The sequence below is a fragment of the Melopsittacus undulatus genome, chromosome 7 (genome assembly GCF_012275295.1).
Source record: "Melopsittacus undulatus isolate bMelUnd1 chromosome 7, bMelUnd1.mat.Z, whole genome shotgun sequence".
NCBI lineage: Eukaryota > Metazoa > Chordata > Aves > Psittaciformes > Psittaculidae > Melopsittacus > Melopsittacus undulatus.
Window position 1 is genome coordinate 67,447,769 of NC_047533.1, and position 72,089 is coordinate 67,519,857.

A 72,089-nucleotide genomic window follows, 5' to 3' on the forward strand; every position below is an offset into this window, starting at 1 on the left:
AGCTCCTTTAAAAACTGAAGGACAACTTAATAAAACCCCATTTACCTTAGACTTGTACTACATATTGTACTTCATTAACAATTAATTGGCTTCATCCTAAAAGCACAAGCTAAAGGCTTGTGCAAGAGCCTTGTTAACTTGAGTTTTTTTAAGCCAGTTAAAAGAGTTTTGATGAACGATTAAAACACTTTACTGTGGCAAAAGTACATGGTCTTTTGTTGAATTTATTGTTTTTAAATCTTAGTTGCTTACTGTCTCTTTTCCTCCCCTCTCCAAATAAATTAACCCCCCACCTTCCATACTCCCACCTTTCTCTTCTTTTTGATGACTTCATGGAATTATTTCACATCAAGTTAAAGAAATCCTTCCACCATTGTTAATACATTAAACTCCCACAAATCCAGTCACATAATACAAATACAGCATTGGGAACAGCACCTTTGGAATCAACCATACAGCAATGCTCAGCTGAATTTTCAAAGCATAGATGTGATAGATCTAAACAACCCAATGGAACAGTTACTAATTGTAGATTAGTAAACAGCATCATTTGCAACAAGATATATGAATGTTTCCTCTAGCTAAATTGGACTCCGAAACAATGGTGAGCAGTCACAGAAACGAATAGGAAACTCTAAAGGAAGTGTTCTCTAGTCCAGTTATTTCAACAGCCACAACATATTCCTTTAACTTGATACACATTAAGTGAACAATTCCCTGTCTCTCATCACTGTTTTGGTCAAGTATATGACAAATTCAACATGATTTTACTGGTATAGCTTATTCCCTATACACCTTTACAGATAATAGAGGTTGTGCTGGCACAAGACCACACAACCCCGATGCCACAGAACACAGGAAACAAGAGCTGCTGTAGATCAGAATCATACCAAAAGGAAAACTGCAGAGATCATGTTTAAACACGAAGTGTTTCATAGTAAGTTTCTCTGCTGCAGAATAAGCATTGGAACAGATTCATTTACTGGCGCTTGGCACAAGGATTTCCTTTCTAGTGTAGAAATCACTGAAAAGGTCAAAAAGAGAAAACCAAAGATATCATAAAATTGCTTCAGGTGGAATGAGTTCAACTTCCATTTAGTTTAGTTGCCTATTTAGCCTTACAGAACAGTAAGTACTCAACTGATTAAATATGTCTTTGAAATTAATTATTGCTTGCCCAGAAGAGAAGCAATCTGTTATATTCCATGAATACAGCTTAAGTCTTCAGAAGAGTGGTAGTCTTGGTACAATCTCTCTTCAAAGCAGTTGATTATAGGTGAATTATTTTTTGTTACGTTTCTCTGCTTGCTGCCTTAAAGTCTTTAAATAATAATACTGGGAAACATCTTTGCCTTTTAATTTGCTTTAAATTAATTTGCAGATTAAAACCAGTTAATTTTGGACTCAAGAAAAGTAACACCTACTCAGAATTAAATTCAAAATGTTATGGAGAAAGGCAAATAACACATTAGATTACATTAATGCATTTTTCTTCAGTTTACAGGTGTCAGCAGGGAGGGAAATGCAATATGGAGCTGCTCAAGTCCTGTATGTCTATCGATACAATTTCAATACCACACTGTCCAAAGAAAAAAGAATCTACCTTTGAAGGTTATACTATATAAGTCTTAAAATAAGCAGAAATTAATAATTTGTCTCTGTTACACTGCAAGATTACAGATGTCACCAGACCAGTTTAGGGCCCTTATTGTTTAATAGTTAAACTGATAATGAGTAGGGGAAAAAAAAAGTGCATAGTCATTAAGTCACTGCAATGGAATCAGCAAGTTTCACACCACACTGACCCCCATCCAGCCTCCATGCCAAGATTTTTACATTAATAATCCTTTCAACCTCGAGAGAAACTTCAAATTCAGCAAAATACAATTCTGAAGGATCTTAACATGTGCGTACCTTTTTCATTCCTCTTTAATGAAACACATACATGCATAGACCTGTGCATGAATATAGACTACATGTGATTTCTTCCTAGACTGAGACCAACTTTAGCAGACATTATCCAAAAAGTGCTGATGGGACACTAAACAGGCAACTTATTTTCCATCCTAAATGAAGGCAGGAAGGAGAACAAGGATGTAGTGTAAGTGAATCTAGAGTCTGACCAGCATACGAAGCTACACAATGCAAGTGTTAGAAGTATTACTAGAACAAATACTTTATTTCAATGTTTAAAAAAATAAAACCTGAAGACTAAACTTGTCAGAACAGACAAATATTAAAGGAATTTCATTGCTTATACTGGTAGAAAGTGATCTGAGGTAGTTTTTTATTCCTACAATGGCTTGGCCTTGTTTGAATCAGCACGTTTTTGACACATCTCAAAATAAATAAATCCAAGAAAGTTTAGAAGAGAAGAAAAACAACCTCAAGGATGGGGGTGAAATGGGAAAGCCCCCAGGATATATGAAGATTAAGAGAACAAGGCATGTTCATTTTAGGAAAAGACTGAGTGTAGATTTATCTGTCTACAGACACATAAAGGGACAATATAAAGAAGAAAAGGATCAATTATTCTCATTAGCTAAAGACAACAGAAGAGGACATAGCAGGCTTAGCTGCAGGAAGGACATTTTAAGTTAAACATTTGGGAAAAAACAAAACATCTAAGAACCAATAAGCAGGATAGCTAAGGGTCTTTGCAAAGATGTGGTTTTGGCTTAACTTGACACCCATCTATTGAGACTAGTTCACAAATAATTACATGTTCTAGAATGAAGATTGGCCAAAATGTCCCACTAAATGTGCCTTCCAAACACCAGGAACTTACTTCATTGTTTGCAGTATCAATAGTTGCTTTAAAGAGGGGAAATTGAAGTGGTGGTTAACATTCAGTGAATGCTGGTAAAAGAAACAATGTCAGTAAAAGGTAGACTTACTATGGATATTTCAAAGCTTTCAGCAGCTCAACTGAAGGTCTGAATCAGATGTATAAAACAGAGGTCCACTACCCACAAGACACTCAAGTATAGTTTATTAGCCACAGTGTTAAAATAATAAATTGCTTTCAAACTATTAAAAAGCTTTATTACTAACTTCAGAAATACTGCCAACATCAGAAATACTTAATCAAACTCAGGCTCCTTATCTGCACTTAATACACCAAATTATCAGAGATCGGAAGGCTCCCTTGTTGGGAATGTTTTCAGTTGCTTCACTTCCTCGGCACTGGCACACAGGATAAAAATTTTTGCTGTGCAGTTGGCTTCTTTTTGTTCCAAATGTTTCAAGTAAACCAGAAAGAGTAAAGAATATGCCAATACTGACTTGCAGTTCCAAGCAGTTGCTCTAGAAACTTATTTTCATTCCAGTGGCTGCATAAGCCATTAAATATAATTATATCTGGCTGCACTGGAAACTATCCATCAGCTGCCATAGATGGGTAACTGCTTACATATATTCTCCAGCATTTGCCTGCTTATAAAGGCAGGCAGAGTTGCCATCTACATCCGTAGCTCTTATTGTTCAACCAGGCAACAAAGACTGTAAAGGCAATACTAAAATCACACAAACTCACATTACATGAGACAGGATAAAAACCTCATGGCTTTCCTACCAGTTTTGGTTTACAACACAGAAGTGTTCATATCTGCTGGACATGTCTTTGAAAAAACCTGTATGGAAACATTCGGCTACTGTTAGTAAAACTTGAAGCCTCAATGCAGACCTTAAGCTGTTTTCTGTCGCTGCTTTCAATAATACATCCATTCTACTTCTTCCCTGAGAAACTTGATGGTACTGTGCTGCATGTCAGGAAAACAGCTACAAAGCAAATTGTGATAGGGATCAAAAGTTTGCTAAATAAGCCTTAGCAGTGGTGAGATAATTTGCTAAATTCATTTTCTTACTGTGGGATAAGGAAGACAAGTGAAGATGGCTACACTGAACAGCAGCAAGAATACCATTGTGAAAAACAGTAACACTCCAGTAAATAAATTTAAATACAGCTGAAAAGGACAACTTATTGGGAGGACTTTTGCCTTTAGTATTAAAGTATAATAAAATCTTGATCTTAAGATATCTATTCTCCTCTGACATGTGTGCCACCCCCACCACCAACCTTGTTCTAGTCATCAGGACTGATACAGTAGCTGTATATGTAAAGAGAGGAGCACAAGTTTAATCTGTTACCCATGAAGACTCTTTTTCCATTGAAAGTATTTTAACAGAGAATGTACATGCAATTATTTGTGTTTGTAGGCAGCATCACTCCCCAAGCAGGTTGATTTAAGACATTTGTAAGTTGTTACATATGTATGTAGGCATATTTAAAGTAACACTTCAGTGCAATAGATTTGTCACTAACAACAGCAACAAAACAGTCAAAATAATGTTATTTGAACATAGAATGACTGAAATTATTTCACACAGTTACCTTGCTTTCCTTCTTTTGCTGCTCTAATTAACAATCACCTTTTTTCTCCCTTTTTTTGCTTTTTACTACTACTATTCCATCATCCAGCCACCTTCAACAAAGCAAGTGAAGAAGTGAACTTACACTACATCTTCCTTTGCCCTCAGATAAACTCCTGCCTCCTTCAAACAGCTTTTGCCTCAGTTATCTCCACAGCACTTCCTAAACAGCCTTTCCTTTGTTAAAAGCTCTGGAGCTGTTTAATGTAACAAGTAGTAGGAAATTGATCGTGCAAAAGGACAACCACCAGCACCTCTCTGAAGGTGAGAGGTCTCTCACACCTTCATTTATGTTGAAGAGCCTAAGAAAGGGCTGTTTGTGCCCTGGTGAGAAGGATTACAATCAGCACACAGCAAAACACTAAGGACAAGATAGAGATTCTGTACCATTCATTATTAAAGATGAGTCAACACCCTGGTTGCCCCCCTGCTTCCAACCCCCATCAAGGCTATTTGATCACTTCTACCAGGAATAAGTCTTCCACAGTTCAGGATTATCTCAGACTTATTCACCAGGTTTACATTCATGTATCTCCACTGATCCACAGAAACACTAGATAGACAATGCCTGAATTGTTAAACTTCTCTCCTTCTCAGTAAGAAAACTGCCATTTTAAAGTAAGTACAAGTTTCCATCACGAGAAAGCTAAGGGGCTGACTATATTTGTCTTCTTTGAGCTGCCATTGATGCTCCCCTTGATAAATATGTTGTTTGTAGATAATTATCCATCTGGAAGATACTTTTATAAGTAACCAGTAAACCTGTATTGTAATTGCTCATCAAGAATAGTCTGTTATGTCTAGGGTGAGCAAGGAATATTGTAAACTGAAGCAAACAGATGAAGCAAGGAATTTTGTAAACTGAAAACAAAGATACACTGCCCGTATCCTTATAACATTCAACAAAAGTTTAGACAACTTCATTTGTAATTAATTACTGCAATAATGACAATATAGTAAGTGATGAAGTGCAACTAGGTTGAAGGCACAGTAAATGTCTTGTTAGTGTATTTCTACCTTGCAACAAATACACACATAATCCAAACATAAAGCAGAACTAAGTTCAACACCTGCTCCAAAGATACACATTTTCTAAATCTTGGCATTATGGGAACACACCCACAAAGTGAACAGAGGGGGCTGTTAGCTTATCCATACAGATTGATGTTACAAGTATTCACATTCAGGAGGACAAATTTACAGTCTAAGTGCGAATAGCAGAACTGAGATTTATTTTCCATTTCACTGGAGACAACTAGCAGTAGCTACATCTGGCCATAAGCTTTTCTATGAAGAAGTTGCATATTGTGATGTTTTACACAGAAGTAATACACAGTGCACTGCAAGAAATTTCTATGCATACGTACACATGTATTTGATTATACACACACTGGGAGATGTTCTTAAACCACAAGCCATTAAGATACATTTAGTAAGATAAATGGCATTGTATCACAAGTCAACCTGCAATTATTAGAAATAACATTTAGAAGTCATAATTTCCAGCTCCTTGAATTTTCCAGAACACTCTTCTTGATATATGTTTTAAATCTAAGATCTCTGATTTTGCCAGATACATAAGTGACAAACCTTTTAGAAGCCTGTTATTTTTCTTTTTTAAAAATCCTAGAAATTAAAGTTTATTACTCATAATGAATCACAAGATTTGATTTTATATCATCTATCATCTCTTACTCAACTACTCAGTTCTCAGGCTATTTCTAAAATGTCAAATAGCAATAATGAGAGTGGGACTCAGAGGTGTATCTTTTCATAGGTAGGTTCACATGACAAAATATATAAATCCCTCTCCTTTTAAACTCTACCATGTAACACCATACTGTGAATGACAAAGCATGCAATTTAATTTGAAGAGTTCAGAAGTTAACAACCCATAGTGACACAAACTGAACTGTACTCTGAGGCACCTTTTTTTACATTCAATACCTTCCTCCCAGATGAACTCCTGTGGGAACAACAGGAAACGCTTCGTCCATGAGGTCTTCACCAACCAACTTCTATTCTGCCGTATCCTTTGCCCCATTTTGTCTCAGAGTAATTAGAAATAGTCTGCCTCTATAGCATCATTTGTTGTTTGTTATGGTAAGAAACAACAGAAAAGTGCTGACACCATTCACAAATTTATACATAATATAGCTTCTAGAATACAGAAATAAAGCATAATTCTTCCTTAATAATGCACCTAAGAAAACCTAATTGCCCAGCTCAACAAATGTGATGTTCTCGCTTTGTATCTTCTAGGACACATAACAGATTTTCATAAAAGCTGTTTTCCATAGCTGATGTGCAAGTTCAGATACATAAAAAGAAAGCAAAGCTCCACATTACTATTTGACATATATTGTTATTACTAATCATGCCAAGCTGCAATAATATTTTGCTTTGGGAGAAAATATTTTCTAACATCATTAATCTTTTATACCCTATACTTAAGGCTGTTTAGCAACATGTTTCTTCCTGGGTTTAAATAAAAAAAGTCTTATCTAAGACTCAAGCAGATGATTCACCAGAAACACAATGCACACACACCGAATGTTAATGACAAACCTTACACCAACTTGGCAGGAGCTTTGATGGTACTGAAGGTGAGGTCTATATCTAGCTTCAGACTCTAGACTGTAGATCAACACAATTTGTCACCCTACGTTCTCTTTTTGATCAAAAGAGAAAAGATGAAAAAGTCTAGTGTCATGGGTCATGTAACCATAGAACAGAACAAATGCCTCAAATAGAGAATATGATTCCTGCCATGGTATTGGCTCAACATTTTTCCATCAGTCCTATAGGGAGTTCTGGGCAACTAGTTGCATTCTAGATATCTCAGCTGATGTAACATCTCCCTTCTGTATGCTGAAATAAGACAAATTAGTCAAAAGACAGGTAGATATTTCAGAACCAAGTTAAATAAAATTAGGAGATACTCCAGCAACACTGGGAACATCAATAGCCATGAGTGTGCTCATTTGAGTCCCAGATACCTGGTTATGGATTGATAGCCTTGAGTTCATTGTAAGCATTATATAATCTCTATGCTATCCTTGTCCAAATTACACTATAAGAACCATCATGCAAGAAGTGTAGGTGGAAAGTAACCAGGCAGTCGAAACTGAAGTTGCTGTTAATGATGATGCAGCACATCCTTACATTATATGCTCAACAGCAGGAACTTCAAATTATTTTCAAATGCAAAAACTATTCTGAAAATGCACCCAAAAAATGACAAACTTAACAAAAGAGTAAATGCTTAAAAATTTGTTCAGTCAAGTATGGCAACTCAGCATGTTAACAGTGCACAATCTTCCCAGCAAAGCAAAATTAGTTGCAACGTTAATATGTTATATAAACTTCTGCTATATTTTGCCTGTACACAAATATTGTACAGATGCCATCACAGAACTAGTCTACCAAAAATAATCACAGAACAAATCAGTACCTCCAAGAACAAAAGAAAGCTGAAAAGCTTTTTCCAAACACATTGATAGTTCCACTACATCATATTGTTATATCATTTAAAGGTTGTACTTTAGCATAATATAATTAACTCATTGATGGTTTAACAGATTTTACAAACACTGGTTTATATCTGACAAAGTCTGTGAATTTGAACAGACTTGAGGTTTCAATTCTGAATGATGGCTGACATACCCATTAAAGAAAGGTAGAGATGCTTACCATTGATTTTCTTCTGTTTGGTTGGGGAGTGTTTTTTGGGGTTTGTATTTTTGTTTGCTTTAGTGTGCTTCAGGTTCCCAAGCTAGAACAAAACAAGTAGCAGCTTCTGCTAGATGCAGTGCTGGTGTTACATCAGCAGCACAAAGCCATCATAGAACCTGACACTATTCATAACTAGGACAGTCTGCCCCAAGAGGCCCTAGTGTGAATCTGAGGACTGTGTCAGGCAGGGATTAGCATACTCTGACAACTGTATGTAAAAAGCTAGTCAACTGTTTATACCTGGCTCAACCAGTCAAGAGTCTCATTGCTCAGGCACCAGTTAGTTTTTGTAAATGACTAAACCTGTAAGAATTTTTCTTTATTTAGTTTAGTATTCTTTCTGAAATATAATACTTAGCTTTTCAAAATGGCTGATGAAACAACAAAACAAGCTATTCTTATCCGCATGGCAAAAAAAGCAATTAGATGCTCTGCTCACCCCAGATTTCCCACATAGAGGTCATTCTTCATTTAAGCTAACTTTAATAAATTATTATGATGAAATACTATTACTCATCTGAATAACAATAAATGAAAGTACTACGCTTCAGGGTAGACTATTTTTTTGTCTTTATAAATATGTAACATTAGCAACTACAAAGTCATTACATGTTTTATTGGTTTTGAAAGCTAAGGATTGAATGCAGTCACAAAAGGACAGAGGAATCTGTTGGAAACCTTTCAAAGAGCAAAGGCAGTGTCAGATGCCCCTATCCATCATATAACTGATGAGGATGGTATTGTAGCCACTGACCCAGTTGCTAAATTAGTCCTCAGAGTAAAATGTATTTATAAAAAGTTAGAATTCAAATTCTATAAGGAGAATTTATTATCCTTTGGTAAAAAAAAATATTCATATTTTGTCTGCAATTTCTGAAGCCTATTCTCTTTTTAATGAGGCTCTTCCTTTTTATGTGCATGTTTATATGATTATTTTCATCCTGGAATAGTTGTGGTGTTGTGTTGTTTGGGTTTCTTTTTTTTCCTCTTAAAATGTACAAACATAAGTAGTCCACACAAAAATATATCACCTAAAGAAGTGGTTGAGCTGCATCCATCTGAGATCAGAACAGATTCAGCAGCTCTCCTAAATGTCTAAACCCCAAGAACATCTCTGCTTTTTTTACCTGCCTTTTTGCCCATTTCAGCCCTAATGCCAGTGGTTTAGAGGCTGGTCAAAGTTAATTCCGAAGCCTGAATATACCTCTGGCTACTGCTAAGCTATATGGGCAACACTTCCTGCAGCAAGGCTGCAGTTCCTGACCCCAGCGAGCCCAGAGCCAGGACATGGCACAGCATCAAGCTGTGCTCAGATTGTGGAGGGAATGAGCCTGGAGCAGGGTGAATTCCTCCTTCCAGTCCAGTTACTAGACCTTGAAAGAAACCTGGTGTACCAGGCCCTGATTCCAGGAGTATTTCTGACTTATCCAGCAACTATTCAGCAACATGCATAACCAGTCCTGAAAAAGCCTACTCCTCAAATCCAAACCTGCAGTTTCTAGCCAAGGTCTCCCTCCTCCTTTGCCAGGCTAGAAAGTCATCTTTCAGCTGATGCTTCTCTTAGCCTCACAAATACTGCACTGCTGGTTGAAGACCAGCACTTTCTAAGGTAGCAAGTACTCACTGTTTAGCAGCTGGCAATCTCTCTCAGAGCAGGCAAAAGTCTCACAAAGTGTTTTGCTTAGAAGAATGAATACACCCAGACAAGAACCTTTTCCCAAAGAAGTCTAAAGAATTACTCAGCACAATGACAAAATACTCTGGTCTTATGGGATTTCCAGCATTCCTGTGCCTGAGCCTGCATCTCTTCTTCACACGAAGAGTTTAACTGATTCCTACAGAAAAACCTCTCCATACAGGGAAAATGAAGAATTAAGCCAAACTGACCCCAGGAATATATGGATGCAGCAGCTGTATTGAACAGAAAAAAATGGGTTTAGAAGTCAGTCAGCACCACCCAGCAAACCACAGTTTAATGTTAGCAGTTGATAAAAGCATATACAACAGGTAATTTGCCATTTTTCTGCTTTCTTTGTAAAATAAGTCCACAACTAATCTCGACTGTGAGGCTTAAAAGCAGTTTATCTCCCACGCACATAATATTTCTTTGATGGCATTTTGTCACACCCTTCACATAGGTTGTTTGCATTTGATTTATGTAAATCCCAAATGGTTGGCTTTGTTCATATCACCTGCTTGGAGAAGTGTATGAAGTGTTGCATTTAAAAATAAAATGTAGGCACACATTTTCAGTAGCTGATTAGAACAAAGCAGACCAAAACTACTTTCTTCTGCAATAGTCCACAGACACCAAATGGAATAAAGTCCTGATTGTCTACTACCCTTAAGCTACTTAAGTATTATCAAGTAATAACTGGCTTCCGGCTGGACCATACAGTCATTTTAAGTCAGGCATGTGTACAAGGAAGTTATCTAATTATGCCAAGTATATAATTAGCTCCCTTTACTCCAATTTTCAGGAACCATGTATCACTCAGGTATTTTCTTTGAAGTATAAGGAAAAAACAGTAACTACTATGGACTTTGATGGGCTAAGTAATGTAGTATTTTTATATAGACACAATATATTGATAAATACATTTTATATGAATACAGACATTACATGTCATAATATCTAATGTTGATATTTAATATATATTGTAGATCAAAACCCAGGTATGTAAAAAACAGAAACAGCTCCTAACATTCCAGAATGGCAGAATTTAAATAGAAATAAAGATTCAGTTATGAATTAGATTCTCCAACAGTAAATCCAATTCTGTAGATGGTCTTACAGAACTGCTGTAGAAGTGAATTTTAGTTTTGCTCTTAGCTTCTTCCAAATATTAACATTGAAGTTCTCTTCACTCGTCAAAGGGACACAAATTCAAAGCAGCTACATCTTGCAAAGAAAAGAAGCTCCTGCATTTCTATTGAATACCACTGGAAATAAGAAATACCCTGCAGAATCCTACAAAAATAGCAAGGGGTAATTCAGAGCTTAATGGTCCACAGAGAAAACAGCAACACAATACTGAACAGGATACATGTCAGAAAGGGGTAAAAAGAAGATTCAAAACAAGAAAGCACATTCTACTGCAATACACAAACAACTGCACAAATGTGAGAGTTAAGCTTTTGCAATACACTAAATTTGGTGACATCTTACAGGTAACTCTTCAGACCAACAACCTGTAAGCTGGCAACATATTAAGCAGTTTTCTGTATACAGACAATAAAAAAACAGCAGGTAGCTTTAGTTGTGTTGTTCTCTAAATAGATTCAGGCCTGACTTTACTGCGTATCTTCAGTTATTGCCTGCCCTTCTGGCTTGTAACAGGATGTATTCTTCCTGGAGAGTTCAGGCACTAGCCACATGCTGCTCAGCATTCAGCATACTGAAAACAAAATTGAAAAGCTCGTATGTCAGAAGTGCTGTGTTCAGTTATCTTCAGTAGCATCTGACCCAGATCACTTGGAAGCCTTTTGTTTCAATATCTTCTGTGACAAAAGATCATCACATAGAGCTACTGATACTCTTTCTATTAGCAACTTGATCTGTGTCTCACTGTTAGGAAGAGCCAGTGGTACAAATCAGCACACTGCAGGTGGATGTATTATCTTTGATACTCAGCATTCACACAAGTGGCCAATATCTAGCAACTGAATTGTTAGTGTATCATATTCAAAAAAGAAAAAAAATCCCTAAATATCATTGAGTCCAACTACAGTCCAGGTTCTCATTGTCAAACCACAAATGCAACGGGCAACTCCAGCAATTTGCAGTAGGGCACAACTCACTTGCTGTTCAGATTCTAGTGTACCTGAGCAGATTATTCTGTGTGCACACCAGATAAAAACATGAAACTGAACTCCTGAACAGTGTAATGGAGAAGTTTACCCAGCTCTTCACCTACCTATTCCAAAGGTATCATGAGCCCCTGCAATCTTATTCTGCACCTTTTTACGCACACCCAACGTGGGAAAGACTTGCACATAGGAGAGCCAAGTGCTGTGCTTACTGGAAACTGTTGATTGATTTACTAGATGCTTACTCTGAGAACAAACCTGGTGCACTTGCAAAGACATCCTTTCTGGGTACTAGGAGAGCATTCACAAACTGAAGAACTGGTTCAGCAGACTGCAGGTACAGAGATACTGCCACCATCAGCAGCATGAAACTGGCAGCTCTCTACCACAGAACTACTCCGGAAAATCCCCAAAAGCTCCCTCTCAGGAAATGCTATACTCAGTACGTTTGATCATGGACTGCAAGTGAACACTAACACTTCTGGATTCCAATTTAAATCTAAAGCTCCTCTTTACAGGAAAAGGCATAACATTTGAAAAGGGATGTGCTTGTACTGTATGTAAAAAACACAAGGAAGAGAGAATTTTATCCATGCCTAGATTAGTCCTGTACTATTAAAGACTTTGCAAGTGCTACAAATTAGTTTCTATCATGCATTTTATTAATGGAAAAAGATACAGTTGTGGTAGAAGGATACAGGAAGAAATAGATGCTTACCCTTAATGATATGAAAGGATAACTTGCCCCCAAATTAATTCATTGTAATAAACATCAACAAAAAATCAAAACCAAACAACAAAAAACCACCCCAGAAACTTAGAGAAATGTTATTGTGATTCACTTTGAAGTCAGAAAGAATCCTAAATAAAATATTGTATACACAGTAACACTTCAGTCGATGCCTGCGTGAGTTATGCTAGGAATTTTAGGGCACTATAATTGGCATAAAGGTAAAAAACTGTGAATTGAAGGAAAACCAAAGTACACACACAGAGCACTACTTCACACACACACCCCCGCAAGGCAAATCTCAGAAGTTAAATCAAACTATTATGTTTAGACTCAAAGCCACCAATATAGCAGAACTTTCTGAACTCATTTGGAAAGGTTCAAAGCACAGGTCAGCTGACAGGCCTCCCTGATACATTGAGAATACAGAGACCCATTAAGTAAGAGGAAAGACAGTTCCAAGACTCACTTCCAACACACATCATTTTGAGTACACATTGTTCCCTAAGCCTAATTGCCTGAAAGCAGCAATAATGTGTTGCACAGCCATGCAGCAACCTCACCACCCTGAGCCACCTCCAAATGCTGCTGCAGAGATGAGGACCAGCACAGTCAAGTAATCAATCCTTCAGGTCAGAAGGATTTTCTGCTGCAGTAATAGGGAGTGTTAGAAGACTTTTTCTTGCACTAATGGCTTACCTCTGGGCACATGTGAGAAGTTTTTTAACAGCTGGATGATGGCATGATAAGTCAAGTTGTGTAATTTATCAAGGGGAATTAACACAGAACTCTGTGGGCATATGAGCTCACTGCAGTTAACCTTGGGGAGTTCGGCTGTAGAAGTTTATTTCTGTAAGCTTTTCAGAGGGAATTAGGTTTTTCCTTTTATAATCCAATGTGGTGGTGAAGACAGGCTTTGCATAGGGCCTCAATTCAGCTGCTTAAAATCACCCTGTTTAAGAGCTACTTAAAAGGAAAACAAATGCATTAACTTGGGGATCCTAATGGTATGGGTTCTACACATCAAAACAACTTTATGACTGCATTTGCATAAGTCTCCAAGCTTGGTCCAGAAGAATGACATCCTTGTAATCATAGGAATCACTGGTTTGGAAGGGGCAATGCTAGCAAGAAACTGGTTAAAAAGGGATAATCTAAAAAGTATCAAACACAAAGAGGCACAGTAAAAGCGTTATTGCCACACCAACCTAACTTCTATCAGCATGTGAACCACAGACTATTAACAATCAATATTCACACGGCTTCCTGCACTCACTCATACCTATATACATAAGAAAGCTTTCTAGGCAGAGCTTAAACCATTTCTTCCCTTATCACATATCACATCCATTGTAGTTGTTCATATACAGGCAGAGGATACTCTGCTTTTAACATTTACTCTTGCAGGGTTTTTGTTTTTTTTTTTTTTAATCCTTGTTCTTTCCATATCATTAAGAAATCTAAATTTGAAAAAAAAAAAAAAAGTGCTGGTTTTTCTTGTTTGTTTTTGGATTTTTTTGTGGGTTTTTGTTTGCTTTGGGGGATTTTGATTTTATTTTTTTTAAGATCTTTCAGTAACACAACAAAAGCTGAGGGTGCATAGAATACAATGAAATAGAGCCCTAATTTAGAATCATAGAATAGTTAGGGCTGGAAAGGACCTTAAGATCATCTAGTTCCAACCCCCCTGCCATGGGCAGGGACACCTCACACTAAACCGTATCACCCAAGGCTTCATCATCATAAATAACACTAGTTCCCACAGAGAATCAAACTCAGCACTTCAGAAAGGCACATTTCTCAAATTTAGCTATTAAATTGACTTTTACCATATTATTGATGCCATCGTAGCCGTACAAGGAAGAGATCTCTTATTCTGCAATTTTTGTCTCAAAAATTCTATGAGCAATGAAAACACATAGTTTTATTGACTCATCGGGTAGTGAGGCACAGAACAGTCACACCATTTCCCAGCAGTTAGCAATGGAGAAAAATCAGAGCTCTGGTGGTTTCTTGGCTCCATCAGGAAATGGTACAGGTATCTCTTGCTGTACAGCTTGCTCAGGTAATCCTATATACAAATACAGCATACTTTTTTCTCCATGAATTCTGTCCAGTCCCGCTGAAGAGGTTTAAATGCAGACCACAAGGGACAAGTCTTGTTTTGTACAGATCTTCTGTTCTTGATGGTGGATGTCCATTTAAGTTTAAATGAGAAATCATTGATTTCTTCAATGTTATGCAAAAAAAGTTAACTTTAAAATAGCTGGAAAAGATATGCCATGACTGTCCCAATACTGCCTGGGTAGGTGGACCTTTCTTTTGCAGCCTATTACAATTCTAGTTGTCATCTTTTCTTGAGTTTTGTATTTGAGTTCTGGATCACGTAGCAACATCTTAGTTTTTTAGCAATTTCTAAACCAAACTTCTTAAACTAAATAATAGAAATTCTTAAGAAATATCACACTATAGCCCAATTTCAAGTCTACAAGTCAAAAGAATTTGAAAACTAAGCTGATTATGTTTTATCTTTCATTTTCACATATACAAAGTCAACACATTACATAGATTAAGGTCTGGTAGTAGGAGTAAACAAATTTTGCTCAGGATTTCCATGCAAGTTTGTGAAATGTTTGCTGTACACACCCATTTACTTCAGGTGTCTGAAACCTGAAAAACAGTGGTGTTAGATACACCTTCATTACCTCACCAGGTAACTGCTGAAATAACATTGGAATAGTTCAAACCCTATAAAATATTGTGCGGTTCCTATATACCTTGTACCTACAAGCCACAGCCTATACTCTTGTCTCAGTACAGATTGATTCCCATTGAACCCACTGGTAAATAGATAATTTAAAAGCTTAATTTTAAGAAATTCAGTTAAAATTACAGATTTCTCTCAGACTATTGAAATAATACAAGCTCTGTGATTTTACAGTCACAACAGCTACTCTAATAGGAGCTTTATATGCTTTTAATACAAAAAAAGACTTGTATATTATGTGCTTTTCTGGCTTTACTTATTTAATAATAAATGCCAGTGTAATTGACATATTGAGGGAGAAGGGGTCTCAGCAATCACACAACATAGTATGAAAACTTCAGTTAAGAGTGTGTGAGATAAGTCCCTTATGTGTTCTTGTTGTACCTGAAGTACTATTTCACTGTGTTTACTTCACAGGTGATATTAGAGCTGTAGGTTTTGCAATACCATTCTCTACCTACTGCTTTCTCCACTCCAATTACAATTAAATACAACTATCAAGAAACTTTGTGACATGTCCATGAACAAACTCAGACACTTCAGCAGTATCTTAAAACATGTTACGTAAATCTTGCCACTTTCCAGCTAAGCATGGGGGTTAACCCATGGGACTTACAGCAGAAAAAGGCACCTTTCATTGCCAGGTTGTCAGATTGAGACTTTGAGTTACCAGTAACTACATTGTTATCATCTGTTGAAATTGCATTACTTGATATTTGTCCTATCTCCACCGGGCAAACCCTCCCACAGCAAAACTGCCCACAACAGTTGGCACTTAATATGCACAGGTTTTGTTAGCCCCAACACAAAGGGTCCAAAGCTGCACTTTTCTGCTCTCTCATATTCTAAAGATTAATTTTCATGTCAGGGTTAGGATGCAATTCTAAACAAAGCAGGTTACTAGGTAGCTCTCTATGGACTAACTTATCTCTGAATAAATCACAGAATGGCAATAATGATCATCCTGGGTTCTCAGCCTATATAGGACCCTAAGTCATCCATCACATTCAAAAAGACTCAGACTGTGCTTCAATGTCAAAAAAGTAAAAAAAAAAAAAGCAGTTTCATATCTTCCCTGCTAAAATTATAACTCATTTATCAAGTCTTGCTTAATTTCAGAGAGTTGGTCTTACCTGTTCTGTTAAGCATCAATAACTGAAACCTTGAGAGCTATTGGTTAGCTACTGGTTTTGTTCATTCTGTACTTTTTTAACCATTTAATCAAAGAAGTTACAAAGAAAAATTACCATGTGGCCTGAGCTTTGAAACAACACATATTTGTTTTCCAGTTGGTATCAGCCAATAACTTAATATGCACTATTAGAGGTTTTTTTTTTTACCTCAGACTTACACACTGAAAACTGAATTAACTTGCTAGTGCTTACACTCAGCCTTTATTCAAATGTATTGTCATGCCAATTTCTACACCTATCAGCAAGAGATCATCTTATACAACTTCAATTACAGACTACTGGTGTGCACAGAGGATTAAACCAATTGTTTGGTGGGCAGTTCTCCCAGTGTGCTAATGTAAGAGATAAGAAGATGAAACGCAAGAGGTCTATTCTAACCCCTCCAAAAAGCAAGCTTGAAAAACGTACACTGCATTTTTTCTATTGGGTGAGGGCAAACCACTTTTGCTATGGGTTTTTGATGCATGGCCTATTGCAGGCCTCAGCAAAAAGACAGCAAATCTTACAATTTATTATTGTCAATAGTCTGCGTGACCTTTACTTTAACTGCATCTTGGCTGTCAGTAATAATCCAAGGCTGCACTTTCAATGATAGAATGAGAGATTTTGCATATTGAGTCTCCAGGTCTCCTTGAAAGTGTTCAGAAATCACAGTCATTTATTCCTATTGGCAGGGCAAGGTCTGTTAGGAAAGCTCATTCGTCTTGACTTGAAGATGAAGAGTGGAGAAACTCCATTTTTGCTCTGAATCAAGTACTAACTACTGTAGTTTTCTCAAATAAATCAACCAGGAGGCTTCTAGGTCCAGGGTTTGAAACCTTTTCTCATTCAGGGCACCTGTTCTCTAATGGTTCCCTTCACCTTTGCAAGGTACAATTCCAGTAGTAGATAAAATAGCACTTTAACACAGACCTGAAAATTTTACATTCTAACCTTTCTTCATTTGTGGTTTGTTTTAACTGACAGGTTATAGAGAATTTGCAAGTTCAGAAAGAATCTAGCGAAGGCAGGACTGAAAGGGCAATGATAAATAATCGGCTTGGACTGCCCTCCTCTCCCCTGAGATGTTTTTAAAGCCAAAAAATCACTTAAGCCATGTAAGACATATGTGCAGCTGTGTAGTAAAATATACTCAAAAGGTGTCTCAGGCTATGTGCAGACCAACCCCAGGTAGTTCTTCTCTGCTTTAGCTGACTGCCTGAGTCAGGCTGGAGATGTACTGCATGGCATTATGTTCAAGCTGATATGTTCCCTCCACATAGGAAGTCCTAAACACTCATCCAAGTGCAACACACTATTTAAGGAGATACTATGGGACACAAAGAAAGGAAATGGAGTGGTTTCTTACATTGTCTGTAATAAAAAACACATTTGAATCCCATCTCTTCAATCTCTCTGCAGGTTTTGTATTTCTTGCATCACATAGGAGGCCATTCCTGATTTCCATGTGAGCTCTCTTCAGATCCATGAGGGGAAAAGTTAGAATAGGGGTAGGTAATGATTCACCCTGAGAAAACAGCAGCATCCTAAGGGGACCGTCTAGACCTAAGGTCCAGCAAAGGCAGACAGCTGGTCTCCCACAGAGAGACTTACTGAACCTCATGGGGTTCTGCAGACACTGAACAATTTAACAAATGGCAAATTTTGAGATTCAGGATTGATGCAGAGTTAATTTTCCCTATCAGGGTAAATAAAGAAATACCCCCAGCTCTTCTCCTTCCAATCCCCATTTCATGGCAACTCCTCATCACAGGAAGCTCTAGTTGCCTGAGTTTATCACAGCTGTATTTCTAATAAGGTTGTTCAACCTTTTTTCCAAGGTTTACTCATTAAAACCATAGTTTCAGATTAACTGATACTAATCACAAATTAATTTAGCTCATTGCTCCAGTGAATGTGCATTCATCTACATAAAGTGGAACACTGTCAATAGGAGAAAAAGATGTCAAGTGCTACAGGCACACCAAGTTTTTTCTTTGCTGTCTAGTTAAAATGCAAGATTCCATAAGGTATTTGTTTGGTTTACCATTCGAAGCCTGGATACAGAGCCCACAGAGCAATGCTTAGTGACTTTAATTCATAATGCCCATGTCTTCTGAGTAGAAGCAAATAAAAAACACGTACAAGAGGATGACAGAAACACAAAGAGAAAGTTTAAGCTCTGTGAAAACATCTGTCTACAAAATAAAGAAGACCAGGGATTTTCTAATTCCCATAATTATGGGATAGGCCTCAGAAACAGGACTGAAAAAAGTGAGGTCCTAGGATCTGACAGTCTAATCAAATGCCAAAACAATTCCTTTGAGAAGCCAAAAAAAACCTGTGAACCCAAGAAATCCAAGAACATCACTACAGCATAACACCTGTGTGTAACAGGCCCACACAGCTTTACTCCATTCAGTAAGAAAGCAACTAGCCAATGATTCTTCAGAGAATCAAACTTAGCAATTCCACTAATATGTTGTGGCTCTCTAAGCAGGATCCAGGCATAACAGATGAAAATAAGCAAACACACTCAACACCATCGTATGCCCCTGAAGTCTTCCTGTGATTGCTATGATCTGCATCACCACTCATGCACCTACAGAGCACAGAATCACAAGATTTCATACAGCCTTGTAGAAATGCTCAAATCTATTTCACCTTTGGATACGATAGAACTTTAACCAGTTTGTATCTCATGACTTAATACCACTGTGTGCTTTCTATGTACAAACATAAAAGCTTACTTGATAACTAGCATAGGACAGCTAGTTTACATGGGAAAACTATTCCAAGCCACTTTCTCCCTTTTTCCACATAGCCTAAATGATAAATGGAATCCATTCGATATGAGAACATTCTTCTACTCTACACGTAGAGCAATCTTATTATTAAGAAAGTATTACACCAGAAGAAAAAGTTATTTTGCCAATGACCTTATAAGACCTTCAGAGGTTCACTGAAGCATGTTTCTTCATTAGTAGCTGCTGTTTCCCCCTCCTTACAAGGATGAAAACAGTGATATCATGTGTATCGTATCTACTGCAGACAACTAACAAACATTTTTTCTTGTCAATTGAAGAGTACTCCAACCATGATGGCAAGATTCCAAACCAAGCATGTTTATGTTGACTCTTTCACTCCAACTTGACCTTTCTTGTGTTTAAACATACCATGTCCCCAGTGTTTCCTATTCACAACAGCTACATTCACCTGAAGAGTAATCAGGATTCTTAGCCCACAAAGCCAACTACAGAGAAGCACCAAAATTAATCAGTAACCCAATTTACAAGTATAATAAAGGAAAAGGTGTCCCAACTATAAATTCTGATCACAGTTTGCAAAATACATGCTCAAATCCCCTCGTGTTAGTAATCTTAATACTTTCATTGACAGATTACAATAGAAGACAGCCAAAATACATTAAAATTTACCTTATGCTCTTTTATGTGTAATGGGCTTACTTGCTATAGAACGGAAAGAGATCACAAGGGGGAGGACATGGCCCACACATCAATTTCAAAACACCCTGACCAGTGCGCTCAAATGCACTCCTTCCATTAGCATCTATTCTTGTAGCACAGATACCGATTCATGGTAGCTCCAGATGGCAGAGATGAAGCTAAATAAATGGATTCAAGTGAAATGGGCTCTAAATGATGATTAGCCAAACAAAAGGTCTCCCCAAGACACATCCCATCAAGAAATTAAATTTAAGAAGTTAACCAGAGGATTATTTTCTCTTTAAATAATTGGCACAGTAGTATATCTGGTTTCAGAATGATTTGGGCTTGGGTTTAGTTAAGGATTTGGACATATTTTTTGGCAGAAGTTACAGAAAAGATAGGTGTTTCAACAGAGAACTTAAACTTCATTTCTTTCCAGGTCCTTCCTGGTCCATCAGTAACTTCCCCACCACCTTCAATGGGTGCGAGGCTAAGGCTCGAATCGAGATGGGAAAGAATACTACAGCATTCAGCTTACAAACAAACCAACCCAACAACCACACACCTTATACTCGGCTGAGGCGCAGTACACCCGTTCGGTGGGCGATGAAGCTCCCGGCCGGGGTCGAACCCTCTCCCTTCCGTAGCTGCGGCAGTCTCCTCACCCACACCGCCGGGCAGTACAGCCCGACGTGGGCACCAGACCCCGGCTGGTTGGTGCGGGGGCAATGCACAAGAGAGCCCCTCACCAGCAAATTGCTTGCTTGAAACCGAAGAGCATCCCCGCAGCCCTCCTCTGTTCATCTGCCCGGCGCCCCATACACCACATACCTGACAAGTGCCACTGCCGACTCATCCTCATGACGGCGGCCGAGCCGAGCCGGGCCGGGCGGTGAGTGAGCTGCGGTCGGGAACACGAAGAAAACCAGGTTAAAGGCTCCGAGCTGGGCTGAAATGGCGACTAGAGGTAGCCAGGAGCCAGGTGTGGCCTTTTAAGGAGCACTAAGAGCAATTAGCGTCCCAGAGCCTCATAACAGGGGATCCAAATTACCCGTAAATGAGCTACTTGTGGTGGTAAGCCCCAGCTGCAGCGAGTTTGACCCCAGGCAACCGGAGGAGCCTAGAATGTTCGTGCCCTCAATAGCTTCCTTTAGGCTGGTGATGGTCCCCATTAACGCTGGCTGCAGGGCTGTGGCTGGATCATGGGCTGGCGCCAGTTCGGCAAATCTGGTTCAAAAGGCCCACGATAACAGAAAGGTATATGACAGACCCAGCTGCCAAGGAGATGCCTAAATAGCTCTGCAACATAACCTAAAAGCGGGATTTAAAGTAGAAAAAAGAATAAAACTTTACACAAAACATGTTTGGTTTATTCTCCCCTGTGATTTCCAGACACCACTGATTTCTTTTTCTTATCTTAATTCCTTAAAAATTAGAAAGACAACTAAAATTTATAGACTGTACTAATCCTTAGAGTACAGATCCACTCTTTTGAAAGCCATAAATACAGAGTTAAAGAACCACAGGAAATTAGTTCTCTGAGTTATGTTAATTGCTCCCAACACTCCAGTATCTATCTACAGAAGGAAGGAATACAATTTGACAAAGACATCATAACATACCATGGTTAAAAAACTGTTATGCCTAGCGCTTCTTCTTATGAATTAAAAGTGGTTTGAACTGCTTAAGAGGAAAAATAAAAGAACATGTCTTAAACATGGGCAGAAAGTACACACGCAGTAGAAATAATTGGTCCGAGTGCTGTCTTATCTGTCTCTTTAAATCCCCCTCTCTAGCAGCAGCAGCAGCATTAAGGGAGCGAAACCCATGAAAAGCAGCTAGAGAAAAAGGGAGACAGGAAACAGCACACTGTGATTACAGTTTTGAATTCAAAAGATTAGGAAAAATACATTTCAGTATTAATAGGGTGGCTTCAAACAACATGAAGATAGTGAGAAAAGTAAATGACATTAGAAGAAAAACATCAATAACTGTATTAAACCAGTATAAATCTCACAGTATAACCAAAAATATAAGCAAGAGCACTGTGAAAATTCAAACTGTAGGAAATCTCTTTTATGTTAAAGGCTTGGTTTTGTCAAATTAACTGTTTATCTGATGCAGAAGTGAAAAAAATATCATTAATGTGCTGTTCCACTTGACAAGTCAGAATGTTGAAGTTTGAATACTGGCTGTGTGCCAGCTGTGTCTCAAGTATTTCTTGATTTATGGTGCACAGTTTGTGTTGATGTACTGCTACTTTATCCAGTTTTCACTGCTTAAAAGCATCACATAGCTCAGTCAATGCTAACTGACCTTCTTTGGATCCATTTCAGGTTTGACACTCCTGCAGGCGTACCTGCCATCAGCTCACATGTATTTGTGGCTCAGTCAAGACAGTGGCTGAATGTGAAGACCATCACTATGCTCTGTGTGGAACAACACTATATAGAGAATCATAAAATCAGAGAATAACAAAATGTTCGGGTTGGAAGGGACCTTGAAGCTCATCCAGTTCCAGCTCCCTGCCATGGGCAGGGACACCTTCCAGGAGACTAGGTTGCTCCAAGCCCCATCCAACCTGGCCCTGAACACTGCCAGAGATGGGGCAGCCACAGCTTCTCTGGGCAGCCTGTGCCAGTGTCTCACCACCATCATAGGGACGAAGCTAATGAACTTCCTAAATGTCCTTTAAAAAAAGTGTAAAGGGCTACATAAATCTCCCTGTATCTGAAAATACATGAAGAATACAATTTATATCACTGAAATATTGTTAATTTCATCTATCCCAAACAAGCAAAGCTATCTTACTTTTATCTTTTCCATATCAAAAAGTAAAATAGTTTGGAGATTTGGATTATACAGGAATATTGCCTTGATATATACACTCAAGGTTAAATTGAAAACTAGTTAGAAATCTATAAAGTTTTTAAAATATGTAGCTGTTTTTAAGGCTGTTTTAAGGCCAGCCAGCTTGAATACAACCAGGTGGCTATGGCAGTGTCTGAAATTTATCTCAATTATATTGCATTAAATAAATGATAGGAATGGAACAGTGTGACATCCTGAACAAAGAGCATAGCTAAATTCTACATCTCTATGCTAGTGTCAGGTTTGTATATCTACGATGAATAGAAGATGGTCAGGCACATCTATATGACTGATAAGAGATACTGACTCATGGCTGGTTACACAGGAACACTCAGCTTTGGAAGAAAAATAACATCTTTCATTTGCATATTCCCCTATTCCTGAAGCTGAAATAACTTAATGGAATTTTGGTGGTACTTCACATTTGTTAGGTGCTATGCACAAAGCATTTATGAAGTAGGAAATGACGCAGAAACCTAGAAAGCAGGCTTTTTCTACCCTACCAGATGACCTAAATGTAAATATTTCCCTCTTTTTTAGCACTCTGGCACTTCCTGCCCTGTTTGGCAGCATAACCAGAAAGACTTTCCACCATGCTCCAGCACGGGCTGATCAAGGGCGATCCTCATTCCTGATATTCACCTAAAATTGAGTTGCTTTAACCTGCCAGAATAACCATGGTTGTCCCAGCTCAGCTTCAGGATTTGTAATGTAGAGATTACTCACTGTTACGATACTTAAAAGAACAGTGTCCTAAATCAAAATAGCCATCCATATACACTGTAGGCTGAAACACATTCAATTTGGTGTACAATGTTTTGTGCTCTGTTGCCTGTGCTCTCAATGAGATGTTCTTAATTGTCATTCTTAAGTTTGGGGGTTTTGGTTTGGTTTTTTTTTCTCTGATGGCTGTCTTTTAAACAGGTTTATGAAATCAGTCTTTCATTGCTAACATCTTGTTTAAGTTTGTTTAAATGTTTAATATTTTATGTATAGTTAGCTAATAATTATTTTTCAGTTCTGAATTGGAACAAGTGTAGCTAAATGCATTATTCAAGAACAGCATCTGATCTTATTTAATATCATGTAACACTTTGCTTGTTCTTACTCCTTTTTTTTCATGTCGATGCAGTACAGCATGCTTGCCAAACGTGTACAAGTATGTTTCTCCCAAATAAGCTGTTCAGAAATGTTATTAGCCTAAATATCTTGTCCTGAATTTTTTAAAACATGTTTCTTCTGAGTCAATTATATTTTTTTGTGCATTGGTTATAGTAAGCTGCTTCAGAAATGGCTGTGCAATAGGGGATGTGCCATAATATGATGTGCCATAATAAATATGGTACAGAAAAACCTAATCTGCTAAGAAAGTTAGTGACTTTTTATTTCTTTTTCCTGATTTCTAATCCGCTCACTGAGTTTGCTTGAATCTCTCTCTTAAGCACCTCTAGGGTTTGATAACCAAATGTTCTCAGGTAGCTGGATGACTGAGGATTTATGGTTTTGTAGTTTCCTGAGAGTATTTAGGCATATACAATAACTGCAGTGGCATTCAGCAAGTATCACATGATTATGTCCTCCTGAACATTCCACAGGGTGCCTTTTTACCTTCTTGAGAACTAAATGTCTTAGTTTGTCTTGTACGAGTTGTGATCCTGACAGCAGTCATACTAGACTTTCACCAGCACAGACTTGAGCAGCCCTGACAGGTGCTAAGGCAGATGGGTTTGCCTGAAAGTGGGCATGTCCCCCTTCTGGTAAGAACCAAAGTTTTTGCTACTGAATGGCTAAGCTTTGTATGTCCAGAAAACATGAACCTAATTGTTTTTTATTCCCCATATCTCACTGCTGACTCTGCCCTTTAATTTAAAATTCACTCTTCTTCCTTTCTGGCTCACCCAGAGTCAGTAGACACTGCTTCATCCTTTAGTCATCGTTGGAGCTGTTCATTGTCACTAGCAATAATTCTTGATACACTTAGGAGGCATATGCATAAAATCTCATCTACGATGCCAAGCTCCTTAGGGTGTACTGGCTCTGATTTTGGCTCCATTAAAATGCCTTTTTTTCCTTTTTTTTTGTAAAATACCTCATGGCTACATAAACATGGCTGGCAATGCAGTGCTGAAATTTAATATTAAGAATGCTGTGCCCTGGTAGCACACTGGTAGCATTTTTCGTTTCTAAGTATCATCAAAGGATCGCTCTTTTGTGAAGAGAAACTACTATGTCAAAAGCTTCTGTATCACACAGAATATCTTTCCTTTCCTGACCTTTTGTATCAGGCTGAGTCTCTCTGGCAAATTTAAAGCTGGCTGTAATGCAGATAATTTGTTTTCTTGTGGTAAGGGTGGGAGCTGCACGCTTGGCTCTGAGGCTAAGCACTGGCCTGCACAAGTTGTTCAAGTGAAAAAGATGGGTCTGCATATCATGATCCTGGAACAGCTGTGGCTGTGTCCGAAGTTAATTTTTTTAATTACTCAAAATAGCAAGCAGGATGTACAGCCAGTAACCTTCCTCGCCATATCATAATGGTTTATAGGCAGCTTTACATTCTGTGTGGTGTTCTTCTCTCTCCATTGATACTCATTTGGATCGGCTGTGGGATGCAACATATGAATAAGTGTCCAAATGAAGTACACAGTGTATAAATCTGCTTAGAAACCCTTATGATAAAAAAGGCAGTCAAGTTAACCTTTTTTATTCTGCTTATGAAAAATTACCTGTTGGTGGGCAGCATAACTCATGGCACCGATTATACAAAGAACTCACAACTTCATTTCTCTTGGAATTCTTCTGCTAAATAAGAGATAAAAAATATGGGGGGAGGGGTGGGGGGTGGGGGAGTGTGTCTGCTGGTAAAACAGATTATGTTTTAAACATAATTCTGAGGTTGTAAATTGTTTGACCTAACAAGCAACCTCATGTTAAGTCTTTAAAGTTGATTTAATCAGGTGTGTAGGTCACATGGCACTTGGAAAACAGCTACGAGTTTACTTCTGAGTCTCAGATTTACGCTGTGTGTATTAGTCACTGGAGCCTGAAATGTTGATTTGATGATTATTTTCCACCATTATACCACTATTTACTCCTTCTTCTAGTCTTTCTTTCTGTAAACTAATTTGGTACAGTGTTTGGAGAAGACAGGAACAAAAGAAGTGCAAGCACAGAAAAACTAAGTTGTTTAAATTTAGAACTGGCTGGGAAATTTTCAATTTTCTCTCATTAGAAAAATCTTGGTTTGTAGAAAACAAAAATTATTTATTCAATTCAAGCTACTGCTTTCTAAGGAAAGAAATGGAAAGGGATTATAGGCTATTAAAACACCAAACACTTTAAAGTTAAAAGGGTTGCTTGCAGGTCAAGTCCTCTCTTAGTATTTCTAATTAAAATACAATAAGCCTATAATTAAAGACATAAAAGGTAAGAATTTAAAAAGACTTTTAAAATCACACAAACTTAAGTTGATCCAATAAAAATGTGAAATTTTAAATAAAAAATGGGATATCGTCTTCTTTTACCAGTCCTAAGTAAGAAGAAATGCAGACACCAAGAAAAGTGTCACATGATGGCAAAACAGGTATCTTGTATCCATCACTTCTAAAAGATCCTGATAGGGATGATAAACTGGGGCACACAGGAATTGGATCACCTAGGTCTGATCCCAGCTCTGTATCGACTTTTGTATTGGACCGTGTCTTCCCATGTACTGCACAGGGAATTTTTTTGCTCAGATGTCCACGGTTCTGTATTCTGAACAGCCACTTTATTTCTACTTTTGTCTATTTTTGCTTCTCCTTTTCCATTCATAAGCTAACTTGGTTTAGAATAACAAATTCAGAATCTGGGTTTTGGTCCCTTTGTGCTATAACCCAGAAACAAGTATTCCAGAGAGCATGCATCTGAGGTGATGCATCTGCACTACAGCTGGGCTCTGCATTTCCATGCCTCCTTCCAACATGTGGGGTGAGCTGGGACAGCAGAACAGAAATCCAACATGGCTATTTTCCAGTGGCGCAATGCCCAGGACCTGACAATACTAAGCTCCTTGGCAGCAGCCTCCAATTTTGTTGGAGTCAGGCCTGGCCTTCAAATCAGGGAGCTGATCACATATCTCTACCATCTCACAGCTCCAAGACTTACTCCTTGCAGGAGAGAATGTGGAACCCCCCCTTTCCAGGAGACTGATCAATCATGATTAACTCTGCTAATTAAACTTGGGCTACAGAGCTGTAACACTGGTGTAAATGATCAGAACCTGGCTCACCAGCCAGTTTGGGTCTAATTTTCACTTGCACCAATATAATTTCACATTGCTTATTTAACATACAGGTCTCTTTATGCTGTGTAAGAGAGATGCAAACCTGACATGAATTTAAAAATAAATAAATAAATAAAATCCCTTCCAAGTCCAAGACATAAATCTTTCAAATCTTCAGTTTTTGGGACTTCTCACTTGCATAGCGTTAAGCGTAATTCATGTAGACAATAGTTTATATGCTATTTCTACAACCTTCCATTTTGATCAGGGAAAGGAACAAAGCGTTTATATGATAGATATGCTAACCTCTTGGCAGAATATGCAACATCTGTGCATGTGAAAAATTCTTTTCATATTTTAGATGTCCCCCATTTTGTTTAAGTATATTATACTTCCATAGTAAATACACATATATATCCTAATTTATTTAGGATAATGTATTCAGTCAAAGAAATATTCATGTGATGAATTTTCCCAAACATATTATGCAAAGAGCATTATTCAGAATTAAACAGGAAGAGTAACTGATTTTGTTTGCTAAGATTACAAGTAAAGTACCATAAGGCAAAATTAGCAGTCAGCAAATGCTATTAAGGGCATCCGTTGACTACAATTAGACTACAGAATGCAATCAGATAGATACTATTCTAGGCACCTCAAACATGTACAGAATTAAGAGTCTCCTGTTAAGAAGCTTACCTTATGTGCTCTGCTTAGGAAATACAAATGGTAGGAATTAAAGACATTTTGAAGATCAGTAATAGGCTGCTCGATAATACATAATAGTACTCTGCAATCTATCTGTTTTATTAGCCGCTAACTTACTCTTTCTACACACACAGAGAAGCTGGTGATTTTGTCACCACTACTCTCAATACAAATGTTTCTTCTGAATTCCCTGACTTTTCTTTGGGAAGTCATGATTCCTGTTCTGGTAAGAGGATAATCCAGTAAAAGCAAAGCTTCATACTGACAAATTCACATGAAGCGAGAACCACAAAGTAGGAAAAACCACTTTTTTATAAAATGACAGTATCTGGTCATCAAGAACTAAACTAATAGCCAATGTAGGTGACAGCAGTTTAATTTCTGATTTTCACAAGGTGAAATAATAACTGTAGTGATAGGAAAGTCTGCATTCCTCAGAAGCAACTACATTTTTCAAGGAATTATCAGTATGTCAGTAGCCAAGGATATTAGGATAGTTCAGAGTAACTGAAAGTCAACAGGGGACAACACATATTTTACTTTCAAAATTTGGCAATTTTTATGAACAAGTCAGCTGACTGTAGCAGTCCCACAGCTTTAGAGTTCAGCTTGCTTGGTTTATCCTCTATTGTCAATATTTGTAGAAATCCTGCAGATTTTCCTATACAAAATTCACTTTATCACTTCTGTTCCACCTTTGATATATGTTGCTGGTGTTGCAAGTTTTATAAATAGCATTAGTATGGATTATGATGCACAGAGAACTTGCATGCATATTAGATGCAGACAATGTAAAATTAAAGATAAAAGAATCAGTGTATACTCTCAGAAATGTTGGGGGCAGCGAGAGAAATAATAATAAAAAAAGAAGGAATGGAGAGAATGAAAATGTTGGTTCTTTTGGCCATTCTGCACATTCCAAAATGAGTTTTCTTGTGAATTTCACAAAGCTGTTTTTTTATTGATGCAAATTACCTTTTTCATGAATGATTCAAAACCCGCTTTTTGAAATAGAGGACATGCATATTTTAATGCATACAATGAATTGTATATTATATTAAAATAGCACATACTTTCCGTTTTACTGTTAAAAAAGGAAAATCCATAAGACTAATTATATTAACAGGAAAAAGGAGAAACAAAACCGTGACAAACAAAACGCAGTCAAGAATTGGTTTCATTAGGATCTCAGTAACTTCTGCAGATTTTATCACAGAATCACAGAATGGTTTGGGTTGGAAGGGACATTAAAGGTCATCCAGTTCCAACCCCCTGCCATGGGCAGGGACACCTTCCACTAGACCAGGTTGCTCCAAGCCCGTGTCCAACCTGGCCTTGAACACTGCCAGGGATGGGACAGCCACAGCTTCTCTGGGCAATCTGTGCCATTGCCTCACCATCCTCATAGTAATTCTCCATTAATGAAAACGCTTCAATGAGAGAAAATGGGACTACTCCCACAAATAAGAACTCAAGACCTGAGTTTGAATATTTCCTTACATTGTTATCTCCTTTTTCCTATTTCTGCATTTTATTGCCGTGGCAAGAATTTTAGTCCTGGAATTAAAGCACTGGAATAGTCAGTAAACTCGTTGCTATTTTTAACTTTGCAATAGAGTCCCTATGTGGGCAAGTCATATATGATCTGCTCCTACAGCCCTTACTAGTTAGTAAGACTACTTATACAGTAGTCGTTATTCACACAAGTAATTACATCAGTGTTAATAGGGCTGCTTGCACATGTAAGAATTACTTACATAAAAGGTACAAAACCGTGCCTATAATTCTTCTATATCACTGTTTCCTTGCCTCTTTTTGCGATGGTACTATGGCTGTGTTAAATGTGTCAAATTTTCAATAGACTGTATGTTTCATAGAAGAGCATTTTTATCAATATTTATTTTGTTTCATAAAATGGAACAGTGGGCTGTGAGATCTTATGGCTTTAGAAATTCTATGTAAGAACAGTATAGATAATGACACAAAATATTCTCATAGACTGGATTTCCAGGTTCTCTGGAATTAAATCGCTTTGATTGCCTAGATCCCTTAGTTCCTTTTCAAATTCCCTTTGAAACCCTATCTTATTTTTGCTGCTGGAAACAAAATTGTACTACATTAAGAAAGCAAAACCCTTCCCTCTTAATGCAATACTTGCCTAAACTCTTGTTTGTAGAGGGGCAGAGTTGAATGTAAAAAACAGTGTCCCAACATTAAAAAGACAGTTATGGTCCATTTTTTTTAATTACATGGCTTATCTAACATGAAAAATAAACCTGCCTGCAAATAACTCCAGAAACAAAAGCCCTGCGTGTACAGTATGAAAAAATAAGATAAAAGATATCTCAAGAGTATAGTATCTGAAAGCCATCACAGGATCATTTCAGGTTTTTTGTTTTCTTATGTTTTGAAAGTGTGACATTTTGAAAGGAATGGCAGTGAATGAACTAGGAGATAAAGGGATGACTTCACCGTGAAATGAGTGTAGTCATTGTACTCAGAAAAAGAATTTTTTTCTCTTCTTTTCTAAGTGTGGCAAATCTTTCTTATTTAAGGATCCCTGTTAAATTTAGGAAGTTAAATGCAGTGCTTCCCCATTTTTCTAGTTCTGATTGGAATCTGGCTGTCCACATTTTGAAGGGTTAAGAAAAAATGGAAAGAGAGTAAGATGGAAAAGTGCCTATTTCTTTTAAAATGGTTCTATTCTTTTTTTGTTATACATTATACATCAGAGTGATATTTGAAGGCAGATTTATTACACTCCCTGGCAGAATGCTTTGTACATTTATAATGCAAAGCTTTTATCTAAAATTCAGAGCATTATTTTAGAAAGAAGGTGTATCATATCTGTAAGACAAATTCTATTCCTGTTGAGAAGTGTCCATAGGAGTTGAAAACATGTGGTAAAACTCATGGTCAAGGAAGAGCTAAAAATGAAACCTGTATGGTTTACTTACTGCTTTTGAGCCTTACTACCCTGATCCAGTTGAAGATGCCCCTGCTCATAGCAGGGGAGGAGGGTGGAATAGGTGACGTTTGAAGGTCCCTTCCAAACCAAACTGGTCTATGATTCTTTAAGATCCACATCTAACTGCCTGATTGGTGGGTTCTACATAATTCAATAAAGTAACACTAATTTATATTGTGTAGAATCATGGAATTGTTTGGGTTGGAAAGGACTTTAGAATCATCCATTTCCAACCACCTCCCTGCTGTGGGCAGGTACATGCCACACTAGACTATGTCACCCAAGGTCCCATCCAGCCTGGCCTTGAACATTGATAGGGTTGGCACATTTACCACTTCTTTGGGCAACGTGTTCCAGTGCCTCACCACCCTCACAGGAAAGAAATTGGAAATAAAGGATATTGTATGTAAATACTGAACATGTTAGAATTTGTGGAAATATCCTAGACAGTACAAGTGTCTTAAAGGACGAAATCTTTAAGTGCCTTCTGTTTGAAATTATTTCCCAACCATGCCTTTAGCACACCAAAAATTGCTATTGTAAGGAAAGAGGTCTATCCATGACAGGAGACTGAGCTGAGTTTCAATCCTATATGGACAACTAATGGCTGGAATTTCAAGAAATTAAAGCATTTGGACAATCATTTCCCACCAACATTAAAAACAGCAGGAACTTTGACACTATATGGCTTTGAAAATGAAATCTGCCTTCATGCTTGTATTTTCAAATATCACTTCTCTGTGTTTTCATTTTCAGATGTCCCTTGAATTCTGAAGCAGCTTGAAAAAAACAGAGTTTTACAGCTAAACCCTTCGCTCTCTGCCCATTATCATTGCTAAAAAGATGTCAGTCCACTGGCTTAGGGCTTGGAGTGCAGGGGTCTTTTAAGGGTTTTGTATTCTAGCATTTCAGTGTTGGGAATTCAGCGCTGAACTGAGAAACATGTAATGAGTTCTCAGAGCTCACTGGCAGCTCTTCCATTTGCCAAGGAATAAACATGATAGTGAGGGAGTTATATGCCAAGAAGTAAAAAACCTGAAATAAAAGGGTTAAAAATGTTTTGATTTAACTTAGTATCTTTAATAAATTAACACGTTAATACTTACTAAAAAAAATTCTTGAATGTTACTGAATAAGTCAAGAGTTTGCCATGAGCAATATTTCTTGAGGCAAAGCAAAAATGATAGCCAAACAGCATTTTTTTCCATTAAACACATTTAAATAGTAGTCATCTTCCTCTTTGCACACTTTATGGCACTTGACACTTCTTCAGAAGGTCATCCCTGTTTACAAGCAGAATTAACATGCTGGTGTCAAAGCCAGATTCAGTGATCTTAATCCATGATGCCTGACCATCCTCTACACCTCTTTCGGCGATCAGATTACCCAGATCTCAAATGGTGTAGGACACAAATATATTCTTTTTTTCCCCATCTCTCTGATGCCAGCTGTCTTCTGTCAGGCCCTACTGATGAGACAGACAGGGGAACGTCCACTTTGGAAATACTTCTAAGAGACCCTCACAGCTTCTGTTTTAGATTAGGTTTTGAATTTCTCATTAGCTGTGGAATGGCATCAGCATTTGGAGAGTTTATCACACATGCCATATGGCATAGAAACTTAGTCAAATCTGAAAAGCTGGGGAGTGTAGTCTAAAATGTTACCAGAATCCACAAGGTGGACTTGGGTGTTAAAAGAGCTGATATCAACATGTTTGCAAGAAAAGCGGGTATCTGTAGGTGGCCTGTTTCCTTCTTTAGACACAGACATAACAAGCTTAAACAACCGGAACTTCAAGCCAGGCAATTTCATACCAGAAATACAGTCAAGTGCTTTATCAGTGAGTGTAATTAACCATCAGGGAAAAATTGCTAGAACTATGATATTTTCTTGCCGTAAGACTTTAATAGAAGAATCAGTGTGTTCCTGAAGAAAGTGTAATCCAAACATCACTTACCTTGATGACACTGTTGCCTCTGTACTGCAGAAGGGATGGCCACAGCTGGTTCAGAGCAAAAGGCAGATCTCAGCTTCCTACCACCTCCATTGATAATAGTGTTTTACTTTCCTTTTTATTTAGCCATAATGTGTTTCATTATTCTAGTGGAAATAACACTTTCATTTTACTTTATGAAGACATTTATGAAGATGCTCTTACTGCTTCTGAAACATACATGTTTTAGTTGCTATTTACATTCTTATTAGCTTATCTCCCGTATTTAATGTAGTACTTTGACATAAACTAGTGTCTGTGTTCTAGGGAAATACTGACTTTGTTCTTCTTTGCTTACTTGGAAAAGAAAAATACCATGGAAGGGGGTAACACATTCAGTGACATGTCAGACCGATTGCTCCTGCGCAGAATGCTTTTTGTCATACCCACCCATGTAACACATGTCACATCAGGCATATAAATATTCATGCTTTAGTACTGCATTTATGTCTTTCATGAAGTTTCATATTTGATTTGAAAGTTTCAAAACTCTCAGTAATATGGTTCACAGATGGTTCAAAATCCATTGATAATTCAATGCCTGTTTAGCTCTGAAGTAGACTGAAGACCTGGTAATTAAATGTCCTGAGAGATTTGAAAAAGCTTATGCACACATTTGTAGACACACTAGTATTTGCTGTCAGTGTTCAAACATTTTCAGTAAACTGAACTGTGATTTGGAGCATATGTTCTTGCTCCCTAACTGGTAATCAGGCCCACCAAGGGCAAGATCCACACACTGGCAAGTAGCAAGGGCGAGGAAGTAAAGCACTGATTAAGGATTATAGTTGAGATGATGTTTGCAGAAGTGAGCATCAATGAGTCTGCCGATCTGGTGCTCTATTCCTAGTTTGAAAGTGTTAAGAGATAGTTTTATAAATTTAAAAAGCAAAACAATCAAACCCCTTTTAAATGGGAAGAAAGTTTCCATCTAATGGGCTGATTTTGCAGTGTTCATGTAAACAGCACAACCACTTACCATTTAAAACATAGAAGATGACAAAACTGCACAGATTTAATCAGTCAAAACCACTCAGATTGATTTTAGAAGTTACTGATAAAAGTGGGGTGTGTGTGTCTCTGTGGAGGACTTCATCACTGCCAGCAAAGAAAAACATTCTTATATTTCAGATCCTTCCTTCCTCCCCCGTGCCAGACATTGTCTTTAGTTAACACAGCTCTTTGTGATGTAAACCCTGGAAACTCAAAACAAACATTTCCATAACTTGTACTTTCCAAAACACCTAATGGCAAAGATATCACAAAGCATGGCAAACCTTAAGCAGAACAGAATCGTAACTAATGACAGTAAGACAGAAACTTAGTGATAAAGAACAGATAACAGTTTGGATCCACATTCCCTGAACATCCCATTCAGGTTCATTTATCTTTAATGAAAATTACTAACACATTATCACTTTCAAAAGTTACCAGTCACTAGCACATGGGTCAGATCACAGCCTTTTATTTCATAGTATATTAAGGCAGTAACAATAGTTCAGGTTTTAATATTATATGAAATTTCCCCTCTATCATCTTTGTTATTTTTCCTGTCCTGAAAGTAGATGGCAATCATTCATTCTCTGATTACAAGCTATATCTATGGCTTTTCTCATTATAATATATGAAAGTGGCAAATACAATCTATAAGTAATAAGCATGGTATGAAATTTGACAAGGTCCTTATCATTCTCTGTCATTATTCTTGTCTTTGTTTCTCTCTCTCTTTTTTGTAGGAATATTTTTTATTTAATGTGGGTTTTGTGTATGGCTTTTTTTACTTTTATTTTTATTTGCCTTTTCTTATTCTCTTTGATGACTGAAAGTATTCTGCTGTCTAAACTATAAAAATGATTCGTGGTCTTTTCTTGAAGTTATATTCAAACTTACTGATTTTTTTGTTTGTTTATCTCCCTCTTTGTTTTTCAGTCACGGAAATGCTACAGTTTTCAGGTTCATGGAGGTACTTGTGAAATTAATATAACTGAGCAGAGTGTACCCCGATCTGTACCCTGAAATGCCATAAATGTTGTGTTAATGGTATTTCAGATCCTGACCTTAGAGGACAACTCTTGTGCACTCTTCCCAAAATACAAAGATACTTCTGTAGTTCCAGGTGTATTTGTTCAGCTGACAGGGAATTACACTTTTTTTAGAATTGGTGTTTCCTTTTGTTTTATTTCTTCTTGAAAAAGAAAAATCTCCTTAAAATCCTTTGTGAGGAAAAAGTCTGAGGAAGCCCATCTGGTTGGCAGCCATGAGCCATTGGATGCCTTTGTTTCTCAGAAGGACAATTTGATTTCCTTTGTCTACAGATATGAGAAGCTTTGGGTTCACCGAAAAAGCCAGAAAGAAAGAAATGAAGACAGCAAGGAAGCAAACTTTTAGGTGTAGGAAGTTTCTGACAAAGTTAATATTTTTGCTCCTTCTTGGCCTCCCAGATTAACTGTAAAGAGGGCAAATAAAGTTAGGAAATCAGAAATCTGTACCTCACTCCTAGTAGGTGGCCATGAATTGGGACCAGGTCAACTAGTGAAAGCAAACAAATTTCAGATAGCAGTCTGTGTAACACAATTCCACTTGCATACCAAGCAGTATCCATCAGGTCTCAAGTAATATTCCCTGAGACTTTTTATTTTTAGAGATTTCATTGATAGCCACTGTTTTCTGGTAAAAATTTGTTAATAAAAATGTTACAATATGCCAGCAAAAGGGTATTATTCTTAAAACAGCAATCTATAACCGGAATACCTTAATTAAGACCTTACCTTTAACAACCCAAGTATTTCCAAAACAGTGGATTTTGGTTGGGTCCAAGATCCTAGCAATCTACATGGAGAAAAGCAGGAGTAAATTATCTGCAGAAAGCAACAGGAACTGTGCTTGTGTACACATACACAACTAGTCCAATTTACAGCATTTCTATAAATACCAATTTTAGTAGTAATAAAGGCAAAACTGTGCAGAATATGCACACGGATAAACACATAATTTTACTAGGAACTCTGGTGAACACGTAGTTGGGCAGATTTTAAAGTCACTTATTAGAACCACAGGAAGACTTGAGATTTCACTTCATAGTAGTCTTTTAAGCATTCCTTTGAACCACTAAGAAATACATAAAGAAATGCAAGAACAGCTGAACTGGATCAAAGTAACGATAGCTACTGATTCAGATTGATGAGTGAAACCAGGGAATAGGACAACAAAACCCCAACAACCCACAAAAACTTGGCATTACTGTTCAGTGCTTCTGTCTAATCATGGTGACCATTAAACAATATAAGACTTAGTACAGATCTAAATCCACTTCCCAGTTACTTGAGAAAGGCAGTGTTCATTACATGTGACTGGAGATACCCTGTGGTATTTATCAAGCACAAAATACTCTCTGTTGGTTTTGACATGCTAAGCTAGATAAGCCTTCCAATGACTTAACAAACTGTCTGGTATTTGAGACTTTCTGAGTACCACCGCAGCTCCACTGTGCAGCTAGTGAATACTGAACCAGACACTAGAGCAAGTCCTGCAGATGTAGGTTTGTATATACATAATTTCATATACAGTGATACTTACATTCACCTATGTATGACACTTAAACTGTTAGACAGAGTGGTTTTCATGGAGAGCACATCCAAGCTCATATTAGCAATGTGGAAATTCTGTAATAGATGTCAGAAAAAACAGCTATCTGTGAGTAGAATAGATGGAGCTGAGGGGAGCTCAAGCATTTTTGCTAATATGAAGACATTGTTGTGCTTTAAAAGATTTTGGCTTGGCCTTTAAAATACATGAGGGACCTGTGAAACCATATGTGAGTCAATATACAGAAAGGAACAAGACAGACTCACATTTAAAGATGAGAAGAAACACAGAACCCCAGTTTGGAAAATCCTGGAACACATTTCTTCCCCCTCCTTTTTAATCACTGTAGCGAATCATTACTTTAATCTGGGAAGAATGATGTAGAGAAAGATCCCTGGAGAACTGCCGTCAGGAAACTGAAGAAACATCTTTTCAATCTACAGTGTGGACACACAGGTCACAAGACACTTCTGTATCATTCCAAGTATCTAATGCTAAGTTAAGGCCCATTCTCCTGCCTGCCACAAAACAAAATAATTGACACAAATTTAAGCATAAATTTGGAGTAGAATGACCAAATTATTCTTAGGTTTGACAAATGATAAATTTAGATTTGGTATATTGCTGTTTTCTCCTCTTTCCCACCTATTTAAGGTGGCAAAACATGGCTTTCTGAGACATAAACTCCTTCCTTTTCCTTCTTTTTCCTTCCTCCTTCCCCTTTGTTCACTCCTTACCTTTTCCTGAGTATCAACACATCTCTCTGTTCTTTCCATAGTTCATTGTATGCATTCCCAATGCTTCCCCACAGGAAATACTGTAAAGGTGTTAATAATCATACGATTGTCAACACACAAAAAAGATAATTGTTGTTCACCTCGATCACATGAGTCATAACAATTACTCTCAAACCAAACTGCATAAACGAAGCTCACAGGTTTGGCTCAAGACTTTGTTGCTGATAGCTTTGTTAGTATCATAAGCCAATCTTTATCATACCAGACAAAACCTTATGATCTCTAAGCTGGGAGAGCTATTAAAATTGTATAAAGTGTGTAAGAGGAAGAATGGAGAGCATGAATAACAATCTTTACTGTATTGGAACAGTGTGATCTTGAAAATTCAACAAGAGTTTCCAGTATTTCCTTCGGGCACTATTTTACTGTTCACAAGATGTAACTATAGACCTTAGGAGAAAACTATTTTCCATTTGTTTAAACAATAGAGATGCTGGTGTTTTAATAAAGTATTTTAAATATCAGTGATCTTAATACTAAATATCTTTCTCCTCAGCTATCTTCCTCATTTTAGAACCTGTTTTTCCTCTTTGTACTTAACAGGATTGCCTTCCAGTTACCCATCCAATTGCGCCTGACGTTGAAAGATTTCTTCTGCTATCTTCCCAAAGTTCCCTGCATGTAATCATCCATCATTTTTACTGGTTATTACAGTATCATAAAGTTTTGTGAATCTCAAATCACCATGGTGTTAACAGAAAAAGTCAGTTTTGTACCTTGTCTGTTTCCCCCCATAAGGTTCACCCTTAGCCTCTCTGGCTCAGGGACTACTTGGGGAATGGCAGGCTCCCCAAGAACCTGGATTCAGTGCAGGAAAGACCTTCAGTTAAATAATCCTTCCTCCATATTTGGTATGTTGTTAAATAATGACAGAAAGTCTAAAGGCAGCTGATAACATGCATCTGCATTCTGCACAGTACTAGTAGAGGCTAAAGAATAACCAAACCGTCCAGCAAAACACAATAATTCAGTTGTTATAGTGTACTGTGGTTTTAATTTGATTGTTGTTTTTTTTTTGCTGGGGATTGTTTTGGGTTTTTTTCCAAGTTTACTTAAATAAAATAGCATGCAGGCACAGATTTCAGAAATGTGAATTTTATTGAGATTTATTCCACAGAAAATTTAAATACAAGAGATTAAATAGGAAGTCTTGTCAAGTGAGACCCTGTGAAACTAAGTTCCAATCACTGAGCAATGTCTGATGGAATTGCTAATTAGATCACATATTTTTCCTTAGCTGTAGAACAAGGAATCACACCAATGATTCCACTTTTCATCTGCAGAACAAGTTTTCAATCCCTTTTGTAACTGGTTAGTACAGTACAAGGTACAAATTCCTACTGATGCTGAACAGAAACATTTATGTATTTATAAGCTAATATATGCCTAGGGAAAAAAGGCCTCCAACTTTTATTTTTCCAGTATTTATCGTTCATTCAGAAACAGATGGTAGGAGGTAAGCCAGGTTATCTCAGACTTCTTGTGATGGGTTCAGTGGCAGAGACCCAAAACAGCCTCATATGCAGCAGAGTACCTATCCCACTGGCAGCCAGTTTTTTCCACTCAACTCCTTTTTTTTCCTTGGAGCCAATCCAGCCCAGTTCAGCTCTTTTGTAGGAGCTGAGGAACCAGTATTGATTTCCCATTTAAACCAATCTTGCGTAAGCCCACCACTGCCTCCCTTGCTATGAATAGGGCAAGCACTGGAGGAAACCAGCTGCAGCATTTTCAACGCAGAATTGCTTCTTCGAGCTGGACGTGAGCTGAGTTTCAGATTAGAAAAATAAAAAGCAAAAATGGCAGTGCACATAGGCTTTCTTTTCAAGTCTGATACACATTCAGCACTGCCTTCCTAGAGAGGAATCTCAGAAAACAGGGTATTTTCTTGTCAGACCAAAAGAAGGAGATTCTTATTACAGGCTTCAGTGCCATTGTCAGCCAAGATAACAAATCTTTGTACCAAAGTGGCCTTAGGACAGTGAGGTAATGAGGGCCTTCCTAAAAAAATATAGAAATGAAAAACATATACATGTATCAAGATTGTGCAATGCATTTTTTACGTAAGTGTGAAAATCTGTTGTAACTGTCTTTACTGAGTGTGTATGGATCTAAGCTGAAGACTGCAGTGATGTATCAGGATTCCCAGGCTCTGTGCCATGGAAGTTATGCTACCAGGTTCTGAGCGTTTAAGCAGGCGTCCATTGTGACAGAGCAAAAAAATACCTCCTGCAGAGATATTTCTAGGCAATAGCAGTGAAGTTTTCCCACACACTTTAAAAGATAAATTAATGCTAGTAACATTGATACAGACTTTCCAGAGTCGCTGAGCAATAAGCTTCTGACATCTAGGATGTAATTGCTGAAAACTGATAAAAAAACAGTAAAAAATGTGGAGTATATCCTGAAGTATAACACAGCAGTCAAATACAATTTTGACTTGTGGATTGCAAGTCAGAGAGGGAATATTTGACCCCTGCATAAGCCCTACCCCAAGCCATCCTAAAAATCATACTTTTGGAGATCTCACTCAAAATGTCTTCGCAGCTCTCTGACCTAATTCATTCACCCTCTGTTCTTAGCTGTTCACAGTCTCTAAAACAGGAATCTATATCTGGAGTTTGTCAAAGACAAATTGTAGGAAGCTATTGCATGGAAACAGGATACCTCGTTCTTCTCTTGGCATATCTCTGCAAAACACAGTAAGTACCCCCAGGCCCCGAAGAGTTTAGGCAGTAGATGTTCCTGACTTTCATTGAGAAGCAAGCCACCAAGCCCAGGTCATGACTGTGTTCTTGCCTCACTTAAACACCACTGGTGTAGTGAAATTAGTCAGCTGACTGGGATGGATAAGGACTGAAAGGACAATTTGCAGCAGCCTGATGGATAGAGCAATTTCAAACTCTACCACATGTATGCAGGAAACCAGAAACGACTGCAGCTTCCTGACTCAGCTTCCCTTCTGCTCCTTTTCAGGCTATGTGCAGCCTAATAAGCAAAGATATAAGCTGCTTCTACACAGAATTTTGGACCATTGTGGGGAAAAGACCATTTTTTTTTCTATGTTGCAAATACACAAAGCAACTGGACAGAATGGAGACCATTAGGATATTATAAAGCTTAGCTGTCAGCAACTGTATCTTCTGGTTATATGTTCTTTGTCAGAGAACTTTATGCAAGAAGATTTCCCAAGAGAAAGGAGCTAAGAGGTGGATTATTTTCATGCAGTGGAATCAATAACCTGAGTTACCTTGGTGAGTGGTCAGAAGAGCCAAATATTTGTAATTCTTAGTTCACAAGTATCCCCACCAGGGAATAATTAGCAGCCTAAGCTGCTGGTTTGATTGATGAGGCTGCTGAGTGATTATTTCTCCAATTTTCCCCAACTTCAATTCTCATAGACTAGGGTCAGTAGAAAGAGAAGTTCATTTTAGGTTTTCAGACACCATTATTTAGATTCTTTCTGTATTTATCACTATATCTGCATTTTCAAAGAGTGAATCTGGAGGCACCGCTGAGAAGGTAAAAGACTTTGCAGAGATTTTTGTGGGAGTTTTGCTGAATTTGTGGCATCTGGTAGATATTAAAAAGAATGACAGAAGAGGTTCTGCCTAGCAGAGAAACTCTGAGGAGGAGGCAGTAGTAATATCTGGAGAGAGTGAGAAAGTTGTGGAAGGAGAGATGAACATCAGAGCTTTATTTGAGATGCAGTGCCCAGTGAGAGAGGAATAGGAACAGATGTCAACAGGAACAAACCAACCTTTTGCTTTTTAATGTAGTCATAAAAACCTTACATGCAGATAAGGAATATTTTAAAATGTGCCTCAGATACAAAATGTCATTCTCATCTACTGGAAAGGAAAAAAAAACCCACCACTGTTGCCTGGGGCTATGCTAATTCTTTAATGTGATGGCATCCCTGTTAGGAGAGCTCCACAAGCTTTCCAGGCTGCCAAGCATGCTTGGCACCCATGTCTTCAAGCACTATTCCTGCAAGGCTCCCAAGTACATTTTCATTTTAATGGGTTCTTAAGTCAAGCATCTCTGGCAAAGTTGCCCTCCTAAAAAATGAGTGAGAGCTCATGCAAGGGACAAAGGCATTCTTTAATATTTACTGCACTAAAAATAGCTTTTAACAACAACACAAGGTATACAGAATGTCCTCCTTGCTCAAAAATGGCCATTTTTAACAGCATTTGATGGATGCAGTGGGCTCTTGGTAAGTACAGTTAATATATTCTCTCTCCATATTCTTTCAGTACTAAAGAGCAAATTGCTTAATATGTAATCTTGAGTAAATGTTTCCCCAGTTACATTCACTTTCTCTTTTTGATATGCTTTATTCCTGCCTGAGTATTTTTCTCCTTTTAATATTCTCAGCAGGCTGGATTTATGAGCCTATGAAAGCAAAGAATGGGAAAGCATCTTCTTCTGAAGCCAGCTTCAGAGGTGAACTTAGTCAATAGCTGACCTGATACTGAATGATATTTGTACAAAGAGGAGAGCAAGAGACAATCAAAACAAAATCACCTTCATTTTCCAAGAAATGTAAAAAGGACCAACACCACACAAAAAAAAAAAGAAGAAAAGAAGAAGAGGGAGAGTGAACCCACAATTTGTGGTTGAAATTATATTAGAATAAGAAATGAAACAAAGAATGACAGTATAAATGATCAAACAACTGTTTGCTAATGCATTATAGATAGTCATACACAATATGGCAGCTTTATACTTGTATATTTACCCACCATGAATGCAAAATATACTAAGAGTGACAGGTAATGTAGCCAAAGCTTCTACTCTCTGTAAGCATCTGTGTACTATGAATTATAAATGAGAGTCTTGTGGCCAAAGGTAGCAAGTAATGTAGATAATGGCATCTGAGTAAATGAATAAATGTGAAACAGATGCTTTTTGCATGCAGGGCACACAGGTACAGCCAGGAAGCCACCAGTACAGATTACGGATGCTGGTGAGACAGCTGTTGTCTGAATCCCATGCCAGGTGCATTCCTACCTGGACTGCACCAAGCCAGGAAAAAAGACCTTTGTCTTACTCATTTTTAACAAGTTTCCAAAAGGATGAGGTATCTTCTTATATAGATTCCTAAGGTGCTGGATTTCCTCAAGGCTTTCCTAAACAATCAAATCAGCATCCTTATTAGAAGAGCCTTTTATAAGCGGTGGAGAAACTGCCTGAATGGAACATTTAGTTTTCAAGTCTTAAAACACTTTTTCCTTGTTTTTTATGCAAGTCTCTTCTCATTTGATATTTTTTATTGCCTGAACAAATATTTTGCCTTAAGATGAGATTACCTGGCACAGGAAACTGATGCTAGAGAGGCATTAAGAAGTTTTATATGTTTTTTTTTGTACACGTAAATGTACTCATAAGGAGAGACAAAAGCTTGGACTCTGGTTAGCGAACTGGAGGCTTTCTGTTTTTGGTACAGACTGCTCCCTTGATACGTAAAAGGTGGGTTGAGCTCCCCAGATAAAACATTAAGCCTAACAGTGCTGACAGATAGTTTTTACTTGTGAGATACAGCTACTGCTATTCTTTAAAGTTCAAGTAAGTTCATCATGCAACTTGGGTTTTTATTGCTCTTTGCAACTTGTTCTTCTGGCTAACACTAGATTTGTGCTGTGTACATTTCCATGTTTGCTGAACAAAAACTTCTGTCACTTTATCTTGCAAAAAGGAAGCCCTGAGAGCCATTTCTCTGCAGATTTGACTTTTGTGAGTTAATTGTATAGTGTAGGGTAGGTAAAACAGTAGTTTCCAAATACAGAATGAAAGTGCATGCTAACACAGTTTTAATAATAAAATAAATGAATGCAGTAATTGAATATGCCTTTTTCTTCCTTAGTCTGAGCACCTTGAACTGTACAAAACTCTAGAAGAAAAAATATCACGACTGAATAACTATCTGTATGTATTCTATAATGTAATTTCACTACCTTTTGCATAAGTGAGCTTTTCAGAGACAAAAAGTATAATCAGAGTTATGTGAAGTTTTAGAAAAGCCTAAAGAATAACATGTAATTTCTCAGGATTTACCAAAGTGGTATTTCAAACCTTATCCAAAACTACCAAGGCAGTCACTGCATTAATTTCACAGCAGTCTCTTAGAAGTAAGTTACCTTTCTTCCAGAGCAAATATCCCTAGCTGTTCACGATTTTGGTATAGGTGTGGTTTGCTGGCCATTGCCAGCCTTTGAGTTCATACTGAAGTCAATCCAGAGTAATACAGACAATATCCTAAGAGGAATTCTGAGTTATAAAGGAGTCATAGAGAAGTGAGTTTTGTAGCCCAAGAGCAAAGACTGAAACCTTAAACCAGAATAATACAGGTCCTGCTCACGTCGATCTTTTTCCTTTGTTGCATTTTAATCTGTGCAAAGTCAGCATAAACACCATCACTGTCCCAGTTTGTCACTTCTACCTCCCAGTTTTCCACTCCGTTTGCAAAAGTGGAAATGGCAGCACACCTTGTTGGGGTGGACAATGGTAAGATACAATCCAACAAGGCCAGCCAAGCCATTCACAGTCTCTTAAATGATCTGTTATTGCCGTTGTGATATTCCAATACTTCTAACTTAGTAAAGAAAGCAACTTTTTGTGAATTACCGGTTTTGACTTACACAGCTAGGAAATTTCAAACTGTACAAGTCTGAAAGCTGTAATACTGCTGTCCAAAATGCATTACTTTATTTAGAACTGGTGAACTTTTGACCAAGGAAATGCCATTAATACACAGGTAGCTTGTTCCTGTCTTTCTCCATGTCGTTTTCTTTCTTTCAGCAAGCTGCCCTTGCATTTTTTTCAGTGCAAAAGTTGTGGGGGAACAAAGAAGGCTTTTAAGAAGTTTGAGAAGTAATTTGCAAAGTGATAGTTTCTGGTAATGAAGGCTGCTACCTTTGCCCAGGTCTCTCAGTATGATAAAATTGTTTCAGAATGTTAATTACTGAATAATCAGATTCCCTTCAAAATGTAACCTCAGCTTTTGCTGAAATATGATATTCCTAAATTATATCAGAGCTGTAGTACAGTCAAATCAACAATTTTACTAAAAGAACTCTCGCAGTCTTGTCTTTGGGATGAGACTCTATTATCTCACAAGAATTAGAAAAGCATCTATGATGCATAGCCAATACGGAGACATTCGTCCCATTGGCCTCTATTATCCAAATGAAAATGAGAAAACACTCCCATTACATTTTACAGTGATCCATGCCTTTCTCTTTTTAAGTCAATAAACTATATCTTTCACTGTAGGAGTTTGTGCATGTGTGCAAAAACTGACCTTTTGCAATTTGGTTGCTGAAACACATGCTGAGAGAGGTGCTACAGGAATTGTAGAAAGAGACACAAACCATTTTTACTGCTGGGCACATCTTACCATACAGTAATAAAGTGAATTCTGCAAAGCCTCTCACTACTCCTATATTTTATTGCTCTTTGTACTACACGTCAGAATTCCCTACCCAAATCGGTTTCCCCTAATCTGTTTAATTGAGATTGATGCTTAAACCACAGAAAAGTGATATGAAGAGAAAGTCCCTCAAGTGGCTCCTGACCTCTGTGGAAAGTAGAGTCCCCTCTATCACATCCTATGTCTACATGCAGGCTGTTCAAAAACCTCCTTGAAAAGCACATCAAATCACATTGATTCATAGAAGAGAGGGCATCGGAGGGGCACTCAGTGCTCTCGCTCTCTCTCAAAAAGAAAAACCAGACTTCACAAAAAGTACTTTGAAACTGGTGAAATAATCTCCTAAATAAACCACCAGTGGGGAATACCCACAGTCACTGAGGATAGCATGCTGTTCAGCCTATCAACAAAAATACATTTGGCCTGAGGCAATGCTGCGGGCAAACATATCCCAGATGGACTAAAGAGGCCCAAATACCTTCAGAGATGAAAATTTAATTAGAGGAAATGTCACCGCAGTGAACAAAAGGGTTGCTTTAGTGATTTTTCATCATTGTTTACTACAAGTCAAGTAGATTTTTAAGTGTGAGGACAGGCTATGTACAGGAATGCTCTTAAGCACTAGAACGGAGATGAAAGGAACAGATGTTGAAGGTCAGAGAATCATCCATACCTAAAGGCTGATCAAAAGAACTAAATGATCAAATATTGACAGATAGCAATTTTTAATTGCTTCAGTGATGTCAAAGGTGACAAGAGGTGTCAAAGGTGCTGCTTTGAAGCCACTAATGAGGAAAAACTGACCTTATGCTGTTGGTTGTTTTAAGATTTTGTTGAGGTTTTTTGTTGTTGTTGTGAGATCCCAAGCATGATAGGAAGTTCAGAGTCATCTCTGGAAGCTGAGATGGCTCACTGACTCCTTACCCCTTTTATAATCCACTGTATAATACTAATTCAGATTCTTGCACAAGTTAGGGGTGAGGCTGCTGGAAAAGCAATATAGGAGTGATTGCAACACAGTCACAAGGAATCAGCCCTCTTAAATGAAAATATGTGAGTTCTAACAAGAGTTAACAAAGTTGTTTGAGATAAATTCAGGAAAATAAGACATAGCAAAGAGTACAGAAAGTCTGTCACACTATAGCATGGTCTGCATGTGGACTTTACAACTTTAGAATGCAGAGTTGAGATTTTTGGTATGTGAATTTTTGTATCATTTTTCCCCATTTAGCCTTCATTTTGTATGTTCTATGGAAATATTCTCCATTTAGTAAAACAAAATTATCACCTTAATTGAAAGGATGCACACCATGATTTCCCCATCGTAGTATCAAAATAGTGCTAATATAGTGCTATTTTCATCTGCTCTTACATAACAGGAATTACGTACTATTACATGCAGCAAAAATAAGAACCTACAGAAATAGTAATTATTATCAAATACATCCCAAAAAGGCCAGACTAATTCCACTTGATTAATCTTAAAAGATCAAGGAGACCTCTAGTTTAAGGCAAGTGGAGAGGAGAATAATTTAAATCGCTTACAATCTAAGTAAAATATTGAAGAAAGTATTATAAAGATGTAATTATATACAATTATGTACAGTCAGTATAGGTATTTGGTCTTGAAACAAGCTTCTGTCTTGAAGTAAAGAGCTCATTTGTCTCCATTATATTTTAGTTACTAATTTTTTTTTTCCCCATGTTAGATCTTTGCTAGACCCTTTGGATTTTACTCTTTCTGTTGTGGTCTCTGTTCTTCTGGATCAGATACAATTACCTATAGGTGGATTCTTTTTGTGGAGAAGGTACTAGGCAACTTGAAGCCCGGTGAAGATATTAATAAACCTTCACACTGGTTTTAGCAGAGTTTGGATCACACCTCTGGAGTACCTTATTGACTTACAAAGTTTACTGGGTAACACATGCCTTAAGCCTTAAATTCAAGTGATTGATTTTAGTCTCTCTTGCTGCTATTGCTTATTATCACCTGTTACTCACCCTGTTATATTCTGGCCCAAGTAATCTCCTTAGATTTCAACTGACCAGAGGCGGTATTCTTTCACTGGCAGTCAGAATTGGCTTTGTGTTTGCCTACATTGTGTTATTAGTCCTTTCTCTTTTCCTTACCTGCTTCCCTGTTTCATTATTGTTTTTTATTTAGCAGATACAGATTTACACTTGCAGAAATTTGTTAGACTGAAGCCAAAGGGCTTACCCAAAGGCAGGCTCTAAACACATTATTGTTTGAAACCTGTGTCAGGGAGAATAACCAGCCTCTGATTAGGCAACATGCCATACTAAGCAGATATTAATGAATCTTGGCAACCAAGTATGAGAAATCAGTCTTCTTGCCATCCTTTCTCTGTTACAGATGGCTATCTGGAAAACCATCCAAACAACAGAAATATACCATATGTAAAACAAAGCCTCTAATTTTTTGTTTCAGGTCCACAGACTATCACCTTAAAATTTCACAGTATGCATTATTTTTATAATTCAACATTAACAAATTTATCAATGTCCAAATGCATTTAAATTATTGCACACTGAAGAAAGCAATGCTGTGCTTTATAGGGATGCGATTGTATTATTGATGCTGTGAAGTTCTTGATGATCCACTAAGGGTATACAAACCAAAAGGACAAATTTCTTCTGTATCTATTTATCAGCATCCATAAAATAGAACTACTGAGGTCAGTAATGCTTAGCGAAATCATGTAAATAGTTTTTTAAAGAAATATACCACCAATGAGACTAATATTGGATTAAATTACAGAATTTCTGAAGAGATATTAGAGGCACAGTAATGAGGCTCAGACATCTACTTCACTATTATTGTCTTATCAAAAAGCTGTTGATAACAAATCCATCTTCAGCTAAAAGACAATTCCGAAGAGGAAGCTAATTCTCAGTATGTAACCTTCTTCCTCCAGTGCTTATCAACAGAGCAGATTGCCCACTAACTATTCACTGATTAGAAACTTGAAGCCAGCAGAGCATGCAAGACAAGATGCAAGACAAACAAACCTCCTTAATCAGATGTAGGTAGCACTCTCTGTAGAGACACATTAAACTCAAACATGGGTGGAAAATATGTGTGTATTTTTCCATGTGTAATTTCTTATTGCATTATTTACTGATACTTATTTTTCTGCAGAAAGCCTTTATGAAGTTATTTCCCAAGCAACTGCACTAGAACAGAGAAAAAGAAATGACTGAGAGTAAAACAAAGTTATAAATAGGCTAAGGGTGACTCCTTAGTGAGAAAAAGAATTTAAGATACAAAACATTTTCATGTGTTTGGGTCTTTTATTCTTCACATAACCACGGAGCTACTTACATCATTTTTCAAAGTATTCTGATGATTTACACACCATATGAATCATCTTGTGATTCGCCTACTCACACTGAGCAATACTTCACTCCATAATATTTGATCTAAGTTCATTGAGACCATAAATGGTGGAAGGTAACCATCGAGTGACAGAAAAGCACTGCAATGTACCGTTAAATTAGTGACATTGCTCATATTATGTAGAAAGTAGAAAAAGGTAAAAGTCTGGTGCAGTAGTTTGCAAGGCAACATGAGTAAGAATTTTATATTTCTGCCATAAGTACCATATCCTAAAAAAAGATCCAATGTGCCAAACCCAGGATGTGAGAACTTTTGGCTTAGAAGTCTAAAACTTCACTCTGACATAAACCCACTCACCATCTGCATAAATCTAAAGGTAATGAAGCTCACTAGGTGCTCTCATCTAAGTTTTCCACAGGCCCAAATCCTTTACATATATTTAAAAACAAAAATTGCTGACTTTTTCCCCCTCTTACTCACCTCAGCATAACCACCAAAGTACAATGACGTGTTTTACCTGGTGTTCACTGACATCAGCATGGCAGAATTTCTATTTTTCTATAACTTTTTTCATTCCAGGATATATCAACACAGGTATATTTTGAATATATAATTTTACTACTTTTGCCTGCCAAAAACTCAATTAAAAGAAGAGACAAAAAAACCCCAAAGCCCCACATGAAAGTCTGCAGTCTACTGGTTTGTCTTATTCAGACTTTGACTGGATAATTAAGCAGTTAACAAGTAAAAGCTTTTCATCATTAGAAGGTGCCTCCGAACAGGGTTATTTGGTACAAGAATGTTTGCTTGTTTATCTTCCAGTTCACAGGAGCAGAGCTCTGCATGGGATAAGGAGGAGGAAACTATTACATGCAGCAGACAGTTTGCTTATTTGATATTTATATACAGAATTCCATGTGTTGGTCATGCAAATTTTATCATTTCCTCTAACATTTTATTTGGGTTTCAGATTGCTTTTTAAATATTGGTTGTATTTATAACTGTGAGGTGAGAAAGAGCTTAAGAGGAAGAATTATTGTTGAAGCTCATTTTTCCTTTATGTATTTATAGCCCAAATCCAGAGTCCTTGGAAACCTCCAGGTTCCGGTACTGTTTCCTAGGAGTGAGGACAAAACCATCTAATAAAGATAGTAGTGCTCAAATGTGGATAGTGAATAAATCTGATCTGAAGAGAAAGTTTAACAAACCCTACAGGAATAATGTACTCAATAAATCCTTTAATATCAAATTCACCTCAGAAGGTAACCCAAGCACTGACACTGATGTCAACTGGAGGAACATTAACCCAGCTATGCCAAGTGAAACCACAGAGCAAATAGTTTCTCACAGCTAGATCAGAGAGCTGAGTCTTACAGACAAAGCTCTTTTGTGTCTTCTCTATGTGTCTGCTTTAACCCGTGTGCTAAATGAAATTATTACATTCTGCCAGCAGAAAGAGTGTTAGGAAGCTCGATTACTATTTGCAAAGCAAGCTGACTTGATCAAGCAGGAGATGCTACTAAAGCGCAAAGTATTATTTCATATCAAATAAACATCCTTTGACACAGATTGACTCAAAATGTAGTCCATAATTTAAAAATGAGCACTAACAGAAACCATTAGGTAATTCTTCTTGAACTGAAGGGGGGGAAAATCCTTTAAAACGTCTTGGCAGAAATAATGAAGTCAAATCACCTGCTCTGAAGACTTTGTCAGCAGAAATCATGCGGATTCCATTTGCAGTGTAATGTGGGCTACAGAAGCTGGAGGCTATTGACACTGATATAAGATCAACCAGAACTGACTAGCAAAACTACCAGTCTCCCCAAATTCCTATTTCCTTTGCCATAGAAAATGGTGTTTATGTCATCGCTCAAATCTACAGAACATATCCTTCATGAAACAGAGAAAAAGCCATCAAATTATAAACAAGATAGTAAAGTTTGTATAGAAATTCTGGGTACCTTGGAGCAGAACAAAGAAACAGAATTAATGTTGCTATGTGTAAGGCTGGAGGTAACAGAGTTACCAGAGGCATGTTAGAGGAGAAGTACCAATGTCATAGACGTATTGAACTATGTGCCCTGCATGGAAGAATTAAAGAACAAAGTGATGGTGCTGAATTTATTGTAGGCTAATGGTACAATGGACTGTAAGAGGCAAAGAGGGATAATATATAAAAGTAGACCTTCTGATGTCAGTATCTTCACAGCGAAGTTGGTGTACTCGAAATTAATGAATATGTTACCTCAGTTTTCAGTGTGGACAACTGAGCTACGCATGAGAACACATGACATAGTGGGGACAAAGTAATGGAAACAGAAACTACCATGATAGAAATAAAAATAAGTAGTTGAATGTGTTGATGTGAAGGTATTGGAAAATCTCAAGCCAACAAATCTGGTGCTGGGGGTTGCAGGCTCAGGGATAAGGGTTTCAAGCAAATTTATGAAGTCATTGAAGAATCACAGCAGTACTGCCTGCGTTCAGGAGAAGGCCCAAAGATCACAGTAATTACAGCCTGTAAGTCTAGCATCATGTAAAAAATGTAAAGCATTAGAATAGATTTAAAACTAATTTATCATTGCAAGCATACACAAAAAGGGGGGAAAAGAAACATACAAGAACCCAAAAATTCTGCATTAATAGTATACAGAATCTACCAAATATTTGGGTATTATTACAGTCTCTGATACAGTAATATGTGGCAAATAATAAATTAAAGCAAAGGGTGAGATTTAACTGAAGATAACAAGGTGAGCTGCTATTTGAATGGTAGCATATTAGTATATATTAGCATACAAATTAGCATATTAGTATATATTACTAATTTACTTCTAATCAAGGTTGTTTTATCCTGTTTAAAGTAACAAATATAGCTATGAATTGCTTACGGCTGATCGAGCTGCTGATCTCTACCTGTGATGATCCTGATTCACATCTCCTTTCCTACATCTAATGGTATTCTGTTACTCTGCTGTTTTTTTTCACCAGTGTCACTAAAGTTACACTGAATATACAGTACCTTGAGTTCTTACTAATGTTTTGACATTTTGTTACATTTATTCATATCTTAATTCTTAAAGTAATGCTATGATATTTCTTTCATAGTTTTCTACTATGCAATATGCTAAGATTTCCTAGAAGAGGAATCATCTGCATCTTCGGCATCTGTCTGGCACTGCTTTTCTCCATGTCAGGATTGCAGCATTTTTATGCTGTTGGTGACATCAAACATCTTTTTCAGTCTCTACTATTGTCTTCTAATTTCTCTACTCAGCTGTTCTGCTGTACTCATTCATGACTAGTCAAGTTTCAAATTGCTAAACTCTCTTTGATTTAGCCTTTAGTCCTGCTTTCCTTCCATATTCAGTAATTCCCAGTATCCAGAGTGAGCTTTTACCTTCTTTTTAGCCTTTTTTTTCCACTCCCTAATGCATTTGCCGACACCTCAGAGTTTTCTTATTAATATCTTACAAGTAGCATTTAGATCTTACTTTTCCTTCATTATTTACAGAATTGAAATCTGTTATTCACATTAGAAATGTATTGTTCTTTCAGTAGATTTATGTCAGGGTTTCTATAGTTTCAGTTTTGAGACTTCAGGTCTTGAGCATCAGGTCTTGAGTAATCTAAATCAAAGTAGTAGTCGGATGAGTATCCAGCATACAGTCAAACTGACTCTTTCCCAAAGAACCAAGATGTTCCTGAGGGCTGCTTCCACTCTCATGAAAGATGGGTAGCATACCACCTGCAGCCATGCCAAATCTGCTTTCAGCTTCCTTCCTTCCTCTCACTCTGAAAGGATGTGTCATCCTTTAATTTCTTGATTTTATTTGTTCCTACTTTGTGGTAAATCACAACAAATTAGAAGCTTTTTGTAAGAATCAGGGTATTTGACTTAGTAATAATTCATAAATATCTCCACTTCCTATTGTGAAATTGGGGTATAAATAACCACAACACTGCCTGTTACATCAGAATTCTAACACATCTCATGGACAGTATCTTACTATATACTCACTTGTAGCAAAGGTTTCTGATTCAGTATCTCTAGAGCACAGTGAATGCTCTGCTAAAGTGAGTGCTCAACCAATTCCATTCTGCTGTACCCACCAGGATGCTTCCTAGCCACTCTATCTGGTCTTTTACTAATAATGGCTTTCTCATCTTCTGAAATGTTCACATGTCCCACCTACCTTTTTCTTTCCTAGTCGTTAAATCAAATAGCCACAAGAGAGCTTTCAAAATCACTCTCATTGAAGGATTTGCTGGAAATATATTCTCTCCCTTCTCCAGTGATGTACAGATTTTAGCCAATTAATGTCAGAATTATCATTTGTATCCACTCTGTTGTGGTAAAAGGTGCAACAAATATCCAAGGAAGGTGGTATAACAATACCAGCAATATTAAAATACTAAAGGAGCAAGTTGAGATTGCACATCTACAACAGGAAGAAAAAAACCCCAAAGGTAGAAGCTTGGGGACACTGTATGGATTCTTGCCATGAATATTCCACAGTTTCTCTCTCTGGGAGTTAAAAGTTAGCTGCACCAGGTGAAAGTATAGTGGCATTTCCTCTGCATAATATGTCACTTCCCTAGAGGAAATCACAAATAAGAGATTCTGTCCTATTAAATTTCCTAACTATTTGAATGCTAGCCTTCAAAAATGAGTGATGGAAAAGAATCTCTGTCCTTCAAGTATGTTTTCTCTGCCAGAAACAAATTTACACTGAAATGTTCTTCTGGTTTTAGAGAACTCACTCTGATCACATTACATGTGTCCTTTGTTGCTAATAGAATACAAAGCAATGAATTTGAGGCCTTTACATTCCTTTTACCTTGCCTTCGGGTATTTAAATTTTATCTTCATTTCCTTTTCCCCTCTTTCAGCCTTACTTCACATTTATATAACTTTCCTTCAAAGCACTCCTGTGTCTCCATCTCAGGTGTCTGTCTTGCCAGTTCCACCACAGAAATTACTTCCAAATTCCATTGCAAAAGCTACCCACCTAGCAACAAGAATTCATTGTTTTATTTTTATTGCTCTTTCTGACTTTGGAGAAATTAAATGGAAATGCATATTTGAAAGTATTCATGAGAGGCAAACTATCCATCCTCATATGTATTTCTCGCAATTCATTTTATGTTTTCATTGTGCACTTCCAACACAGGATTTAACTTTGACAAATGTAACTTTGACTTCTCCTAAAAAAATATGGTAATATTTTTCAATTTTTAATTTTTAACAGCACAGAAGATATATACTGATGCCATGAGTGGTGTTTTCACTTAGGAGTATGTAAAGGTTCCTTGGTTTTAACTGACATCAATCCCCATACCCCACACAACATGAGTTTTTCTCTGTGAATATTGATTTAAACTAGTTGCTTATGGAGACTCACTTGTATTTGTCATATTTTATTTATTCTGTAAGGAAATCACGGGAAATCAAACAGTTTCTAGTTGTGCAAATAACTGATTTCTCAGTTTGTCTCAAAAGCAAAAAGATCATTTGAATGAATCTGGGATTTGTTAATTTAAAATATTTTCTCTCTTGAATATAAATGTTGAGATCATTCCTTACTTGGATAGTCATGTCAATTACGGAAAAACAATGAGAATTAATAATTAATCTGAAAATTATAATACTTAGGTGAGTGAATAAATAGCTGGGTGGCAGATCAGGCTTCTATACCCTATGCCAGTGAATGGCGAATTATGCATTGAAGTTAATGTAGGATTATTAAAGGGATAATGAGACAAAGAGCTCTGAACTGTTACATCTTATGGGGCTGAACTGTTCTTTTAGGATGCAAAGTTTTATTCAGCTACTAAACCTGTGCTTTTCACATCAAAGATAGACTCCCCAAGCTCCATAAAATTCTGTGGTTTGAGGCACAGGGAGAAAAGGAGTGAAGAAAGTGAAGGAGAATACTTCATATAATTTTTCTGCTTTTCAGGAAGTTTTGCAAATACAGATCTGAACATTCATGCTCAGCAACAACTTTTACGGATTTAATCACTTCCTCTGGATTCAGTGCGTTCTTCCCATGATTTATATTTCGGAGGTTAACCAATACAGGCCAGTGTCTGAGGTAGCTCAAGGCTATCTAAAAGGAATATGAACAGTGTACAGTATCTGTGACATTTTGTTTTACTCTAAATCTTCTAAACTACGAAATCCTCCTTATTTGGGTAACAGAGGAAAGACTCCCACTCTTCCACACTTGAAGAGTGAATCAGGTGACAAGCAGGAACCTACAAAAAGCACTGGGAACCTGGAAAACTTTTCAAAACAGCTCCAATTTGAAGGCTCTGAAAAAATAAGTATTAAGTAGAGAAAGTTAATCTTCCTTCACAGCATTCTCACAAATTAAAGGTTAAAAGCAGGCAATGCAGGCTCACTAGCTGTTGCCAGCTCATATTTAAAACATTGCCACATCAACTTATTCTTTTGAGATAATGCCACTACTCTCACCCTATACACAAACATTGCTTATTTCCCTCTGCCATTTATTCAGCTTTGTGGCAGTAATTAGCAAAGGACTGTGATTGACTCAGAGAAAACTGAAGACATAAAACAGGATCACGATGTGAACTGAAATCTCTATTATCATATTTACACTTTCCTCTTACATTTCAGTATACAAACCAGGACCAGGGAAAAAATAGTGGAGGTTTTTCAGATTCTTAATAATGTTTTTCTCTTTGTTTAGTTTTGCATTTCACATTCAAAGTTTTTTCAGACCTCTGTCCTTTTTCCACTCAGTTGCCTTTGTTTACAGCAATTTTGTTCTATCTAAATATTAGACCGAGTTCCCAGAGCTAGCTAAAAAGCTCTTAAATGTCCCTTGAAGCCAATTCTGTTGCAGATTTCTGCATCCATTATTTGTCCTGATAAAACTGTTCTTAAAGCATTAGTGAAATGATTGAGCTCAGAAAAATAATTTCAGGAAAGGTCATCATTATTTGGTTTTGGTTCTGTTCTAGCCATATGAGCACAGCATAAGTAGATGATCCAATATATATTAGAAGGAAATTCAGGAGGTCATATGAGAAGGAACATAACACCAGAGGTGGGGTATGGCAATAACCTCTAAACCCAGCTTTATTCTCAGAGATTTTAACAGGAAAGCTCACTTTCTAACTTAAGTTCAAACTGCTTCTTGTATGAACTTACCTCCCTCATTTTCTGCTTTTCCTGCCGTCCCTGGGGCTTCCATGAAATGAAGCATTAAAGAAAACCCCAGCAAACTATGTAATTTACAGGAAACAAATGACTTGTGATTCACAGCCTGATAATCCTGCTTCACACTTAATTGATTCCAGTTAGGCGTAGCAGGACAGTAGTATTCTGCATTTTATGGCCCAACAGAAATGTCAGCCATCTGTTTGCACCTGCTGAAGTTGCTATGGATAAGTATTACAAATCCTGTAAGTGTCTGGGCCTGGATTTTTCGTCCCAAGAAAGAGTTTTTTGTTGATGACTGTCTACATGAAGGCATTGATGACTGATGCTGGACACATGTTTGAGATGGAATGCTCCCTCTGATATGAACAACATGAACTTATTATCTATACCTAACCTTCAGAAGGGCTGAACAGACATTTAGTTCTTGCAATTTTGCTATTAAGTTATGGTGAATGAACTAAAGTATAGAGTCTATATTACTTGGGACAGATGGGAAATTAGCATGTCATAAAATTCATAAAAAAGCGGTTGATGATGGTGTCTGTCTCAAGAAAATAATTACATAATGATTACCTCCTTTGAGAATCCCAACAGACTAGGTTAGAGAACAGTCAGTTCCCTGATTTATCCAATAGTGATATTTTAGCTCTTTGACATCCTTCAGGTAAGATGTGTATTGTTAAATTACTTCCTTAAACTTGCAATTTTAACCCTTACCTTTACATTTTTAGTTCCTTTGTGTAACTGAGCACTAGTGAAAACCAAGTTATGAATGTTGTTTCAAATACTTGATCTATTTTATGATTTCTTACATTTTTTCTTAAGAAGGTTAAAAATAACATACTTCATTGTTTCCGTACAGCCTAAAAAGATTGCGGAGTTCAGCAAATTCATTAAGATCTTTGCTGTTGTCTTTAGCAAGTTGAGCACTAAAAATAGGTGGTTAGAATCAACCAGTAATATATATTCTGGGCTAAGGAAAAAGCAACCCCTAAGCCGTTAGGTGTAATAATTAACACCTGAGAGCAGGAAATTTAGACCACTTAATCCAAATGCTTGGAAAGATTTCATATTCTTCCTTACTTTTAAAATGTGCATACAGAATGAATATTTAAACATAAATTAATTCTTTTTGGAAACTATATACCAAAATATTTCTGTTCTAGTATATGTCTTAAGTTTTTGGAGCAGGTCTAAAATGAGGGCCACGTAGCATGGTATGATTCCATATCTGTGGAGAAGACACCTGAGCATAAGGACCCATGAGCTAACTCATCTGCTGGGAGATCCAAGATCTTGACACACTCCTGTGGGACAGTTTAGACCCATTGAAATGGACTACATCCAGAAAACTTATGCTTTTCCACCTACCCACATTTCACAGATGAACTCTGAAGCTGAAGAGATGAAAGTCCATAATTTACTTCACTGCAAATTTTGTCAGGTTGGTTAAAATCAATCTTATCTGCAATTTAAACTAAAAAAGCCAACTTTGCAATAAAATAAATGATCGATGTTTATGCAGTTCTGCCTAGGTTTGCTGTCTACCAGCTGTGGGAAACTATCCAGTAGCTGAGGGATAATATAAGTTATTGAACTGAGACTTAGTAAATACATCAGGATTTTCCTCTAGAATCCACATGCTTCCTGTGCTCATGCTAATGTTCAGATATTAAACTGCAGTATAATAATAATGTTATGTGATCTGGATTTATAAATACAGAAAAAATATCTGCAAGCCTGAGGTTTAAGGACACTGATGTCTGTGAGGACTTTCATTAATACATTATGAATTGTTAGCAATGCAGAAAAAAACCCAAAACTTTTCTATTTATTTCTCCCAGAGTTCTTCTTCTGTTCTAGTGTAGCAAAAGCTGATTATACCATTCAATTTACTCATAAAGCTAAATAACGTAACACAGAAAAGACAATACATTCAACATCTCATTTGTGTGAGAAATTCAATGCTAAAAGCTACAATGATTTAGGTAATTCACTTCAGAGTGACAGACCACAATATATTGAGGGGGTCCAATTACAGATAAATTCTACAGCAAAATAAACCTGGAGAAAAAGATAAGCTTAATAACAAAAAACCTATTTATTTACATTCTTTAAGTCTTTTATTTTATTTGGGAATGAGAAATGTTTCCCCACAAATGTTCTCCTTCGGAAGGAGGGAGCTCCCTCAGCAATTCTAAGAAAAGCCCTTGCAGTGAAGCTTGCAGGCAGCTGTACTTGAATGCTAACTGTGAAAGCAGTCACAAATACCTACCTGCTTTTTAGTCTACCTAGAACTATCCATCATTTTAATGCAATAGAATCAACTGTTAGATTACTTAAAATAGAAAATAGTAATCAGAAAATCAAGGCTAAGGAAAGCTGGCTGGCTCAGGTCAGGAAGCACAGTTGGGGATTAAAGAGAGAGGGAAAGGAGTTACGGTATCCAAGGAGGTGACAAAGTGGTTTTATCAGGTAAGTGTTCCCTGCTGGTATATAGGGTGGGAGAGTCAGTCACCCCGTTCCTCCCCTGCTCTCTTTACATATAGATCTGGAATGCTGCCAGATCCCTGCTCTGTCTCTTGTGCTATGTGCCGCAAAGAGGGATAATCATGTTTTGCTGGGTAGGACTGAATTATTTTCTGTGCTCCCCTAAGAGGACGAAACACCAAGGGCAACCTTTGACAAAGTACAGGTCTACCCCCACGTCATAAAAGCAGAATCCTACAAAAGAGCAGAAGGGCTGCTGACAACGTCAGAAGTGAAACCAGTGGTTCTGCGGCTGCTGGAGAAGCTCTGCAGTTTCCACCACATGCTGTTCCGTGTGCTCAACTTAAAGTAGGCATGCTCATGCAGCAGTATCTATACACCCTGCTGAAGCCAGGGCTGGGAATGCCCATTCTTGTGCGTATCACAGTCTGTCAAAGGGCTGGCCTTAGCCAGAAGGGGGGAAAATACTTGTTAAGGTGAGCATCATGATTCATGCTTTTCTATTTCAGGGTACATTCATGCAGGAAGCAGGGGAGATTCTCAGCTGAGATCCTTAAGCAGAAAAAACAGTTTTCTGAAAATCTTTTCCTCTTAAAACTCTCTGAGAGCTGAGGAGGTCTCAGCTTCTCCAGGTATCTCCAGTTCCCATTTTTACTCAGGACATAACCAGACACTTTTCTCCCAGTCATACAAGAGTGACTGACAGTGCTATCACAGTTGGTCCTAACCACTCCCAAGCTGGAAGTTACAAAGCACAAAACTCAGCCGGCAAAATGCAAAGTCAGAAGTGTCTTATCTGCACCAATACAATCAAATTAAGTTAAAAAGTTGAAAGTTAAAATGCAGATTTGGGCATTGAAATGCATGAAGACACACTCAGGTGACTATTTTATACAAACAAACACTTTCTGCATGGGAGTAGTGGTTCTTAAGATATTTGTACTAATCCAGCTCCTTCCAGAAGGAACACGTTTTCTTTGTTGCCTTAAAACCTGGTAGCCATCATAAGAAAGAGAGGCCAGATTAGATCCAAATATGCTGTCACTTAAATGAAGGATTATCACAGTAGTCACCTCAGACACACAGGTATATAAACATACGTCAAAGCTTTCCTGAAGATTGACAGATTCTGTCAACTTTGCATACACAGATGACATTCAATTCATTATTCCACCCAGTTCCCAAAGGTCTAAGTCATTCAAGATTTGTATCTCAGCTTGTTGATGGAATCCACTTTATTTCTGGCAAAGAAATACTGACCAAGGAAATTGGAGTTAAGCAGTTGACATAAATATGGACCTAACTCATTGGAGAAAAGATTTTGTGCCATATTTGCATTTAGCTGACAAAGTTCAAAGAAAGCTATTTCTGTACCCATTCACTAGTACAATCTATGCAAAGGTGTGCTGAAATAAGGAATATAGGATCTGTGTAGGATGTCTGCACCTCTTTCCATCATGTATCTATGCAACGATTACTCAAAGACCAATCCCACCTCATGTCACAGGTTTTCAACAGTTAGTGTTTTCAGGAAAAACAATTCACTCTTCAGGGAACTCATATGTGAGATACAACAAAATACAGTTCTCTTGATGAAATTCCCACTGATTCCTGCAAGCTCCAAAGAGGGAAGCAGAAGATTTTCAGGACCTATGGCTTATTTCAGGACTGATGGCTTTTAGAAGCTCAAATATTTTTAATATTCTTTATACTCTGGAAGGGCATAAGAAAACTAAACCTGACTTAATTATAGGTTATTGATGTGTTTGTTACTGAGAAACAACAAAGTTTTTTCAAATTCATGGTCTGTATTTGATAAAAAATATTCTTTTGCCTTCTTTAGAAAGGCTTTAAAAGCAAGACAGAAGTTCCTATGATTTCTTTTTTTATATAAAGCCATTTTTCCTTCCATGCGAATGACAACCTCAGCCTTTTTGTCTCCTGACAAGACTGTGTAGAAAGGTCATTTTTTTCTGTGCTGAACATACAGATGCATCACCTGGGAATGACCTCTTAGCACACCCACACGCCATCAAGCTGCTCTTCTACCAGTCTCTCTCTGTGAATGTAACCCACAGCAGCAGCGATGAACATCACAAGGACTATACAACTCATCAAACTGGAAATCACAGAAAGTCACAGAATCACTGATCTTTCATGTAGGGGAATAAATATCAGGATCTTTATGGTGACTTTGATTCTCATTAACAGGCTATTCCCCATTACTTTAGAGGTATAAGAGAGAGAGTCTAAATAAAGTGTAGTCTCTTGTAGGGCCCAACAGTAAGATCCTTTAGTAGTAATAATAATAATAATAATAATAATAATAATAATAATAATATCTGGTTTGCATATTTTATCCATGTATAACCCTTCTAAAGAGTTCTTAAGTAAACCTCATTTTTAGTTTCTTAACATTATGCCCCAGAACAGGCTGTTTAAGAATGATGGAATTACCAGTACTCAAGGCAAATAAACATATACAATATATGCATGTCACTAAATTTAAGCATTTGTATTAGATTTAAAACAAGCAGTCAGTTTACTAACCCGATCAGTATGAAAGCTGTTTCTTTAATCAAGCTGGCACCAGTTCACAGAAAACATAATTTGAAAAGGTTCACATTTAAATGAATCTTAGTTCTCATGCTCAGATGTCATTCCAAACTCCTAGGATGAGGTATTAAGCCTTCATTCACTTCTATTTAAAGAAACTTGGACTGAGCTTGAATAATGTTAACTAAACTTTTTTACCAAATATAAAATTAAATGAAAAACCAACCCTTCCTCCATGTATTGCAGTCACTAGGGGTTCTTAGAAATACCAACCACAAGTAAGTGAATAAACTTACAGTCTGCAGCTAAACTGGTGCCCTTAGACTTGATCATGGGTGAGATTGTCAGACAGACCACTGGAAAGCATGCAAAAATATACAGGCATATAAAATGTGTGTAACTGAATATGTACTACATACACACAGACACACGTATATAGAAACAGCATACATACATATATCTACAAATTCACACACATTTATGCCTGTGTGCCTCTACACACAACCTGGTCTGCCTGAATCCTGTATTTCTGTAAAAAACAAGAAGGAAATGGAAAGTAGCTTCTGGTAAAAATGGCTATAGAGCATGTTCAGCTAGGCAGGAAGGTGATAAACCCAGTGCGATTTGTAAATTTACTTTCCACTTTGCCCTGTAGCAACCTTAGTATGTCATGAGCCTTGAACTCAAAATCCATCAGGGAGGGTTGTCTGATACATGTTACCTGTTCACAGCCAAAACACACAGGAAAAGTGACAAAGGTTTATTCATGCATATGTTTGCAGAGTTACTGGCACATGGGTTTTCTGTGACCTTTATCCATGCCAGGCCTAAGTGATCTCCCTCACTGGCATCAAAGGGTTCTTCTCAGCATTTCCTGACCAGTCAGACTTCTTACATGACATAAACAGGTTGGATTACTACGTTTCTAGAAGCACTAACAAATGCTCACACAGAGTTGTTGCACTGACCTGCTGTGTAACTGCTGCTTCGCATGGGCACAAGAGCAAATGGAGCTGTAAGCTGCTTCAGGAGCACCTGATGCATTTGCTGTGCTCCCACAGGCTTCCTTCGCTATTCAGACCTGCTTGCCTTATAACTTCTTTAACAGGATGGTACTCCTCATTAGTAGAGCTTTTGAATTACTGAAAGGCTGTGTAACATTTAATTAGTCTTTATCTTTACAAGTAATAAAACGAGTACTTTTTGGTAAAAGAAAGCAGCCTCCAGTGTGCTGCTGGATAACAGCGAGTTTTTGATTTTCTATTCAAACAGCTATCAGATTATAATTTTAGCTTCATTATTTGGCTAATTCACATTTCCTTAAAAGGCACATGACAGCAGCTTTATAAATATTGCAACAAAGAAATCTGCAGTCAACAGTAAGGGGGGTTTTGAAGGTGACAGATGAGAACAATACTTGTAAAAATGCAGTTTGCTTTACCTGCAAACTGGTGCTTGCTAGTTTGATTTAAAGTAGAACTATTCAGGAATTTCTGATACTTTTGCATTTTACTTGTTGATTATTGACACACCACATCCTTTTTTCTGAATTATCTTCAGTATTATCATACCATTTTCAAATACTGAAAGTCTCATTCCAATTTTTAACATTTTTTCTTAGACTTTTTGAGCCCACCCAACTGCAAAACAAAAAATACAAAAATAACATAAATTAACAGTTTTAAATTCAGCTCAAATACATTTTTAAGATTGGCTTCTCCCAAAGACATATTGCTAATTATTTCTTGTATCATTACAGGAAATCTAACTCAGATACCCTGCAGGCTAGAATAATGACTTTTACTACATGAAAGATATTTGTGCTTTACATCGGTAAACTATGACCAGGATAAACTTCTTGAATATTGTCTAGTACCTGTACAGAAACAGTACAGGGAAAACTACAGTGGTTAGTTAAAGAATAGTTAGTATGTGAAAATGGTTAGGATTGAACTACAGGGTATTTTCTTTTGTGAACAAAGGAAGTATTTGGGTGAAATATGAATCGTAAGTCTTATGCATTCTTTTGTAAACAATACCATAAGATTAGGAAAAAAAGAAGTTTTGTTTTGGGGGTATCAGATTGAGATGTTGGTATCTAAATAGTGCAGATAGAAGTTGGAGAACTGTAATGAATAGTTTAAGAATTTTAATTTTTCCTAATTTTTTTTCTCAGTGACTAGAGGAAATGTAACCAATCTGATCTGGCGTTTGAGTTTAAAAACTGTGAAATATGTAAACTTTACATAACCAAACGGGGGTTATCTCCATTTTTTGTGACACTTCCCTAGAGTCACACCACAGTTTCCAACTACAAAACCCAAAAGTACACTCCAAGATACACATAAATAGCCATGCTACTTCATTATTCTAACTGTAGGGTTCTGCAATGTTTTAATGATCAGACTCAACAAATGCAATTAACATCTACTTTCTTCAACACAATAAATTTGATCTTGTCTAAATCAGCTTTCCAATCTAGCCACCATTCATCAAACTGAAAGTTTGTTTCATTGAACTATTTGGCGCACAATAAATACTCCTTTGTCAAGTAATGTGACATGAAGAAGTATTTCATAACAATAAAAAAGAGTGCTTTGCTTGGCTAAAGAAATAACAGAACACTTGTCTTTTCAGTATGTTGCCATATGGAAAAAAAAAGAATTGCCAGAAAACCTTTGGTGACATATTGAGGTCAATATGAATCTGTTTCAGGCAGTGCCAGGATAACATTTGCAAACTCTAAACTTATGGGTGTCGAGGAGAAAAAAATGACTGATCATATTAAATAATTCTCACAGCTAGTCAATGTCATGTGAGTGCTCTTAGTAATGCACAGTACTGCTTATCACTGCTGCTCATTTTGGATTACTTAGATGACAAATGTTCCTTCCACCATACTGTGATCAATTTGAGTTACCTCTCTAATACTGGTTTTGGTTTTTAAAAGTAATCTTTTAAAATTAATCCTTTTTGACATCTCTTTTGATAGCCTCAACTTTCAATGCAATCCTTAAGGTTAATACTCCCTAGGATAGTAAAAGCAGAGTATATTGTTTCAGTTTCTATAGGAAAAGAAAAATAAAGACTACAAGCACGGAAAGCTTAATTATTTTGCGTTCTGTTTGACACTGGGTATTGTGCGTGTACACAGAAAATATTTCCAGCCTCAAAACCATTTTAAAGATATTAAATGGGAATTATTCCCTCAACTCAGTATTTGTACCAGTATCTGTGAAAGAAGATTCTCTTGTGCAGAACAGGGTTCTAATCAGTATTTGGTTTGAAAAGAAATTATGTTCTCCTGAAATGTAGTAAGAAAGATATGTTAGGTAGAAAATGCTGCTCAGAGTATGACATTTCTTGAAGTAGAAAAATTATAAGTAACACAATAAAATTTCCTCTTTAAAAATCTCTAATTGCTACTGTTCTGAATGGAATGACTTGTCTAAACAAAGCAAGTAATTACCACTTAACACCTGCATGATGTGGAATAAATAAATCACATTAATGACACAAATACTACTACACTGTTGGCACTGACGTGTCTACCTTTGGTTTATTTTGTTTTGTTTGGTGTGGTTGGTTGGTTTCTTTTAAAAGTTTGCATTCTAAATTATAGTGGCAAGCCTTTCCTTTGCATAGTGTGGAGTGACTCATCAAGTGCAACAGTGGACAGTTAGAAAGCAAGTAATCAGGATGACAAGAAATTAATTTTCACTGTCTCTCTGTATTCACAGGAGCAGCATCACCAATTTATTCTATTGGGTTTTTTACCTTTTTCGGGTTCTACATTTCCATGTGAGTTCAACTTCTTTTTAACTGATGAAAATATGTAAAGGGAACATTTTATTTCTTTTTAAGCATAAAATATCTGTGATCCAGGACTGATTCTTCAAGCCTTTAGTCAATATATGCAATAAACAACAGTTGAGATATAGTAGGCTCCATGTTTCTAGGATTTACTAGAAAACATTTTCCTTAAATATTCACCTGTGATAACTTATTTTTAATGTATATTAATATTAAAACATTAACTTTAATATTAATAAAATGTAATATATACAAATACAATTTGAGTGAGGTAAATGCCAAAAGAAATCTGAAACGAAAATCAAGATCAAACTTCTATAGAGATATGGCAACTAGTATTTGACCAACATTTATTAGATTTTAAAGATTACTCTTTTTGTGAGAGGTATAGGTGAAGGAGAGATGGTTGCTCTTTTTTCTTTGTTTGTTCAGGTTATTGTTATTGCTTTATAGTGTTCCTGTTCTCATAATTGGTTAAAGCTTTTATAAACAAGGTTATTATTTCTATTTTCATATTGTATAAAACAGATAAAATAATGTGGGAAACTTTAATGAAAATGAATATGCCTGATAAAGCAATTTCCAATTGAAAAAGAATATTGGCTTCAGACATGCTGAACAAGTATTAACCAAAACAACCCAGAGAAATCTGCCTTTTTAGCAGAAATTTGCCTGTTAGTTTAAATATGGCTCAGTGCAGATGAAGACAGAAAAGTTCTCAAGACTGGAAAAGGCACAACTTAATTTTACAGGCAATTATTAAAACGCAGACACAGTTAGAAATACGATTACTTGCTACCTTCACCTTAGGATCGTTACTGCCAAGGTAGACTAATAACACAATTACTTTAAGAGGAAGCTCTTATTTTGCTGAATGAACAGAAACTGGGAGATGTACAATTCAATATGCAAATTGAAAAAGGGGGTTGTAGAATTCTGGCAAGTATTTCCCTTTTATTTGTATGTGCTCATTATTTTAAAAGGAATCTAGATACATTTCTTTAACTTAACTAACTCTTCCTTCTTTTTATGTAGTAGTTGCTTCTCATCATAATTGCTGAAAATTCAGATTTCCAAATTTGCTGGAGTTAAATGCTCAATTCACTATGAAAACCAGAGGGAGAAGAGTGTGTCACACTGAGTTTGAAAGTCACAGACATTCACCCTCACTCTGTCAGATAAATGGCACCTGGATTTTAATATATCCTCTTTATTAATAGACTTCAAAGCATTTATTAAAAGCTTCAGATTTAAAGGAAAAAATCTTTGCATTTTTTAGGTAAAAAGAAGTTGCCATCTAAGATATTCAGATTCTTTTCATAACTCTTATATCTGAGAGTGTCTGTTGAAGACATTCAGTAAGACAACTTTATTTTAGATTGTTTTAAAATATCTAAATACTTAAAAATAACTGAGGTGTGGCATATTTTTACTGTTATGTGACACCTGAAGCACAAGTGGACTTGAGGTCCACTCTAAGATATTTTTTCCATTTAAAAGATTTTTAAACATTTTAAAACTTTTTTTGTTGTGTATTAGTGAAAAAAACGCAGCACTTAGCATAGTTTCAGACATGTAATTGTGTTGAGAGGGGACACTGGAGATGGGAGGATCAAGAGTTATTTCTAGCTTAAGAATAGATTGTTACCTAACACAGCAGTCAGACTTTAGTCCTTGCTTTTCTATTTGAGAGTTTTTTATTCAAGCACTTCATTTTGTCCATTCAAACTTGGAGCAGATGCTGCAAGCTGATTTTCTCACATTCCAGCTTGAATTATTAAGCACCCAAGCATAAGCACTCATTTCTTCTTCCCATTGGGAGAAAACCTGTGGGTCTGACCTGGAGAGCTGGCCTAAGGTCCATAATGTCAGACACTTCACTGTTTAATTTTCCTTTTGTATCTGCCAACACAATGTAGTACTGAAACCTCTGTGTACATCAAGGTTATTAATGCAATGTCAGGAGATTCTTCTTTTCAACTGCCTGCTGCCATTCTGATCAGTATATTTACTGTCAGCTTTCCAACAGAAAATACTCCTGGAAAAGGTCATATAAATTCTTACCCTCTTCTTAAGACTCAGACATCCATTCTGGGTTACAGAGGGAGAACACTCCTGGAAAAACTCTGCAGGGAAGGACTTGTTTTCTCTCCTTAAGATACAAGATGCAGTCTTCTCACAAAACACAGCTAAAAGAAGAGGTCCACTCTTTTTTAATACATGAAACCCAGGACTGAGTTGAAGCTGGTGCTCACACATCCTGATGGTATTTTGTTAGTCATTGGGTTTTTTGAAGAGCATGCCTACACATGTGCGGACACATGCAACAGAACTGATGTTCTGGCTCTTCCTTATGTCCTTAAATGAAAATAGTGACTGCTACAGCACCTGTAGTGAAGTTCAGTCTTAAAAATGTTAACATCCTGTAGCCACATGCTGTATATCTGCTCAGTCTTCTCAGAGAAAGTTCAAATCAGATATGCTTCAAAGTCAATTTGTAGATGCCTGGGAAATCTGAATAAAAAGGAAGCACCTGTGGAGGTCAGGTGCCTCCAGAGTTAGGCAGCAGTTGAGATGGATTTTAGGATTTAGGTGTCTAAATTTCATCTTCAGGCATCAGGTTATTCTCTCCAAAATTACCATGTGGATTAACCAGCCCTAGTTATACCAACAGAAAGAACTTTATGGACTATGCCCTCAGCAACAAAACCTTCAAAGTCATTAAATTCATGAATTTTCCTGATTGTCTTAGGCATAGGCTAGAACCATTTCAAACAAATGGGATAAATATTTGATCTTACTCTGCCAAGGAAAAACACACCTCACTGTAATTTGTGCTTTCACAACCTTCAACAAGTACTTTACTTACAAAAAGTGTAGTGCTGTAGTTTCACTGTCCCTGCATTGAGGTATGTGCTATACTACTGCCTTTCTGCAGATTCATCATCATGCAGTTAATAGAAAGAAGATGAAGTGATTGGAGTTAAAGAATGAAACCTTTAATAATCTAAATATCCAGAGTCCTAACAGTGCTTAGCAACATCACGCATTTGATGACACCACCACAACCAGTGAATGGCAAACTTCAGATTTACTATCTGTTGTGAAAAAACATTCCAAGGTTTGCAGCTTTTCAGTAGCTGCTTTACAGAGGCATTTTTTTTTTCTTATTTTTAAACATTTGGTCTATATTCTACTGCTTTGTTTCACTATGATCTGATCCTGCTCAGTAGTAGGTGTTAGGATTTTCACAGGTTGCAATATTTTCAGGCCAAAAGCTTGATTAAGTGCAAAACTCCTCTTTCAGTTCTCTCCTAGTGTTTTTTCAGTTGTCACAGGATCAGGTCTTGGGAAACAAATACTATGGGACCACGTATTCATAGGTGCCAAAGGCCTAGATCCTGCAAAAGCTTATCTCATTGACAAAGAGCATAAATCTGAATTTCTGAAGATAACTCATGTTGCTGTAACTTTCAGCAGGTTAACCAATACAAAGATATGTACAAAGAGACCTTATCTCCCTCTCTGACCATTTTTCATGCTGATGACCATAAAAGTCTTGGAATTGGAAGTTATAGGGCTTCATTAGTGGTCATAGGACGGTATTAATGCACTACTTCTCTTCAAGATAATTAGCCCTGCTAAGCACCTTGAGTACGGTCCAGGCATAAGTTACTGCAAGTACTTATTCCATATGAAAACATTAGTATGCATGATAAAAACAGGAATCACCTCACTGTGCCCTAGAGTCTTCTTTTATACAGAAATCTGTATCTTCATCATTGAGTTCAGGATCCTTTTGCTGTAGATCATACCAGTTACGTAACTGGGGAGTGCCAGCTACTTCATGTATTAGTAGGAACTGAAGAAGAAATTTTCTTGTCAGTATGAACAGCAGCTCAATTCATCTTACTATGCCCAATCACAACCTTGTATAATAATGTTGTGCTCCCCCAGAGAGGAACAGAATGTTTCCTTTTGTCTTCATTTAGTGTTTGCCATTTACCCTTTATAAATAATATGCTGCAGTTAGGAATCCTCATGCTGCTAAAATTAAAACGTTGTTTTCCTTTTGGCATCCAGGGATCTGTGAGACAGCAAGAACTAGTGCATGTGATACTTTTCAATAAGAAAAAGTTGAAAAGCTGAATCTTAAACTTGGCTTCTCATTTGCCTTTTAACAAGCGACACATTTGTCTCTTACTACACACGCAATATTCCTTGCTCTGGCAATGTCCCTGCAATACCTGTGGGGAACATACAGCGAGGGAAGTGGGAACTTTATAGTAATATGTCTTCCTCTGAGTATTCAAAGCTGTAGAGGAGGCTGCTGCAACCCTGGCAGCCTCCAAGGAAATATTATTCATTATGTATTTACAGTTATTGGATTAAAACTTTGTAATGTGCTCTGTTCAATTAATAATACTACAGAGCGGAATGAGCTATGAAATGCATTGTGCCTTTTAAAAGATCTAATATAACAAAAGACAAGCAGTTTGTCCTAATGAATGCATCTAATTGGTGCACTTTATTATAAAACACTGGAACAGCATTTTTCACGAGGCAGTTCTATTTGTAACAGGCTGTCTCCAGCACGTCAGGGTGTAATAAATGTGCTGCAGACTAGAACTGCTGATTAGCATTTCTGGATGCCTGGGAAGTTAGCAGAACTTGTTTGCCACTGCAGAAAAACCTTCCAAATCCTTATGGAGGAACCTGCAGCACTGTAATCCGTTAGGGATATGCCTATATGACCGACCTTCTGGAGATCTCTGCTACCAGCCCATGGTATGCATGCACAATTGTGGTAACTGAACAGCCAAAGCAAGAAAGAATTGCCACTACTTTGTTGTATCCCTGGTGACTTCCACAGTATTGATATACAAAAGAGGCTTTCAATAAATACTGTATTCAACAGAGTTTTCACAGCAATAACTTCAGACAGATGTATGGTTTATGTATGACTGTTACTCGCTGTCCACATCATCCTTTGTTCATTTTTGATGAATGCAAAGAGGAAGAAAGCAAGAATGCACATGCAAGATTTCGTTTGAGTTATAAGAAGAAACAAAAAGCCCTAGAGGCCCTTCTGAAAACATGCCTTAAAGCCTTAGAGGAAAACAGTCAACAGTCAATATTCTTTTGGCAGGACCCATACAGAGAATGACATGACAGCATTCAAGCAAAATAGTTTAGATAATATCAAATCTATGCAGAAATCAAATCTATACTGGAAAAATAAAAGACTATGAAAGAAGTGAGCTTTGACCCAGGATTCTTTTGTTTGCACTCTCAATAACTAAAAAGTAGCTTTTCAGGCCTTTATTCCCCAAAAAGCTCTACCAGTAAATACAATCAGTTTTATTTTGTTGCTTTTGAAATAGAGTATACCCAAGAAAGCTTCCCTTGGAAAAGTAAACTTATCTTTCTAGGCGCAGGAGAGAGAGAGTCCTCATATAAGGAAACCCTTCAGAATCAGCATCAGGCTTCATTTTGCCTAGTATTCACCACTGAAAGGTGCACCCCGTACTCCTTGCTGGGTCTTGAGGTCCATTAGCCTGAACCTGGAAACACATCTCCCAACTTTATGGTGTTATTCAGCCTAACTGCATTAATCTGTTTTAATACGTTTTCCTATAATAAGATGGATCCGCCCCATTACTTTTACTAATTTATCTAAAAGAACAAAGTCTTCCACAATGGTTGCTTGGACACTGCCCTGGTATCTATAGCATTCGAAAACCTGCTGATTCTCTCTAATGTAAAGAGATAAATTATACAGCCATATAGGGAGAGTACGGCTGTATATTTACTTTCATTAACGCCCCTGTCCCTGAGAAAGGCAACTTTATGATCAGGAAGTAATAAAAATGAGGTCATGGGTTACACATAAACACGCTTTGTATATGTATTTCTATTACGAGTCTAAGACATAAATATTCAAATGAGACAAGAAGATAGGCAGAAAGCATGCACAATCAGGGTACCACATGCCTTCTACTGTCAGACAATAAACATACTGTTTGGCCTTAATTATTTCATATTATGTTTTCACATAAACAGATGCTTTGAGACTAAAGCACAGGGAAGCTGTATGGAAGTTTTGGACATTCCAGTACCAGGTTCTGCTGCATAGTCAGCCAGCGGTGGCTGAGGCACACATGTATGATATACAGTGGTCCAGGTGTGACTGTTCAGCTAGTTCCTGTTCAGATTTTGGCTATGCCAGATGATGCTGGGAGCAGCACCATTAGGTCAAACTATTAGCACCAGGTAGGCAGGACAGGTGACCAGAAAGAGCTGAAGGGCCATTATCCAGCCATGATCAACTGCAAATTGCTGTTTCCAGGAGCCATTATCTTTTGTCTGGAAGTTTCCTTAGAATCTACACACATATAGAAATGGTATAGACCAAACATCCAAGTTGGAATGTATAAAACATCATCTTACCCAAAAAGCATTTGAGCTGATCCAACAGCATCTGCACTGCTGAGGCTTTTGTATGTCTCAGTGTAATACAAGGGATGCCCATACCATGATGGAGGAGGAAGAATGAACATTTACCCTGTCAGCTAGGCAACCAATTCTTTTCTTTTACTCACAGGTGCAGGATATTAAGAGTCTCAGGTTATAAGTGATGAAATGTTAGGACTTGAATGGTGAATAAGTTAATTAATGGGATAGTCTGTTATGATGGGATAGTCTAGTATGGGTAAAAGGGGATTGAGCTCCTGTTTGTTGTATTTATTATATCTCTTCTATGAGCTCACAACATGAAGTTTAAATCTCAGAGCACATTATCCTGCAAATTTGAGAGATCCAAACAGGGAAAGCTCTAAATCCTATCACAGTATTATGCAGTCCTGCCTGCCCATTCTGTTGTTAGGACAAAATCAAAGAAGTGTAATTGATGATCTTGCTAGAAAAGTGTCAGAGGCTTATGTAATTCACAGCATATTTACTGTACTCCTGCTACCCCATGCAGCCCAGGGGTGGGCATTGTGGAATAATTATATTGATTAAAAAAGCCCAAGTAATCCAGCATCAGTGAGATCTGACCACTGTCTTCATTATATTAACATAATTGTATATGCTGGTGCTTCTGAATATTATTTTCCTTGTCTTTTACCTACTTGTCTATTATTTACTTTTCAGTGGTGTCTACTAATGTTGATCCTGATCTATATGTCATTGTGTTCCCAGATGTGTATGGCCACCTCTTCTTCCACTTCAAGTCCTGTTTAGAGGCAGCAGTTAGGTCTTAGTAGGCCAAAAGGGTGCATGGGAATGAATTTGGAAGACATAACATAGCATATTCTCTTCATGAGACCCTGGGGCTAAACTCTGAAACTATTTAATGCTTTTTCTAGTATGCTCAGATTCCCCCTTCCACCCCCAAGTAAATTTGCTTGTGAGACAACAGCCCTTGCAGATGGTTTGGCATTACAGGTCCCTCAGGAATCACCATTTCCTGAGGGAAATATGTATTCCAAGAAACAAACTCTTCATGAGAATACTGAAATTCTTTGGAGACTTCAAAGACATGACGGTACAATAGTATGTGTATGGCCTCTTGACATTGAATAGACAGCATGGAGAAAAACAAACCAAACCAAACAAAAACAAGAACAAAAGCCTTCTCTTTTGTGCCTTTGATGACAGGATATAAAAGAAATTGTGAATTCCCTTTTTAAAAACAGTGGTCCTAATTAGGATTTCTTACACACTGGAAACAATCTGCTTAATAGGTCATAAATAAATTATAGTTATTCTACATAGACAGTCAAAATACAAACCTGAATTAGCTCAGCTTGATGGAAAATACTTGTGTATCTTGTAAATCAAACTGTGTCATCTAAAGGCATATTTTGCCTTGCATTTTCAATTGATTGAGCCTGAACTTAAATGTTCCTTTTTGGGTCAGAGGCTGGTATTGGCCTTTTAACTTGCTGTGCGAGAGCTTCC